Source organism: Dasypus novemcinctus, chromosome 19, assembly GCF_030445035.2.
Source record: "Dasypus novemcinctus isolate mDasNov1 chromosome 19, mDasNov1.1.hap2, whole genome shotgun sequence".
Taxonomy (NCBI): domain Eukaryota; kingdom Metazoa; phylum Chordata; class Mammalia; order Cingulata; family Dasypodidae; genus Dasypus; species Dasypus novemcinctus.
The window spans coordinates 2971504-3043592 of NC_080691.1; the positions used below are offsets into that span (position 1 = coordinate 2971504).

At 42.5% G+C, this 72089-nt stretch overlaps 1 long non-coding RNA gene across 1 annotated transcript; it reads right to left on the reverse strand.

Annotated features, from left to right (window-relative positions):
* Positions 1-7910: 7910 nt before the first annotated feature.
* LOC131274543 (uncharacterized) lies at positions 7911-54785 on the reverse strand. Its single transcript, XR_009181763.1, has 3 exons — positions 54716-54785; positions 54323-54426; positions 7911-7990 (listed from the first exon to the last, which is right to left on the reverse strand). It is a non-coding gene; the product is annotated as an uncharacterized lncRNA (long non-coding RNA).
* Between the last annotated feature and the right edge of the window lie 17304 nt (positions 54786-72089).

Sequence of the window (72089 nt, forward strand, 5' to 3'; positions counted from 1 at the left end):
TTGTTAAGGAGGAGCAGAAGGGCAATGGTCTTTCTTCTGTAGCTGTCTCCTGCTTGTTAGGGGGAGTAGTCCCTGCCTGACTGGGTATAAAATCCTCTGGCTATTCTATTAAGGTTGAGGGAAGACAGGTCTGGCACCAAGGTGGGAACTGGATAAAATCCCCACATAACTAATATTTTTTTCCTGGAGGGTGTTGATCCTGAAAGAAATAAACTTAGTTAGATTTTAAGTTACACTGTCCTACTAAAAGGATAAAGAAGATGGTGGTAAGTGGGTCCAAAAAGGGATCAGCCATCACATACTGGACCGGAAGTGTGAGAAATGCCAGGTGCCTTCAGAGGCTGCATCCTCCAGAGGTGGATGGGAAACAGCATTTGCATCTGAGTTCTTTTATGCAGTTTTTTTTTTTTTTAACTCTAGAGAGAGATTGTGGTAGACCTGCTGGGTTTGGTATAAATTCCCAACCCCAGTTCCTATGGTGGTAGTTATGCCTTGGAGAAACCACCTCTGCTAGGAGAGGTGTGAAGAGAGGCACTGCCTTAGACATAAGCTCATAAAGACAACATAGGCACCTGCTGGGGTTGGTGTATATCCAGGAGACTTGAATCTCTGGACTGTCCATGTGCCAGCTGGACCCTGAGCCTCAGCAGAGTTGCAACTCCTACTCTCCAGTTTGTTGGACTTACCCATGTCAGCTAATAGGGAGGTGAAGATTGTCAACCACCACACTAGGGAACTAGGAGTGCCTAGAGCTGCAAGCAGGAGAATTGCATCCATCAACCATATGGATCTAAGCCCCCTCTTGATATAGAGGTGGAGTGGACATCACCCACCCAGGGTCCGCACGATGGAGGAATAAAATATGGATTAGGGTGAACTCTTCTGAGCCTTGGGACCCAGCTGGCATATGGCCAGTTCAGAGATTGACGTTTCCTTGGTATACACCAACCCCAGCACCAACCACAGGCTCAGTAAAAGAGACAGAAGAGGCACGTGTAGAATGGTCATATCTGAGTCCAACACCATCACACTCAGGAATACAAATTCCAAAGTGGGGCCCACTGGCAAGGCATTGAACTCCGGAGCCAACGGTCATGACTGTAAAACCTGTGTGTCTCTGTAGTCCTCAGGAGCACCAGTACCTTGGGTTGTATCTACTTTGGCTGTCTCTGGGATCCTGCTGAGGTGTGCATAAGCACGACCTCTTTGGTGACCTCCTCACTCTTTTTTGAAGACACTTTGCCATATAAATTACTACCTCATTTTCCTATTAATTGAACTTGGCAATATATTAGGCTTCATTTTTGAAGAAATGTTGGACCACAAAGGGGTTCAACTATGGCAGGGGAGGAACACCGGTGTGGGGTGTTATTGATGGGTTGGGAGGGAGTTCTCCAGGGCAAGTATATTGGGTACCTAAAAATGTTCAGATATATGTTGGGTATTTTCATAATAGCTACAGTTACAAATGCCAACTGAGGGAGTGCTGAGTTCCTAGCCAGAGGAGCTCTGTCACATTCCCCAATGGAACAGCAACAATCCTTAAGTGCAAGGGCAAAGACCAGTGAAGAAGGATGCTTCAAAGATGAGTCCTTTAATTTACTTTATTAGTATATTATAAACTTATGAAGATTACATGTAAGCTAAAAAAAACTTGAAGCCATTATAGTTTTTGCAAGAATTGTTCTTTTTTTTTCCTTCACAGGAACAATGTTCCAAGAACCCCTCTATTACACATGGTGTACCTGTGTTACCATTCCCTGACATCTATGGGATCCAAACAGAGAGGGCAATTTGAGCCCACACATGGTACATACAGAAACATGATGATTATATGCTAAGCTAACCTTCTGTTCAGCAAAGCACCCCCTTCCTCCTTCTTGGCACATACACTTTTAGGAAGCTAGATATGAAGTACCAGGATGGAATTAAAAATATTCACACTCTTTGGAACTTTGGGACATACTGTGCTAATACTCATTCCTGTCCTCTGTAAGACACTGCCCACCTGCCTTGCCAGCCTGGTTAGTCCAGACCACCAGGAGAGGTGCCTCATGAGCTTACTTCCCCTGCAAGAAGCCCCCAACATACACTTTGGATCTTGTGGTACATACATCTACTGACATCATTGTTTTCTCACTTTCTCTGCTGCCTCACTCTTACACTTTTTGACAAGGATTGTCCCTAGTGAGACCTCATGGTAATGGGGAACTGCTAATCTGCCAGAGCCCAGGCTAAATTTCCAGATGCTGTTTCTGTTTCTGTCACTTCAGAAATGGACACGATCTCTGCAAGAACTTCCTGGACATTAGTCCATTTTGAATTAATATTTATCAGGACAGAGAGCCAACTTGGAAGGCCAAGGCCTCTGGAGGTGAACAGGCTCAGTGATCCACCCAGAAAAGGAAAGATGGTACGTCCTAGACAATTAACTACATTTAAAGGGTATCTGTCTGCAAAGGCTGTGCAGGAGTATTCCTATAAGCACAGCTCATTTCCAAAAGAAGGATCTGCCTGATCTGGTGCTACAAGGGAGAAACATGCATTGCAATCAGAAGTTGATTTATTGCAAGTACACAAGAAAGTATTGGGGGAATCTTCCCAAAAGCAGTTAAAATGAAAATGGTAGCTAACATTTTTATAGGCAAAAAAAGGGAAAAGTTGTAGGTGAGAAGAAAAACAAGGGGAAAAAGTGATGCTGTGATGCCAGTGGTGTTGTGAGGAGGGTACATGCAATTTGTCAGTACTGCATTGTCTCGTGCATGTTCAATTATCCTTGATTTCAGTGGCCAATAAACACAGTTTAGATATTGTTATGCCAATTGCTTAAGGATATCAAGCCTTTTGTCCCTGAGAAAAGTTATAGATTTCCTGGGTGCTCCTGACACCATTCTGTCTGGTTTTACTTTGAGACATTATCTTATTTCTGTAAACAAAAATGAGAAAATCTTGCTAATATCCTTCAGAAACTAAGTACAAAGGTTAAACTTCTAAAATTAGATTAATAGAATAGTTACTTAAGTAGTGTATTAGAATTTTGAGAGTTTCATAAGTGAAGACATTTTTCGTGAGCACATTTTCCCAGCTATCAAATCCCCCTTTGTTTACACTTTTCTTATTCTTAAGATGTATTTTGTAAATATTCCTCATATAAGGAAAATGGATGATGGTCTTATCTTCTGTTGTTATTTTCTGCTGTTTAGAGGTGAAGAAAATTTCATATCATTTTGGAGGATGCTCTGCACATAAACTCACAAAGAGAATATAGGCAACAAAAAGAAATGCATATGACAAGCAAAATAAAGCCACCATTTAAGAAAGCCATTCTTTTATCTCATAAACAAGGTCATTACTACTTAAAAAATAAATCAAGTTTGCCAAAACTTTTAACATGTTCAATACTATGATCCAGGATAGAAGAGATACTATATTCATCAGGTACAGTACTTAACACTAAGCAACACATAAGTTTCTCTTTGAGGCAGTTAATCTATCTATGCTCCAGGTTTACAATCCCATACATGGTGTCTGTCCATGGAAGCAGGCCATCAAGCAAATTGTGCCTGTTTAGGTTTTACTCACATTACTATGGTAACTATTCCTCCACTTAGTATGTTCTTCACACAGCCAGCATACTGCACCACTATTGGTCCTAGAGAGCAAGCCATCTCTGGCTGACAGAGCTGCAGGTGTCTGAAGCAACAATGTAGTTCCAGCTACTTTAGGAGTAGGAGTAGGTGATGTAGCAGGTACTTTTATTGTTTTCAGAGTCATAGTGACCAATATAGACAATTTATCAAATAGAGAGGCACCATGCACAGCACTGGGGGCCTTGTTTAAATGCACTAGAGAGTTTGGCAACACTGAAATACATCTCTTTTAATGTATAACACATCAGATGAACTTAACTTTTTTAGTACAATCTTTTTTCAGTAATGTGAAATTAAAAGATACTTTTCAGGGTTTTAATTTGAGAAAGCAAAATTTTAAAAGTTATGTTTGGCCATTATGTTATTTTGAAATTAGAAGATTTGTTTCTCTAAAACAACAAATGACATAAGGTTAAAGTACAAGAAGCTATTTTGATAAAATAGATTTTCTGCTTTATATATGGATAACTGAGGAGAAAAACTCCTTATAACCTTTTACTAAACAGACTAATTATTTAAGACACTTTGCCACTTTAACAGAGAAAGAACCAAAATTTTTTTGCAGCAGTATACTATTTGATACTGTCTTTTTTGTCTGTATTTTTTTAATGTTACATTCAAAAAATATGAGGTCCCCATATACCCCACACTCACCCCACTCCTTTCCACATAACAACTTCCTCCATCATCATGAGACATTCATTGCACTTGGTGAATACATCTCTGAGCACCGCTGCACCTCATTATCAATGGTCCACACCATAGCCCACACTCTCCCACAGTCCACCCAGTGGGCCATGGGAGGACATACAATGTCTGGTAACTGTCCCTGCAGCACCACCCAGGACAACTCCAAGTCCCCAAAATGCCCCCACATCACATCTCTTCTTCTCACTCCCTACCCCCAGCAGCCTCCATGGCCACTTTCTCCACACCAAGGCCACATTTTCTTTGATTACTAATCACAATAGTTCATGAATAGAATATCAGTAAGTCCATCTAATCCATATTCTATTCCTCCATCCTGTGGACCTTGGATTGGTTGTATCCACTCCACATCTATATGAAGAGGGGCCTTAGATTCCACATGGATGGTGGATGCAATCCTTCTGCTTTCAGTTGTAGGCACTCTCTGCTCCCTGGTGTGGAGGTTGACCTTCTTCAACTCCATGTTAGCTGAGTAGGATAAGTCCAATAAAACAGAGTGTAGGAGCTGAAGTCTGTTGAGGCTCAGGGTCTGGCTATCACATGGTCAGTCCAGAGATTCAGGTCCCCTGGGTATATATTAAACCCCAGCACCAACTACAGTTCGGGGAAAAAGGAACATGAGAGGCTTTTGAACAAAGATCACATCTGAGTCCCGCTCCATCACACAGAAACACAAACTCCAAAGAAGGGCCAACTGACATGACACTGAACTCCATCTGCCATGACCATAGAAGCTGTGGGTCTCTGTAGCCCTCAGAAGAACAAATACCTGGGGTTGTATCTACTTTATCTGTCTCTGGGACTCTGCTGAGGTGTGCATAAGGGCGACCCCTTTGATAACCTCTCAGCTCTTTTTTGGAGATGAAATGATTTTTTTGACATTAGTTGCATTTCTCTTTTTAGTATTAACTGCTAATTCTGGTTTCTTGGCTTTTATCAGCTCAACTCTCAAAGAAATGTGGAAATTTTAATTTGGCATATTATATTTATCTGGATAATTCCCTTTTAGGAAGATATATCCACAGATAAGCTTGGTAACATGGTAATGTAGCCTTTCTGTAGAAAATACTTATGGGCCCCATGTACACCAGTCTTAATACTAAAGACATCAAGTTTTTGTAATAAATAATAGTTACCTCATCCAGGCTCCACTCACTAGATTCACTGTAACAACATTTTGACCAAAGTCAATACTCTAACAAATAAACTACACCAAGCTATGCAGACAGAAACAAAAGAGCATCTACCATTTATTTCTCCCAATAAATGGTGAGAAGCCTCCCTTTACTGCCTCTGAAATGACACTGGAGAATTGCCCCACTCCACAAACTGCCATCCTTAAGACATGATGCCCAAGTAGGAGACGTGTTTCAGACTGCACCAGAGATTGGCCTCACAGCCCACTACGGGGTCCTTTGGAGACCCTGATAATTATCCATCAATGTGTTGTTACAACACAGGTTGTTTCTGATGTTGCTACTATCTCCAAGGACTGAGGAAGCTGCTCCACCAGGCCTGTGTCACTCTCTCAAATTTCCCTAAGCTGTAATTTGCTCCAAATTCTCATGGAGACCTTCATTTTAAAACAAATTTATAAACAAAACACAAACAAATAAGAGCAAGAAAAACTACTTTGGTGATTCCCATATATAGTCTTTCTCACCTTAGATATCAGGCAAAAATTTTAAGGATCTTGTCCCACAAGACAGACACAATGCTATTTGCAAAATGTCCTGTCCATCATGCATGCTCAGATTCAGCTTTCCCACTTAACAAAATCTTCTCTCACAAGACAATCTATTAATCAAATATAATAATGCTCCAAATGGGCCCATACAACAAAACCCACTCAAGTTGAATTAAGCATAGACTCCGATTAATCTAATCTGGAAAACACTGCACATGGATTTATTTACATTTTTATTAATTCTGTCTGACTCACTTTCCAAGAATTGAACTAATATTTTATTATACATTTATGTAATTTAAAGTTTTTAAAAAAATAAGGATTCCCATATGCCCCACACATTCCCACATTAACAACATCCTTCATTAATGTGGTCATTTGTTACAGTTGATGAACACATATTTAAGCATTGCTGCTAACTGTGGACTATAGTTTACATTATACTTTACACCCTCTTCCACACAATTTTGTAGGGTATGACAAAATATGCAATGGCCTGTATCTGTCAATGCAGTGTCATGCAGGACAACTACAGTGTCCCAGAAATGCCCCCATATTACACACACATGCACTCATGTGTCCTCAATATACAAGATTCTGTAGAACTTTAGCTGTAACAAGCTAGGTGATGTCCCATGTAGATGTCTAGAATGAGTTGAAATTTCAGTTCTGGATCTCAAATTCCAGTAATCTACCCCAGATGGTCACTGATATCTTACAATAAGATAGGTGCAAAGCCTAGAACCAAATCCCCTGAAATTTGAGAAATTAATATTTATCCTTTTTTATTTGTATTTTTAGACAAAATCAATAAAGCACTTGGTAAGTTCTGTATTTCTTTCCTATGCTACATTGAATTGGAAATATAGCCTGTGTTCTTTCAGAACACGTATATACTTTGTGATTGGTTTTAGACCAAAGACCCTTCCTGGGAGAAGAGGGTAAGTGAAATCAGATTTTCACAATTGATAGCAAATACACCTACAACTCGTCATTGCCCAGTAATCCAGGTAATCTTGAAGGTTTTTATGCTACTTATAGGTATGAATAAAGTTTGAAGATTTGCAGGTAAATACAAAATGAATAATATATGATTAAGAATGATTTTTATTTGACATTTAACCTCTCTGTAATTTTATTGTAAAAAAATCAGGATATTGGGCACTCCAAGTGATTTATAAGACTATTTCAAATGCAAAAAAATAATTTGATTCTGGTAAATGGATTTAATGAGAAATAAGATCCAAGTCACTAAATTGGAGGGATTTTGTTTCAGAAATCTCTACTTTTAAAAATATACTAGCTATGTAAAACACAGATATAATGGCATCAACTTATTGGGAAATGCAGGTGGTAGATCATTTAGAAACATCTTCACTGTATGTTAAATCCAGCAAAAACACAGCCACAACAATTCTCCAGGACTTTATATATCCTTCCATAGCCCAATGAATGGACTGCTGGAGAGTGCAAACTGCAGGGTAAACTATTATCTGTGTAGGGCAGCAGTGCCCCAAAATGTGTTCACCAAGTGCGAAGAGTGTGCCGCAATGACGAGGGAGGTTGTTGGCGTGGGAGGAGTGGTTTGGGGGGGGAGTGGGGGGTATACAGGAACCTCTTATATTTTTTAGTGTAACTTTTTTGTGTGATGTATATATCTTCAAAAAAATACAATTTACAAAAATGAGGTGGTGGGGGGTGGAGAGTGGGTTATATGGGAACATCTTATGTTTTTTTTTTATGTTTTTTAATGTAACATTCCTTGTGATCTATTAAGTTTAATTAAAAAAGAAAGAGAAAAAAAAAAAAAGATTCTCCAAAGCCAAAAACATAAAAAAGGCATAGAATATGGTTTCTGTTTCTTACCCCATCTTCTTGCTCCTCAGTTTTATTTTTCTTCTCTCTCAGATCCTCCAAACATCATGCTAATTTGCTGTTATTTCTCCTATCAAAATTAGGAAGAAGAAAAGTCTCTCTTAATCTGTTATCTCTATGCTACTGCTAAGGCATTTCTATATTCTTACAGAAAAACCTTACCAAATATTTGTGGATACTCATTCTCGCCAATCTGAGCTCTCTATTTCTCTCATTTTCATTCAGAAAGGAGCCCAAAACCTGAAAACTCATGGTTCTAAACACTGCTGCACCCTCCCCACCCTTGTTCTTCTGACCACCTCTCCTTCCTCTCCACCAACCTTACTCTGCTCCCACAGAACTGGGCACTTGCTGCTTTCTGAACCCTCTGGATGTGCTTCTACCTCCATGCTTGCATAGGGCATTGTTTCTCTTTGTTGTGCTCTTCCCTTTTTCCATGCTAAAATTCTAGGCAGAATATTCCTAAATAAAATATTGAGAAAGTATTCTGTGATTTAGAATATTGTTGCAGTCATTTCAGAAGGCTGTACGAGTGGCATATTTCCTGAATAACAGCTGCATCCCTTGAGATACATTTGAAGATTCTGATATCATCCCCACCAGAATAATTATCTCATCAATCACTTTCAGATAAGAAAGGATTTGCAGATATTTTCCCTGAAGTAAAAACTTCAAATTTATAGTCTAGTTGCATCATGGACAATGGTGTATAGATAACACTTATTTTTTATTTTTCTCTGTAGAAAAGGATCTTCATATGCTGTTATTTTTTATCATCCTTGTGCTAATCCTTCACCGAGATGTTGAAAGGTTTTATCTTAAAAGCTAAAATTAATTCCTTCTTTTTTCTTCTACTTCCTTCTCCTTCAGAAGACATAAAAATGGATAAAGCCACTGCTCATCCTTACCTTTCTGTGTCAGCTGATGAAAAATATGTCATTACTGTTCCGGAAAAGCAAGACATGCCTGACATTCCTGAGTGATCTGATACTCTCTTGGCTGTGCTAGGTCAGAGCTGCTTCTGTGGTGGTAGTCATTATTGGGAGGTCCAAGTAGCAGGGAACAGCAGGTGGACAGTAGGACTGTGTTGGGACTCCATTAACCGGAAAGGGCACTATATCTCTGCTTGTCCAGAGAATGGTTTCTGGACCATTTGTCTGAAGAAGGGTGTACACCAGGCTCTTTCTACCCCCCACTATACACTTAATGTCCCAGAACCTCTCTTGACTGTGGGAATTTTTTTGAAGTATGAAGAAGGGTTGATCTTTTTCTACAATGTGACTGACTGTATCATTCTCTACATCTTCAAAAGCAACTTCACCAAGCCTATGAGGCCATATTTCTACCCTGGACATTTCAGTGAGGAAAATACTAATGGCCTCACCATCACCAAGGTGCCAGAAACAAATCCCACCAACTCTCCCTAGAGCACAGTTCAGAAGCATTCCCATGAAGGCCATTCCCGACGTCCAAGATAACAGCTATTCCCCATCCAGGACCCTGAAAGCTATGAGGTGTGAGGATTAGCTACCCAGGATATTGTCTCCTCTTGGTCTTGTGGGAAACTACATATATCCCTCTCATGGGATTATCATACAGCTCATCCCCACAATCCCATCTCCCTAAGGGGATTAAGTGTATTAAGTGTATTAAGATACACTCCCTAAGTGTATTAAGATACACTTCCTTGTGTGCTTTTTGGCCTTAAGATATTTGGGCGATTTATTAATTGTCCTGAATGGCATTGTAAAGACAGATACATGCCATTCTCTATCTTGACATAACCTACAGTACTGGGTAGGAGGGACTGTAAACTACAATGGAAACTGTGATCCAGGCTCACTGGCAAAGCTCCAAGACGTGTTCATCAATTGCAATGAATGTGCCACACTAATGAGGGATGTTGTTGATGTGGGAACGTGTGGGAGATGTGGGGAGCGGGGCATGTGGGAATCACCTATATATTTTATGTAACATTTATGTAACCTAAGTATCTTGAAAATAATTTAAAAATGTATATTTTGGCAAAAAAATGCAAGGTTCTCTCATCCTTCCTAGATTTGAGTTAAAGTTCCTGAAACTAGTGAATTTCTTTACTCAACAAATCACCCTGACATGCTTTGTAAAACTTGGTACGCCATATTTTTACTGTATGTTTCTGCTTCACCAATAAATCATGGGCTCTACCAGACTAGAGACCAAATGTTGGTTATGGTTATAACCACCACTATACCAAAATATCAGTGGCTTAAACACAAGGTCATACTAAATAATATAAAACTGAGTAGGACTGAATTCTATCAAGACTCATTTAGGTCAGGGTCCGGGTCAAGTCAGGTCAGGGTCGCCGCCTCTGGGTCCAGCGGTCTCGATGCCCGGCCTGCTCGTCTGTCCGCTCTGCCGGCGCTGCTCGTCACTCACGTCGCAGACACCACCTGCTCCCCGCACCGCGGCGCAGGATGGCGGAGGAGGAGGAATTTGAAAGCCGGCAGTTCCTTTCCTTGGATTTGATTTGCCCGGGGCCCAGGCCAGCTTCCCCCATCGCAGCGCGCGGCCTGTCGGGTACGCCCCCATCGCCGCGCGCGCGGCCTGTCGGGTACGGTAGTCCAGGCCTCCTGCGCAGGCGCGGAGGCACATGGCAGGAGCGCGCGCGAACTACGAGACCCATGACCCTCCGCGTCCCGGAGCGCCATCGCCGTCTCCCTCTTCGCCCTCCCTTGTCGGCTTCTGGCTGTTTCTCGGCCGTGCTTAGCTGGGAGCACCCAGAAAGACTACAATTCCCGTAATGCCTTGCGGCACGGCCGTCCCAGCCCATCCGGGAAGTTCACTTTCACGAAACTTTATTGACAAAGGTTGGTACTGCCAAAGGCACGCTGCGAGAGCTCTTCAACAAGAAATAGGTATCCAAGATTCGCGTTTTGTCTCATAAAATTTAGAGGACATTCGAAGTTTTCTACATAAATAGCCGTAAATTACTTGGTAATTAAAGGGAGGAAATAGTAATTCTATGGTCGAGAAACATTGAGGTCACCGTCCTAAACGATTAGACAACGTTATCAATAATAGAACGAACTTGACATCCCGCACCTCTTGATGTGATGCACTGAGAGGGACAAAGCATCACCATCCTGTCAACGATGTATAAAAGTAATTTAAATGTGAGGGAACATGCTATAGAATAACAGTCCGTACTCTTCCAAAAATATCTATCATGAAAAGCAGAAAAACTGAGGCTGTTACAGATTAAAGGAGTAAAAAGACAACTAAAACCATGAGTGATCCTGGGTTGAATCCTGGGAAGATTGCCATTTGGGACAATATTGAGACAATTAGTAAAATTTGATTGTATGTTAGATAATAGTATTGTATCAATGTTAAATATCTGATTTTGACTTCTGTACTGGGTTATGTTAGAGACTGTCCTTGTTCATGGGAAATAGATGCTGAAATAATTCGTGGCAAAGGGCATGATGTCTGCAACTTACTCTAAAATGGTTCAGGAAAAAAAATGAGTATATATAGAAAGAATGGTAAAGCAAATGAGGCAAAATATTAATAATAAGTAAATTTGGGTGACGGATATATGAGAATTCTTTGAACATTTTTGCAACTTTTTTAAGGAATTAAAAAACCCACAGATTTTCATAGTTTGTAACAAATGTTTCACCACAATGCAAAGTATTGGTGGTGGGGTGATGAATGGGAGCACTGTATGATGTTATGCATGTTTTGTAAATTCACAACTTTTACTATGCACTTATTGTTTATGTATGTTTATATATGAATGATATACTTCAATAGAATTTTACTGATAAAAAAACCCTCATTTAGCCTTGCTTTCAAAGACATTTCCATGCAGTTCCTATCATTGTAAATAGAACACCTCAGACGATTTAAGTCACAGTATTATAAATTGCACATTTGAAATAAACCCAGGCAACCTACCTCCATACCCCATGCCATTAGCCATTATCTTCTGGTGTCCTTTATAACCAATACAACCCCCTACGTTCCAACCATAGACTTTCTAAACTACAGATAAAATAAATGAGGTTGCTGAGTTTCTGAAATAAACTGAACTTCTACATCTTGCTGTTAAGATTATGAAGTGACACCATCTTTTTAAAAAAATATTTGGTTTCTTATGAGAAACATACAACTATACTATTATCAATATTTCTACTTGTACATATTCTAAAGAAATTAAAGCATATGAATACAAAAACTTATACTAGAAGGTTCCTGGTATATTTATTAATAATAGCTAAAAACTGGAGAAAAGTCAAATATCTCTCAAAAGGAGTCCATAAAACTACATTTTAATACATTCATACATTGGAATATTGTTTGACTCTAATCAAGGAATGGATCACTGATATATACAACAGTATGTATGATTCTCAGAGATGATATGTTGGTCAAAAGGAACTGGACAGAGGGTGTATATTATATATTCCCATACATATGAAAGTCTTAAGCAGTTTGAAAAAATCATATAAAAACAATTGTTTTGGGGAGATTGAATTGACTGGGAATGGGAAGATATGTACTTTCTGGAGTGATGGTGATATTTTGCATCTTTATGTAAGTGAAGTTTCACAGATGTGCCCATGGGCCAAAACTCATTTGAATGTACACTTTGGATTTGTGTTTTTCACTCTAGGATGCCCTCCAAAGATCCTTGTTCTAGATCCCTCACTGCATAAAGGTTAGCTTGTGTGAGAAATCAAGTGCGATGGAAATATTTGTATGTAAACTTCCAAGGTTAGGTTTTAAAGGCACTGTAACTTACACCTTGAGCTCTTGGATTGCTTGCTTTGAGGGAAACCAGACACCATGCCATAAGACACTCAAGTAGTTCTGAGGAGAGGCTCATGTGTAGAGAAACTGAGGCCTCCTATTAACAGCCATGATAAGTCACCTTGAAGTGCATCGTCCAGTCCAGTCAAGCATGCAGATGACTGCAGACTCAGCAAACATGTGACAGAGACTTCATGAGATGTGGAACCACAACTGCCCAACCAACCCCCTGATTTCCTGCACTAGAGAAACGATGAAGTTTTGATAAGCCTATTGTTTTAAATTGCTATATTTTGGGACAGTTTGTTACCCAGCATTAATTAAATAATATGCCTTGTATGATTATTTTTCATGATAAAGAAAAAATAAAAATAAACTCCATATAGGAGGTCTGCATTTTAGTGTTACAGGTCAGAAATTCTGGAAAAAAAAATTGTATATTATAGGCTTGATAAAATGACTAAATATATAAAGTGTAATGAGAAGCAGGTTTCTCTCAGTTGGAAAAGGCAATTATGAATATGTGGGAAAGGGTATGAAATTGTATTAGCCAAAATGGTGCTAATGCAAAGTATCAAAAATTGGTTGGCTTTTATAAAGGGTATTTATTTGGGGTAGAAACTTACAGTTACAAGACCCTAAAAAGTTCAACTCAGGGTTACTTCCTCACCAAATTCTCTTGCCACATGTTGAAGCAAGATGGTGGGCAACATCTGTGAAGGTTCAGCCTTCCTTTTTCTTCTTAAGGCCTTGTGGGCCCAGCTTCTTCCAATCTCAGCCAGAGGCTGGCATAGGGCTCATATCTTTCCAGGTTCAGCTATTCTGTTTTCTTCAGAGGGTAAGCTAATTTAATTATTTTCTCAACCCCTCAATCTCCTACAGCTTTATTTTGGCAAAAAGGTATATTGGAATGGGTTTTCCTACCTAATAATAAACAAAAGAGATTGCAAACATATCTCCAAAAAATTATTTCCATACTAGCAAAAGACCGTGTGAGGTTGTTACAATTAAAGGGGTCTGATCCAGATAGAATTATTTGCAATCTTTCTCATGAAGAAATTCAACATTTATATATAACTAATCCTCAATGGCAAATTGCTATTAATAATTTTCAAGGCATTATTGAGAATCATTATCCTACTTTCCAAACTGTTAACATTTTTACAAAGAACCATTTGGATTTTACCAAAAATTGTGAAAACTGTTCCTATTAAAAATGCATGTACAATATTTACTGATGGTAGTAGTAATGGAAAAGCAGCATACATTACCTCTTTAAAAAAACAGGTTTGGCAGACTCCTTATTTGTCTGCTGAATGCACAGAGCTGTTAGCCATCATTAAGGTTTTACAAACATTTCAAGAACCCTTGAATATTGTCTCTGACTCCAAATATGTGTGTTTAACTGTAGGCTGTATTGAAACAGCTCATATTTTTATTACTGATGAATTGTCTCAACTTTTTGCTGACCTTCAAGCCCTCACTCAGCAAAGAAATCAGCCTATATATATTACTCATATCTAGTCTCATTCTTCCCTTCCTGGTCCTCTAGCTACCCAAAATGCAAGAGCGATTTATTAGTAAGATGTTTGCAAGATGCCAGTAAATATCATGCATTAACTTGTATTATTACTAAGGGTCTTAAACATAAATTTCCTCAATTAACAAAACATCAAGCTCAAGAAATTATTCGTACCTGTCCCACCTGTGGACCCTTAACTACAGTGCATTTTCAAGCTGGGGCTAATCCCAGAGGCCTGGCTCCTATCAACTGTGGCAGATGGATGTTACTCACATACCATCATTTGGTAAGTTATGATATATCCATGTTTGTAGTGATACTTACTCTCATTTTTTTGTGGGCTACTGCACAAAGTAGTGAATGTTTTCATCATATTCGCTCCCATTTATGGTCTGCTCTTGCTATAGTGGGATACCCCTTGAAAATTAAAACTGATACTGGTCCTTTTTACATAAGTCTTTTGCTTCTTTTTGTTCTACGTATGCTATAGAGCATGTTACTAGTATTCCTTATAATCCTACAGGTCAAGCCATAGTTGAACGCAGCCATCATACCCTAAAAATTATGCTTTTAAAACAAAAAGGGTGAGATGATGGTATTATGACACCAAAAGATCAATTGGCAAAAGCTTTATTTACTTTAAATTTTCTTAATGTTTATAATTCATTGACATCTGCAGAATGTCACTTTAGAAAATGTCAGACATCTACAGTGGATGTAAGGAATAAAGACCAACCAATATTCTGGAAAGATATTTAAAGCAATGAATGGATAAAAGGCAGGATCAAAGTATGGGGGCAAGGCTATGCTCTTGTCATTTCAGAAAATGGAGAACAAATTTGGCTACCTGCAAAGAGGGTTAAATCTCAGAATGAAGAGATGGGGTCTCTTACAACTTCTGATGATGGTGTTCGTAAGTAATGAAGCTGCAGGTAATTACATTTATTGGGTCTATATACCTAACCCCCCATTACTTAGAGTGTTAAACTGGAAAGATCCATTCTTTCACATATATCTGAAAAGACTCATATATTTCCTGGACCAATTGATGATCGGTTACCAATTAAACTCCATGAGGAAGGACAAAAAAATCTATAATGTCATATTACCATTTGATTATCAACCCTTATGCATTGGTAACCATCCCTTCTGTATGTATGTTAAAAATCGGACCATGATTATATTAAAAAATAATAATACTCAGTCTATTGTGACTTAATTTCCCTCTTACAATTTTATCATGACCAAAAATTCTATTTATGATTGTCCGCAAAAAGACAGTAGGGATAAGAAAGGATTGCAAGAGTGCCATACAGGAAGAGAATCTGTCATTTTCAATGATTCCTATGGAATAGTGTGGGAGAGTGCCCCACTGGGAAGTCCCTCTCCATATAATGGCAGATTTATTTGGTATGGTATTAATAGTAAAAGACAGCAAATTAATAATATGCAATGTCCTTTTCATGAATCCCTTGATTTGGATGAAAAAATAATTTTTCTAAAAATAGTAGTGTTTGGAAACATAAAGGGAAATGGATCCCTTCTCCATGGTGTAACATTACATCTACACATAAACAGAAGAATTTGTGAAAAGTTTTTTTAGGAATAGCTCCTACTATAGAATGGATTGGGAATAATAGAATGGTCAATATCTGCATTTAGATCAAATTCATCATTCTCAATTGTGTGTAAGAAATCCTTATGTGTTTGTAGTTGGAAAATTAACCATAACCAAGAATGCTCTATTTTATAAAAGTGGGGCCTTGCATACTTGTTTGTCTGAGAACATTTTACAGAATGGAGATTTCATTACAATGGCTCGAAGGCGGCGGGGAGTATGGATAGCAGTGTGACTGAACCGAATTTGGCAATAGTCACCTGAGAGTCAACTGCTGTTCCATATGGCTCAAGAAATCCTGAAATGCTTGACATGATTTATGGGACTGATAATAGCTGGCCTATTAGGACTGATTGGTGTCATTGCAGCTGCTACTACAGCTACAGTGACCTTGCATGAGATGGTGCAGACTCAACAATACGTGCATGATTGGCATAAGAATGCTAGTGACTTATGGCATAGTCAAGAATATATTGATGGAGAATTAAACAGTAAAGTTGATGATTTAGAATCAGCAGTTTTACATCTTAGAGATCAAGTATATAACTTAAATCTACTTAGGGGATTGAAATGTGATTGGAATAAAAGTAACTTTTGTATTACTCCACTTGCTTATAATAATTCTGTGTTTGACTCGGAAAAGATAAAAAAAACATTTGATAGGTCATAAAGGTAATATGTCAGAAATAGAAGAATTACAGAAAAAGATATTAGAAATGTCTCATAATCAGATTGATGTAGTTGATGATAAGGATATCTTTAATGATTTGATTTCTCATTTCAATAATTTGGGTTGAATGTTCTAGCAATGCCACTTAAATACAGTTAATTGATGGCATTGTTCATATTTTCTATATCATTCTCAATATTCTTTCTACCCTCAATTACTGAGAAAGGAGTCTTGAAATCTCTTATTCTAATTGGGGATTTGTTTATTTCTAATTTTAATTCTAAAAGTTTTTACTATATCTGTTTTCAGCTCTCATCTAAGATTATGTCTTTTTGTTCATTCATCATTTTATCATGTTAGATTATTTGTGGTAACAATAGAGCTACTCCAGCATTTTAAAATTAGGGTTTACATAGTATCATTTTCTTACTTTTACTTTTTAACTTACCTATAGCATTATATTTGATAAGAGTTTTTTTTCATCATGTGTCACTTAAAAAACCATCAGTTCTGATCATTTCTGCCTTTGAATTGGTGATATTTGACCACATCAATGCAATACAATTATAGTTTTTGTGGGCATAAAGATTACTCTTTTATTATATATGGGTTTTTTCTTTTTAGGTATTGGAGCTGGGGATTGAACCCATTACCTCATATGTGGAAAGCCAGTGCTCAACCACTGAGCAATATCAGTTCCCCTATTATGTTTTAGATTTAACTTTTAAATCATTTTCATTAAGAATATTTTAAAATAGTTTTACGTATAAAAAGGAAAAAACTGTGAAAACTAAAGCATTCTGATATGTATAAATTACTGAATTTAGATCATACCAGTATCTGAATTCAGATCATGAAAGAATGCACAACACAATAGCAATAATAATTTACTACCCAAATAAGAAAAGTAACTGAATATGGTTCCTATTTATTGAATGTGATTCACATAAATCCTCTGTATGATACATGGCACTTGTATTAGCCAGGGTTCTCTGTTTCTAGGGAAACAGAACTGATGGGATAAATGTGTGTGTGTGTGTGTGCATGTATTATAAAAATTTTTAAAACAGGAATTGGCTCACAGGACTGTGGGAATGGGCAAATCCAAATTCTGGAGGGAATGCCACAGCTGAGAAGTCCGATGAAGGTGTCAATGAACTTCCCAGGAAAAACTGCCTGGCTGAATTGTTGAAATCATCACTTCTCCTTTTAAGGGTTTCAATTGATTATATGAGACATCTCTCATTGTGAGAGCAGTCTCCTCGGTTGAAGGTGAATGTGGATGTAATTAGCCATAGATGAAGTCAACTTACTGATCATTTAAGTTCAAAAAACATCCCCACAGTAGCTATCAAGTCAGTGCTTATTTGACCAAACAACTGGACACCATCACATAGTAATGGTGACACACAGATTCATCCATCACAGCACTGGGGTGAAAATCTGGGCTCCATAGGCTTCAGAACCCCAGCGGTCCATGGTCTCACAGGGAAACAAGCCATTGGACTCCATTTTTGGAAAGTTAGATCTCAGTTTATTTAATCATTTGGGAACTCCAGGAAATACATACATCTTATGATCTTTTACATGTAAACACTTGAGAGAAAATGCAGTTTGCTTCTGAATTGGCATCTAGAAAGCACACAAGTGATATGATAAAATCCTGTTCATCCAGATGCAGTTTCTCCAGAGGGCCACTTTGTGAGTATGAAAATGGATAGTATTATCCTAATCTCTGCCTCCAGATCTGCACTGCATGAAGAAATACCCTTAAGAGAGAGAGAGAATTGAGAGACTGCTGATTTCTACATGGTGAGGCAATTCTAGTCCATGCTGAGTGGTAGCTTCCTAACATCCTGGCCTCTCACATGCTGTTAGCCCAGATGAGAGCAGAAGACTAGGAAAGGACATGTGACATTTTAAAAATATACTATGTAGATTGCTTTATTCCATCTGCTCCTTTCCCCTCAAAATAAGGATGATGAGATTCTCAAAGATGACTCCATGAACAAAGAGTTAGAACTATTTTCAAATCAGCTCAGTTCAGTACATTTTGCCAAGTCAGTATCTGACAAGATCATATATGCTGATTTCTCTTTATTTTTACATAGATTAGATAGATCACACTTTCCCTGTACAAGCCATAAAAAAATTTGGATAAGGTTCTGAACTTCCCAATCTGCTATTTTCACCTGGTCATTGAAATACTAATTCCTACCACTGTAGCTCCTAGAGCAAGTCCCTTATCCTTTCTAGGGAAGTAAAGAGAGGGATTAGACATGATATTTGGAAAATTTTCCAATAGCACTCTCAAATACAAGCACACATATACACATACGATTCATTTAAAATTACATAATTGTATAGATTTTTGCAAATACATGTGCATACACATTTATACTACTCCACACACACTTACAAAGGCTTAAATATGGATTTACCTAATGATACACCAATCAATATATATTTTCTTTATTTTGCCATCTAGTTTCCCTGCAATATCTTATACAGCTCTGGAAAGTATAGGGCATTTCCCTATTGAAATATTTTCTGCTGGGGGCCAAGAATAGTCCACAAATACCTAAGGATATTTTTTAAGAAAGAAAGAAAATAATAGTTTGGACAAAAAGGATAACACATTTTGTTGATCATTTTAGTAAAGAAATTTATCTCTTGGATATTCAGAATATGCTCCAAAACCATTACTTCTGCCTTCCTGAGTCCAAAGGCACAGCAAGTGACATAGCACTTCTGTGTTCATGACCAACTCACAGGCAGATTTATTAATGTTCACATTATTATTATTCATTCTATGTATTTTGAAAGGAAATCAACTTCTCATGTTAGAATTACTCCACAGTAGATTGATAATTCTAAGCAAACCATTCATAAAAGTACAGCATTTAGGTACAGCAGAAGAGATCAGGTGGAGAGCTCTGAATAAGAATTTTGTGTTTTGTTTTTCTATTTTCATTGTGAAGAATCAGCATGCCTAAGAAATTTATCAACATGACCATCATAATGGAATTCTTTCTCATGAGAGTCTCTGATGACTGGATGCTACAGAGACTGTATGCCACACTTCTCTTCCTCATTTACCTGGCAGCAGTGATGGGGAACCTTCTCATTATCATTGGCACCACCATTGGACAGCATCTCCAACTTCCCATGTCTTTCTTCCTGAAGAAAATGTCCTTGCTTGATATCTACTATATCTCTGTCACTGTCCTTAATCCATCAGAACTCTCTGACCAACAGTCATTCCATCTCCTTCCTAGGATGCCCCATGCAAGTTTTTCTTATTTTGTTTTCCTGTGGCACACAGTTTTCCTTCCTTATAGTGATGTCCTATGACCGCTATGCTGCCACCTGCCATCCTCTGCACTATGAGGGCATTATGCACAGAGGTGCCTGTGTGCAGATGGCGACAGCATCATGACTCAGGGGATGTGTTCATGGCTCCATTCATGTAGCAGGTACATTCTCTGACAGTTTCTGTGGACCCAATGTAGCCCATCAGTTCTTCTGTAGTATTCCATCAGAGCTTACACTTTCCTGCTATGGAGAGCATATTTTAGAAGATGAATTAGTTACTGTTAACTCTTGTTTTGTTTCGTGTGTTTCATTTTAATATTTGTTTCTTAAGTCCACATTTTTACCACTGTTTTAAGAATCCCATCTGTAAAAGGGAAGACAAAAAACTGTTTCAACTCCTCTGCCCCACCTCACCATGGTGATGCTGTTCCTGGTTTGTTTGTTTTTTTCGTTTGATATTTACTTTATTTTTTATTATCTTTTTTAAAGATACAGAGATCACACAAAATGTTACATTAAAACATATAAGTGGTTCCCATATACCCCACCCCACCCCCACAACACCCACTCCTCCCACATCAACAACTTCTTCCATTAGTGTGGTACATTCACTGCATGTGATGAGTACATTTTGGAGCATTGCTACATAGAATGGATTATATTATATATTGTAGATTACGCTCTCTCCCAGTCCACTTAGTGCAATATGGTAGAATATACAATGTCCTGCATCTGTCTCAGCAATATCATTCAGGACAACTCCAAGTCCCAAAAATGACCAAATATCACACCCTAATTCCCTTCCCCTGCCTTCAGCTACTCCCGGGACTATTGATTCCACAACAGTGCTATAATTTCCTTCATTGCTAGAGCTGCAATAATTCTGTAGTAGAACACCAGTAAGTCCACTCTAATCCATATTTTATTTCTCCATCCTGTGGACCCTGGGATGGTGATGTCCACTACACCTCTATATCAAGATAGGGCTTAGATCACACATGGTTGATGAATGCAATTCTCCTGCTTGGAATTTTAGGTACTCTCAGTTCCCTGGTGTGGTGGTTGACCATCTCCACTTCCCTGTTAGATGACCTGGGTAAGACCAATGAACCAGAGAGTAGGAGTCACAACTCTGCTGAAGCTCAGGGCCCAGCTGGCACATGGCCAGTCCAGAGGTTCAAGTCTCCTGAGCATACACCAATCCCAGCACCAACCACAGTTTCAGTAAAAGTGACAGAAGAGGCATGTGTAGAAAGGTCACATCTGAGCCCAAATTCATCACACTTAGGAACACAAACTACAATATAGGGCCCACTGACAAGGCCCTGAAATCCAGAGCCATCTGTCATGACTGTAGAAATTGTGTGTCTCCATAGCCCTCAGGAGCACCAATACCTGGGGTTGTATCTACTTTTGCTGTCTCTGGGATCTTGCTGAGGCATGCACAAGTGCAACCCCTCTGATGACCTCCCAATACTTTTTGAAGACTCTTAGCCATATAGATTTATTTGTCTTTACTATTTCCCCCTTCATTCAAGGTCTTTTTCTAGTTGCATCACCAGATAGTGATTGGATTGGCACCAGGGAAGCTCATCCCCAGGAGTCATGTCCTACACTGGGGGGAAAGTAATGCACTTACATGCTGAGTTTGGATTAGAGAGTGGCCACATTTGAGCAACATGGATGCTCTCGGGACATAACTCTTAGTCACCCTGCATCTGTAGGCCTAGTTCAAATTTCAGGCACACAGGCTCATAAGCATAGTCATCAATATCAAGGGCTGATCACTGGACCATCCTACTTCACTGGTCTTCACCCTTGCACTTGGGGGATTGTTGCTGTTCCATTAGGGAATGTGGCAGAGCCACCGTGGCTAGGAGCTCAGGACTCCCTCAGTTGTCATTGGTAACTGTAACTACTATGAAAATACCAGTGAATATCCAAACATTACCCTATATGCATGCCCTGGAAAACTCCCTCCCAACCATGTGGTTGGATTTTTTTCTTTTTATCTATCACTTCTACTTTCTGTTTGATTTCATATGTATTGTCTTCCACATTGCTAATTATTTCCTTTGCCTCTTCAAATCTGCTGTTATTTTCTGAGAGTATATTTTTTATTTCTTGGATTGTGCCATTCATCACCATCATATCTGTTATCTTTTTGCATGTGTTTACAACTTCTTCAGTATGCTCTCCATGTGTTTTCTTAATATCCTTAATCTCTTCCTTCACTTAATTAAGTTGGTCCATGATATTTGTTTGAAGAGCTTTGAGTATTTGTTCAATGTTATGCTCCTCTTCCTGATTTTTAGTTTGTTCTTTGGACTGGGCCATATCTTACTGATTATTGGTATGGTTTTTTTTTTTTTTTGGCTGCTGTCTGGTCATCATTTTATCTCAATGAGTTTGTTCACTTGACTAGCTTCTCTGTCTTGCCTTGATTTTTATTTAGTTCCTGTTTTTGTGTGTTTGTTAGGTTTTCTCTTTGATGTTTTGTTCTTCTTATTCTATTTCCTTTTATTGTCTAAGTTCCCTTAATGGAAAAAGGGAAAGCAAAAGAGATATGAAAAGAAAAAGTATAATAATAATATTGATAATAAATGTTAGCAGAAGGATCATATAAGACCTAGGAGAATGAATATTAAACTCATGTAAGCAGTGTATAGTTATAGCAATAGGAAAGTGGAGTAGGGAATCAGACTTGGCCAGTGGATAAGGCATCCATCTACCACATGGGAGGTCCGTGGTTCAAACCCAGGGCCTTACTGACCCATGTGGAGCAGGCCCATGTGCAGTGCTGATGCGTGCAACGAGTGCCGTGCCACGCAGGCGTGTCCCCCATGTAGGGGAGCCCCACATGCAAGGAGTACACCCCATAAGGAGAGCCACCTAGAGCAAAAGAAAGTGCAGCCTGCCCAGGAATGGTGCCGCACACATGGAGAACTGACACACAAGATGACATAACAAAAAGAAACACAGACTTGTGCTGCTGACAACAACAGAAGCAGACAAAGATTCACAGCAAACAGACACAGAGAGCAGACAACGGGGAGGTAGGGGGGAGAAGGGGAGAGCAATAAATAAATAAATACATAAATCTTAAAAAAAAAAGTGGAGTACCTACAATGTAAATGGGAAACTGAATATGGAGAAGAATATAGTATGTATTAAAAGGCTAGCATGATCAGGGAGAGAGGGAAACAGAAAAAAAGGACAATAACATGTAGAGTTAATAAAAGAAAGAAAACTGAATAGAAGTGTTAGAAATAAAATGCCAGAAAATTGGGGGTCTAAACAAAGAGGTGGAATGTAAGAGCAACAACAGAAGATAGAAAGATGTAGGGAGGAAAAGAGTTAGTGTTGGTAGCCAAAATCAATGCACACAGAAAAGAGAAAATGGAGGACACGGTTCTGGTAATGCCAGGGTTCAGGGAACACTGGGTTCAGAGAATATGGGTTCAGGGAACACGAGTTCAGAGAATGTGGGTTCAGGGAACACGGGTTCAGGGAATGTGGGGTTTGGAGAACACGGGTTCAGGGATCATGGGTTCGGGGAATGCAGGGCTTGGGGAATACTGCTGTGTGACCGCCAGGGTTCAGGGAATGCTGCAGCTACCTGCCCTAATGGATGGGCTTAGCCGTCCCACAGCTGCAGCCACAAGCACCAGTAATCCGAGGTATAACTTGAGCAATCACTCTTTTGTCACACTCTCTCCAGATTGCTGTCCAGAAGTTTCCTGCTTTGTGGGTTCCCCAAACAGCTCACTCAAGCAGGATTTTGTCCCCACTCAGCCACTTTTTTCTAGGAGAAATGATGTGGGTGCACTTACTCAGATGCCATCTTGCTGTTCCAGTTTTCTGAGAGTACTACATGTTTGGCAAGAAATCTCAAGTCTTCTTCCCTGAAATTGTTGATATCTGGGCTTTACACAGAGTAACTCCCCACCCTGAGTCCTCTCATCTACAGTCTGAGGAACAAGGTCCGGCAGACAGCATTAGGAAAAGCAATAGCAATGAAGCTTGCAAAATGATTTATTGATTTTGATATTTAGTTTTAATTAATATGAATAAATTTTCAAACAAGGAGACATCTCTATTCTCCTTTTTCTAATCAACAGAATTTAACAAGTTCTATGTTAAGAGTGTCCCATGTCTAAATTCTATGAACTTATTTAATGTGTAGAAAATGAGTAGCTTGGAAATACTTGACTCAATGTTTCTCTTTCCAGTATCATTTTCCTATTATCATGTTCTAAATGGGAAAAAAAATTCTGGATCTTTTACAAAATCATTGTCAGTGTTTCAATACATGGCAATCTCCCGACATTTTTAGTTTTGTCACAAAAATAGCTTTTTGAATTTTTATTTCTGGAAGTACATTTGATTTTTAGTGCCTCTGTAATTAAAATGGGGATGCATAGATATTCATAACTTGTCTATAAGCATTCTGTTGGTCCACACTAATTAAATATTTATGTGTGGATTTCAGAGCAGCACCATTATAGGATTTGTCAAGTTGTGGTGCTCTCTGATCACTTAAGAATTTAGGACATATAAAGTTGAAGATGACAACATTTTTTTTTAAAATCTGAATTTCCTTAACAACTTTATTTCAAATTCAAAAAAATAAAAGAACAGAAGAAGGCAGCTCAACAAATTATGGAAACCTTACTTCTAAAAAGTTTATTTTTAGGCACTTTTATCTCATCTAATTCCAATTACTAATGCAGTTGTTGCTCTGTTGAGGAATAAAAACACAATCTTGCAAAATATCTAACAAGTCACTCCTGCCCCTGCTTCTGTGGATCGGCCTGTGAGGGCATGACCGTGCAGGAGAATATCAAAGAAATAACTCCTGCCCCTGTTTCTGTAAATCATCCTGTGAAAACATGGCTTAGTAGAAAGATTTCAAACAAGTGACTTCACCCCCGCTTCTGTAAATCAGCCTGCAACCTTGCAGTTGCATTCTGCCTCCATAACCACCTTGTTTGCTAAATTTCACCTAACAATGCATTAGCCAATGAATAAAAGTTATGCTGATGCCACCTGAAATCTTATATAAACTTATGAAAACTGAAAACTGGAATTTAGAATTTGGAGATTGACTCTCCTCTGGGCCCGCACATAATGAAACTGTTTATCCACCTTTCTGGAGTGCCGGTTGTGAGTTTCTATGGTTCGGAACTCCTGGCTTTGCTGTAACAGCTCTAGTATTCAGAAAGATACACAGATAAACACAGATTAGTTAAATGACATAGTCAAAGTTTCCTTATTATTGAAAAAAATGGAGAGGAAAAAGCATAATTGTATTTATATCTTGCAAACCGAATCCCATATTCTTTTTTTAACTTTAGAGTTAATATAGCACCAACTTTGCTTTGCTACAAAAGCATTACAATGTTGTTGTTAACTACAGTCCATAAAATGCATTAGTTATATTTTCCCATGTATCACCACATACTTAATACCTTGTAGTAGAATATTCCTATATTTATATTATTAACCACAATCCTCATCTACTTCCAAAATTCCAATATCATACATTCTCAATATTATCCTCCAGCTGTCCTTCAACTAACATTAATCTTCTTCAGACTAGTCATTTCAGCCACAATTACATCCATAAATCAACACTGCTCACTACATTCATTATAATGTTAAGTCCAACCATTACCACATATTACATTTTTTATTATTTTTTATTATGTTGTCTTTTTTTAAGATATATAAATCACAAAAAAAGTTACATTAAAAAATATAAGAGGTTCCCACATACCCCACACCCCACACCCCCACTCCTCCCACATCAGCAACCTCTTTCACCATCATGGCACATTCACTGCATTTGGTGAATACATTTTGGAGCACTGCTGCACTGCATGGATTATAGTTTACATTGTATTTTATGCTCTCCTCCAGTACAATCTGTAGTTTTTGGCAGGGTATATAATGTCCAGCATCTGTCCCTGCAATATCATTTAGGACAACTCCAAGTCCCAAAAATGCTCCCACATCTCATCTCTACTTCACTCTCCCTGCCCTCAGCAACTTCCTTGGCCACTTTCTCCACATCAGTGCTACAGTTTCTTCCATTACTAGTCACAATTGTTCTATAGTAGAATACCAGTAAGTCCACTCTAACCCATATTTTATTCCTCCATCCTGTGGACCCTGGGTTGGTGATGTTCATTCCACCTCTATATTGAGAGGGGGCTCAGAAGCCACATAGTTGATGGATGCAATTCTTGTGCTTGGAGATATAGGCACCCTTGGTTCCCTTGGTTCCTGGTGTGGTGGTCGACCTTCTTCACCTCCCTGTTAACTGACCTGGGAAAGTCCAGCACTTCAGAGAGTAGGAGTTGCAACATCATTCTTATTGACATCCAGATTCAGAACAGAAGATCATCAGGAGTGGTTTGTTTTTTTAATAGGTAATCACAGTCGAGCACAGTCCTGAAATAATTCTGAACATGACCCTATCCACATATTTATGCCTCTAGCTCTCCTTTTCTGAATGCACTGCACTACCACAAATTTCTATGCCTTCCTTTTCCTTTCTTCTTTCCTATTTTTCCCTTTTATTCTGTACATCATTTCTTTCTCCCTCCTTTATATCCTGGACTTTATGGTTTGCCTTTCCTCTTTCTCTTGTTTATTAGTCTTTTCATCTCCTGTCTTTTTTCTCTTCTACACGTTAATAGATTCTCCACATCTCCACTTAATTATAAGCTCATTTCACTGTTACTTGTTATTCCATTTATATTCCAACGGAAATTATCCTATGACCTACAGAAAACTCACATTACTTCTGTCTTCTTTTTGGTGATCTTGGTGTGTTCCATTGATTTATTATTACATACAATTTTGTTTATGTTTATGATTACGTTAAAATCATACTCAAAAGGTCAAAAAATGTGATTCATTAAATTGACTGTTATACTAAAATTGACCGTTATACTAAAATTGACCATTATACTAAACTGTAGAATTCCTAGAATATAGCATCAACTCGCAATATTATCAGCAGAGTATCTGTCTCCCTGCTTTTTAACCAGCTTTAAAATAAGTATTTTTGAAATTATTTTTTCTGTTCATATGGGAAAATTTGTGATGTTACTAAATTTAATTTTCCACATTTATATTCCATGTGTAAGATTTAATTTGTAAATTTTCAATCCAATCTCTCTGCCCATGTTCTCTTTCAAAATTAGTTTATTTTTCCTCCTTAAAATTCTGTATGAGATAAATATCTATTAACATATATATAACATTCAATTTTCTTATTTGTAGTTTTTTCAATTTTTGTATATGATGCACACTAATACCTAAAAAACTACACCTTTTTCAAATATCCAAAAATGTCTCTCTAAACTTTCTTCATATAATCAAATATCTTCCTCCAGTTAGGTTTTACTCTAACTCTCTTCTTCGGATATTATAAAATCTATGGTTTATTTACACTAATCACAATTTAGTAAAAATTTAAAATAGTCACAAAAAGAATATTTTTTGCTTACTTTGCTGGTTAGCAGTTCTTTTAGGATATGTATTCTAGACTACTTACCAGCTTTTCTCTATTTTTTTGGTATTTTATTTTAATTATTAAATTTTTTAAAATTACACGATGACAATAAAAGCAGTAACAGAACATAAACATAAAACAGAACAAATAAGTGAATATAATTTCCCTTTCATTTTGATTCAATTTTTCAAACTATTTTATTAAAGTTAATAGATCACAAAGAATGTTACATTAAAAGACATAAAAAACATAAGAAGTTCCCATATACCCAACTCCCCACCCCACCTCATCATTTTTGTAAATTGTATTTTTTGAAGATATATGCATCACAAAAAATGTTACATTATAAAATATAAGAGGCTCCCATATACCCCTCATCCCCCCACCCCACTCCTCCCACGCCAACAACCTCCTCTATCATTGTGGCACACCCATCACACTCGGGGAACACATTTTGGAGCACTGCTGCACCACATAGATAATAGTTTACCCTGTAGTTCACACTCTCCCCCAGTACATTCAGTGGGTTACGGCAGGATATATAAAGTCCAGCATCTGACACTGCAATATCACTTAGGAGAACTCAAAGTCCCAAAAATGCCCCCACATCACACCTCTACTTCCCTCTTTCTGCCCTCAGCAACTACCATGGCCACTTTCTCCACCTCAATGCTACAATTTCTTCTATTACTAGTCACAGTAGTTTTATAGTATAATATCAGTAAGTCCACTCTAATCCATATTTTATTTCTCCATTCTGTGCAACCTGGTTTGATTACTATCATTCACTAACGGGTGATGCAACTATAAAGAGACCTTGCATAAAAGGGTCAACTCAGACCAGCAGAATATCTCAGCCTTTATATTGGATCCAGTGTTAAAAATGGCTTTTTGACCTTGAATGAAGGAGGAAATGGCAAAGACCAATGAGTTTATATGGCTAAGAGTCTTCCAAAAAGAGTCAGGAAGTCATCAGTGGGGTCACAAGAGGGCCCTACTTTGGAATTTGTGCTCCTGAGTGTGATGGTACTGTACTCAGATGTGATCTTCCTACACATGCCTCTTCTGTCACTTTTACTGAACGTGTGGTTGGTGCTAGGAATGTTACATACTCAGGGGACTTGAATCTTTGACTGCACATTTGCCAGCTGGGCCCTGAGCCTCAACAGAGTTGTGACTCCTACTGTCTGGTTCATTGGACTTACCCAGGTCATCTAACAGGGAGGTGAAGATGATCAGCCACCACACCAGGAAAACAAGAGTGCCAACAACTGCAAGCAGAAGAATTGCATACATCATCCATGTGGAATCTAAGCCCCCTCTTGATCCAGAGGTGGAGTGGACACCATCCTATTTTTAAGCACTGAGGGTTATAGGCACTGTTACATGAGGTACTTAAGTATCTATGAATTTTTCTCCTCGTTTCAATTTTCTGGACTCCATAAATTCTGCTAGTCATTTTTTTGGCTGGGTAAGGTGTACTTTTTTGATGGTACATGACAAGGTAGGGCCCTCTCAGTTCCTCCCCTTCTTCAGGGGTCTGGTATGGAAGCTGTGGAGGATGGGTGATTCTCAGTTTTGATGGATCGAGTTCGGTGAGGACTCCCCAACAGTGACTGCTACTCTCCTCCTCTCATGCTGTTGCTGGGGCTGGTGGCCGTGAGGGCTCTTACTTCTTGGAGGCCAGGTGGACCATAAAGTCCACTATCATGTTGCTAGAGCCTAATTCATTGTTGTATCAGGAAATGAGTACAAAGTGTTTGCTGAGGGCAATGCAAGCCCCAGCATCAAAATTGTTAGAGTACGTGCTGCTGTTAAAGTCTCAGCAGACAACCTGGTCTTCAGTGTAGCCAGGGTGCCATTCAGGGAGCATCTGATGCCTGTTTCACCACCTTCTTGATGTCATCATATTTGGTCACTTTCTCCAAACTAAAGGTCAGATCCACATGGCAGCAGGGTTGATATTGAAGATAGGAACACTTTAAGCAGTTATTGTATCATTTGAGATTATATTAATTACTATGATGAGCCACTGTTTATCCTTGAAAAAGGTTTGCAAAATTTTGATGTTATTTAGAGTATTTACAAATGGTCAATTTCCTCAGCAGTGAACTGTGGGAGGCAATTTTACCTCAGAGGCTGATAACCCCATAAATACCAGTCAAGTATCACAGGAGAAACAAAATCTTTAGCAGCAGCTGTTGAAATGCATACTCCTGGGAAGTGGACTTGGCCCAGTGGTTGGGGCATCTGTCTACCATGTGGGAGGTCTGAGGTTCAAACCCTGGGCCTCCTTGACCCATGTGGAGCTAGCCCACATGCAGTGTTGAAGCATGCAAGGAGTGTCCTGCCACGCAGGGGTGTCCCCATGTAGGGGAGCCCCATGCACAAGGAGTGCACCCCAGAGGGAGAGCCGCCTAAGGTGAAAGAAAGTGCAGTCTGCCCAAAAATGGTGTGACACACGGAGAGATGACACAACAAAAGGAAACACAGATTCCCGTGCAGCTGACAACAGAAGTGGACAAAGAAGAACACGCAGTAAAACAGACAACTGGGGTGGGGGGGGGGGAGAGAAATAAATAAACAAATAAAATTTTTTAAAAATAGAAAAAGAAAGGTGTACTCCTGTCAAAGAAAGAAGATAGGTTTCCAGCATTCAAGTTTTGTGCAATAGACTATTTATATGAGAACTTAGTTAGAAAAAAGTTTTGCAGAGACTCTGTATGCTTAAATTCCCTTCATTTTTATACCAAGATAAAAATTCTTTTGCAAGAGTTACTGATGATAAATTTCAGACTCCATGGACAAGAGTCCCAGTTGTTTCAGTTTAGGGAATGACAGATACCTTGATCTTGGATCAACTGAAAGCATGGCTATTTGTGGAGGATTTCCTTGAAAAGAAAATAATTACTAGAATGGTGACCCAGATTAACTATGAATATGAGGAAGGTGTTCCACGTTCAAAACCAAACTCCCAAACTGAAGTAGAGAAAGCCAGCTCATGCACCTGTAGGGACTGTAGTGAAGACTTTACACATAACTGTTTATAGAGTGTCCATCAATTCAAGTGCAGAATCAATATTTGTTTACTGATGATGAAGAAATAATTTTTGTGAATAATTTGATGGCCTATAGAAGTCAACTATCAAGTGTAGGGGGCCCCAAAGTAATGTGCGGGGCTCAACTATAGCCATGTTGTTAGAGAGGATCAATGTGCACAGAGAGGTGAGGGTGTGGTCAACCATGCCTGTACCTGCAAGTAAGCTAAAAGGACCTGATGTCCTGATAAGAAGGAACTGTAAGAAAACCCTCCTCAAAGAGCTTCATGCCTGTAGGCCCCTGCTCTTGTAGCGGAGAAGTCAGGTGTACATGGTATTGAAGGCCAGGATGATAGAAATCTGAGAAGGAAGATGATATATTTAAACTGGCCAAACTTGGTGGACTCTTGTCTTGATAAAAAACCAAGCCCCAATTAGAATTTTTGGGTTTCTTTTATAGTGAGGAAATGTGAGTGGGGAGTCAAACAGTGCTTGTATGCAAAAGGAATTTTTGTTAGTTTCTTCTATTGTTTTATCTGAGTATTAGGTTATTTCCTCCAGATAAGCTTAATTTAACACATATCCCCCACATTCCAGGTAAGCTTGAGTTAACACATATCCCCCACATTCCAGGTACGTCTGAGTTAACACACATCCCCCATATTCCAGGTAAGCTTTTAGCATGAACTGCCCACATTCCAGGTAAGCTTAACACTTTTGGTGGCTTGCATCCTCCCTGAATATCCAAAGCCTATAGAGTTTATACTTCTCAATTGGATTTCTAGGCATATTTGGATATAAAATAAGTTTGAATTTATGCACAAGCTGTATTACTCTGAGAACAGTGACCTAGTTAACTGCTTTAAGTAAAGCTTGTGGTGCCATCTTGGGCCCTTGGCTTTACCATCAGCTAGCCCTGGCCCATCCAGTCCCCTCTGAACTTGTGTTTGTCTCTATGTGTCTTACTTCACCTCCTGTCATCTCCCCTCATGTTCTCAGTTCACCAGCGCAGGTCACAGCAAGTGGTACCCAAACAGGGACCTGAGTAAAGAGGAACATGAGGAGAAGAGTCCCTGTGAAGAGTGGTAAACACAGGGAGAAAGCACTGTGTGTAAAAACTGGGGAATCACTGTTCATTGCAGCATCATTTGTATGTGCAAATTTTGAAAGCTTTTTTAGGTGATAGAGGTTCAAAAGTGACTACCTCATAACTGGAAATGTTTTAGATTTTGTGCAACAGGGCCCCCCCTGGTTTCCTGATGAAGGCACCATAAATGAAGAGACATGGCGGAAGGTTGGTCAATGCCTTCAGGACTATTACACTGCTGAAGGGCCACAGGGCATGCCAGTGTGCACCTTTACTTTGTGGGGCTTGATAAGAGATTCCCCGGATCCTCTGAGAGAGTTAGAAGGCCAACCTATGGTTGAGCCTTTAGCATCGACAGTTAATAAAGGGTTAAAGGAGTCCTCTCTGGCTGCTGCTGAGGACCCCAAGGAAGAGGGGGATGAGATGACCATGCCCTTGGGCTCTGGAACAATGCCAGATGTCTCAATTGTCTGTGCAGGATCAGAACTTGTTAGCTGCAGCTCACCCTTCTGCCCCTGTGGTGCCTGCACATGAAGTGGAGGCTCCTTTGGTATCCCCACTGCAGCAAGGGCTGCACGTGGCGCATCTTGCTAGGGAAGACATCACAGGGTTCCAATTGTTCCATGTGATAGAGCACCCTGACCCCAATAATCCCGGTCAGTCTTGCACTGTCATGACCCCATTCCCTTCAAATTGCTGGAAGAGTTAAAAATGGCTTGCAGCACTGTTGCATCCAGCTAGAAGGGTATTGGGAATGAATAACAAGAGAGAAGGGATCAGGGAATCTGCAAGTCAATGTCCACAGACAAGTTTATTTCTATGCAGCTGCATATTCATAGAGAAAGCTTGTGTAGAAAAAAAAAAAGCAAAATGCAGAGACAGATTTACTATTATATTATTAGAAACAGAGACAAGCTGTTTTTATTTTAACTTTTTAAGGCAACTTTGTTCCTTCTACTAATCTGGCCTGTTGACCTAATAATCTTTTTTTTTTTTTAATTTTATTTTATTTACTTTGTAATAATATTACATTAAAAATATATATATATGAGGTCCCATTGAACCCTACCTCCCCCACCCCACCTCTCCCCCCCCTCAGCAACACTCCCTCCCATCATCATGACACAGCCATTGCATTTGGTAAGTACATCTTTGGGCACCCCCGCACCCCATGGTCAACGGTTCACACCATGGCCCACACTCTCCCCCATTCCATCCAGTGGGCCCTGTGAGGATTTACAATGTCCGGTGATTGCCCCTGAAGCACCATCCAGGGCAGCTCCATGTCCCAAAGACGCCTCCACCTCTCATCTCTTCCTGCCTTTCCCCATACCCATCAGCCACCATGTCCACTTTTCTCAATCCAATGCCACCTCTTCTATGTGGACATTGGATTGGATGTGTCCATTGCACCTCTATGTCAAGAGGAGGCTCAGATTCCACCTGGATGCTGGATGCAATCCTCCCACTTTCAGTTGTAATCACTCTAGGCTCCATGGTGTGGTGGTTGTCCTTCTTCAACTCCATCTTAGCTGAGTGTGGTGAGCCCAATAAGTCAGATTGTAGGTGCTGGAGTCTGTTGAGGCTCAGGACCTGGCTATCACATTGTCAGTCCAGAGATTCAAATCCCCTAAATATATCTTAAACCCCGACACTAACTGCACCTCCAGCACATTAGCATGAAAGTCTTATGAAGAGAGATTCCATCTGAGTCCAGATTCGTCACACATAAACACCAGTTCCAAAGAGGGGCCATCTGACCTGGTAGTTAACCCCATTAGCCATGACCATAACTCCCATGTTGACCTAATAATCTTAAGCCAAGACATTCCTGTCCTGTTGACAAAGGGAGTCTTGACAAAGAACATTCTTTTCTTGTTCTGTTTCCTAGGTTAAACCATGTCTTATTTTCTTCAGCTAGCAAGTCATCACTTCCTTCATGTCCCCCTTTCTATTTTAGTGCCAGGGTGATTGTGCCTGTTTTAGGTTGCCCTTATCACAATTTAAGGGTCTTACCCATCATTGACTACCAGCCAAACTCTCCTGGCACAATAGTTAGTGGGTTCTTTTTGCAATGCTCATGCAAGAATAAGGTTGTTGGCTCATCTCAGCTGGTCATGCTCTGTAATCACTTTGTAATATATTGGTTAAGACAGGCCATTGTTATAAGCAGTATTATTAAAACAGCCATCCCTATTCCTCAGGATGTTACATAAGGCTGTGATTTCCACCAATTCACAGGTTTAAGCTTCATAACATGAGAAATTAAATCAGAAAAAAACATCTATCTGTGGCTACATGTATCTGATTCTGAGATAATTCTAATATTTTCCTTTGCAATTCAACAATTTCTAATAAAATATTTGTTTTGTGGCCCAATAAATGATTATTTTTTCCCATTCTATCTCTGAAGAATTATATACAAGTAATACAGAAGTTGCTTTCATTCCAATCACACTTAAGTCCTCTCAACAAGTTTTGATTATGCATTTGATCTCCAGTATGCAATATAGTAGATTCTAAATCATTAACGCTATTATTAAGCTGCTCATCAATATGCTCTTGACTATGCCATAAATCACTGGTGTTTTTATGCCAATCATGCACATATTCCTGGGTCTGGACTGTTTCTTTCAATGCAATAGCAGCCATGGCAGCAGCTGTTATTATTCCAGTCAGTCCCAGTAGTCCAGCAATCATCAGTCCTGTTATTTGCTTTGTTCATTTTATATATGCTTGTGCGAGATGTAACAGCAATCGAGTTTCAGGTGATGACTGCCATATCCAGGTCATCTGCCCTGGAATCCATACCCCTTTTCTTCTCCAAGTGGCCACAATAGTTTCACTTTCCTGTAAAATATTCTCAGAAATACAGGTACATAGTGTACAATTTTTACAAAAACAGGTTTTGATTTCTAATTTCTAATTTTCCTGTCACAAAAATGTAGGGATCTCATACACATGTCTTGAAATGATATGTTTGATTAAAATAAAGAAATTGTGCAGTGTTGTTCTTGTTCCTGAGCCACTCATAAGTGGGGGCTACTCCAAGAAATACTTTCCATAAATTTCTCGGAACAATTGGTGTACTATTAATCCATTGGGAAGGTAAATACCTTCCTTTGTTTTTCCCAATAACTGATCTATTAGTAAATATAGCTTTTTCATTCATGGACCATGGAAAAGAATGTTGTCCATTAGCACTAAGCTGACTATTGTTCATTCCATACCATGTAAAGCTGCCACTATTATTAGTGGGATACCCCAGAGGGGTACTGTCCCATACCATTCCATAGGAAACATTAAAAGAGACTTCTCTTCCCTTATGGCAATCTTGCCATCTTTCTTCATCACCTTATTCTTGAGGTGGACAACTGTAATTTTGTAACATGGCCAGAGAACTATCATAGGATGGAAATACAGTAATAAGCAATTTGGTATTGCTTTAAAGCATTGGCTTTAGTAATGATAATAGTGTGATTCTGTATTCTTATACAAGGAAGCTCTTTTCCTATACATAAAGGATGATTATCAAAAGGAAGGGTTAAATTTACTAAAATTCTTCCTTCTTCCTCAGGTTTCAAAGGCAATCAATGATCTATAGTTCGTGGAAACATATAAGCTTTATTTAAAAATACTGGAAATGGGGAATCTGCCCATGATAAAGCTCTCAACAATGGCGGATTGGATATACATGCCCAATAAGTATGGTTTTCAGCTTCATTACCCAGGATCATTGGTGTTGTCAGGAAGAGGTGAAGCATCACTCTGTCTCATTCTCTGTCCATGGTTTAATCCGCTGTGCCGGTAACAAAATTTGTTGTCTCCTGTAATTACAAGAGCATATCCTCGCCCCCATACTTTAACTTTCCCTTCATGCCAAGTGTTAGTCAAGACATCTTTCCAATATACTGGCTGATATTCCATTTGGCCAGATAAAACTTTTTCTTTATTTAAAGTATAATGCCTTTCAGCTGGTGTGATGGAGTCATATGCATTAAGAAAATTTAAAGTAAATAAAGCCTTTGTCAGCTGATCCTTTGGTACTATGATACCATCATCTCCCCCTCTTTGTTTTAACAGCATTTGTTTAAGGGTATAATGTGACCATTCAACTGTGGGTTGGCCTGTAGGATTATAGGGAATTACTGTGATATGAACAATGGAATATTGAGAACAAAATTTTGCAAATTGTTTACCAGAATAAGCTGGACCATTATCGGTTTTAATTTGTACAGGGCATCACATGGCTGCAAAGGCAGGCCACAAATGTGAACGAACATGACAAAATCTTTCCCCACTATGCACTATTGCCCAGAGAAAATGAGAATAAGTGTCAATACAAACATGAACATATTGCAATTTACCAAAAGATAGGACATGCGTAACATCCATCTGACAGATCTGATTCGGAGCCAGCCCTCAGGGATTAGTGCCTTTATCAAATGATGCTGACATGAGAGGGCCACAGGTACAACAATGCCTTACAATATCTTGCACTTGCAGTTTTGTTAAAGATAGAAATTTATGTCGCAAACCCTTAGTGTTGAGATGAGTAAGAGCATGATATTTGACGGCATCCTGTACAGACCCTACCAGAATATCAGCTTGTGTGTTACATGTGGACAAGGGTCTGGGTAAAGCAGAATGTGATCAAATATGAGTAATATACAGAGAATTTACTCATTGATAAATGAGTGCCTGCAGTTGCAGGAACATTTGAGAAAGTTCATCAGTAACAGAGACATTAGTAGTTTCAATTTGAATAACTGTCAAACAAATGTATTCAGAATCAGAAATAATATTAAGAGGCTCTTTAAAGTTTTCAGGACCATAAGAACAGCTGATAATTCTGTATGTTGTGCAGAAGTATGTGGTGTTTGCCAAACTTTTTCTGCAAGAGGAGTGACATAAGCCACTTTACCATTGTTACTACCATCTTGAAAATGGTACGTGCCTTTTCTATTGGAACGGATTTAACTAATTTTGGTAAAATCCAAGTTGTCCTTCATAAAAATGTTAATAGCTTAGAAGTAGGATAATGGTTATCAATAACTCCCTTAAAATCACTAGACTTCAGCTCCTACACTCTGGTTTATTGGACTTACCCCTCTCAGCTAACATGGAGTTGAAGAAGGTCAACCACCACACCAGGGAGCCAAGAGTGTCTACAACTGAAAGCAGGAGGATTGCATCCAGCACCCATGTGGATCCTCTTGATATAGATGTGGAGTGGACACAACCATTCCAGGGTCCACAGGATGGAGGAATAGAGTATGGGTTGGAGTGGACTTACTGATATTCTATTCATGAACTATTGTGATTAGTAATTGAAGAAAATGTGGTATTGGTGTGGAGAAAGTGGCCAATGGTGGCTGCTGGGGGTAGGGAATGGGAGGAAGAGATGAGATGTGGGGGCTTTTTTGGGACTTGGAGTTGTCCTGGGTGGTGCTGCAGGGACAGTTATGAGACATGGTATGTCCTCCCATGACCCACTGGGTGGAATGTGGGAGAGTGTGGGCTATGATGTGGACCATTGATCATGTGGTGCAGTGGTGCTCAGAGATGTATTCACCAAATGCAAGGACTGTCTCATGATGATGGGGGAGATTGTTGTTATAGGGGAGGAGTGGGGTGAGGGGGGTGGAGGGTATATGGGGACCTCATATTTTTTGAATGTAATATTAAAAAATAAATAAGACAAAAAAAAAGAAAATAAAGAAGAAAAAATTTTCAAAAAAATTAATAATAAGGTGGTATGGAAAAACAAACCAAATGAATTCTATAGACCATATTTAGTGGTAATATTCTGATGAAATTCTTTCTTAATGTGTAACAAATGTTCCACAGCAATGGAGCATGCTGGAGGAGGAGTGTTTTACTGGAATTGCACACATTATGCATGATTGATATTTAAGGTCACAACTTCTCTAAAAAATATATATATTAAAATTAAAAAAATTTAAATCACTATTGGCAATTTACCATTGTGTATTTGTAGCATAAAGAAGTTTAATTTCATGATTAGACAGACTGCCTATTATTTGATCGGGATCAGTCCCTTTAAGTTGCATGAGCCATAATTGACCTTTAGCAATGATAGAAATAAGTTTCTGTAAATATGTTTGCAATACTTTTTGTTTATTCTTAGGAATAAATATCCATTCCAAAATGCCATCTTGCCAAAATAAGGCAGTTGGAGATTGTGAGGTAGAAAAGATAACCAAATTTATAGTTTTATCCGGGTCTATTTGAGTTAATTGTCCCTGAGAAACCCGCTCTTCAAAGAAAGCTAATTCCTCCTCCGCCTCTAAGGACAATTTCCTTGGCTCCAGAGGTCAGAGTCCCCTTCCAAAGTCTGGAATAAATGCTGCAACATATAGTTAGGGATTCCCAGAGTAGATCAAATCCAGTTAAAGTCCCCTAAAAGTTTCTGAAAATCATTTAAAGTATTCAGTTTATCTCTTCTTAGTTGTATCTTTTTTGAGCATATACTTCCATTTGCCAGTTGCATACCCAAATAACAATAAAGGGCATTCTGTTGTTGCCAGCAAGTAGGTGCCAGCTAGCTTTTCACGAAGTAAGTGACGGCTGAGCTTGGAACTCGTAGTAACCACTCCGGAGACTCAGGCTCGTGGCACAGGTCTGGTTTAATGGGGGAGTGGTACAGCTTATATAGGCACGGGTAAGGGCTTAGGGTGGCATGGCAATTACAGATAGGCTAAGGGGACTGGGGCAAGTTGAAGCAACTGTTGATTGGAGGAGGCGGGTTTGAAGTTGGCACACTTGGGCTTTTCTGGCGAGAAAGTGATGAGGAAGAAGGGCGGTGCCGTTTGCGATAGCCATTATGCATGCTTAGTGGCCATTTTGGCTAGATGTTACTTGCTAGCAGGCTCACCAACACATTCCACTGAACTTTCTCAGGGGCAATCTATAACCCATACTCAGGAAGCACCTTTTCAGCACACTGAAATAATTGTTGTAACTTGTTTTCTGAAGAATGTGCAAATAATATATCATCCACATAATGGATAATCATGGCTTTTGAAAACTTTTCTCTGAGCACCTGTAAGGGATGGCGAATGAATAATTGACACATGGTAGGTCTGGTCATCATGCCTTGATGCAACACACACCACTGATATCTCTGCATAGGGAATTATTTATTTATAGCAGGAACAGAGAAAGCGAATTTCTCTTAATCAGAAGGATGCAGAGAAATGGTAAAGAAACAATTTTTCAAATCTATAATAATCAAAGACCAAGTCTTAGGAATCATAGAGGGCTGTGGAAACCCTGGTTGTAGTGCCCCATGGGGCTCATAACTTTATTAACACCTCTAAGATCCGTGAGCATCTGCCATTTGCTGGATTTCTTTTTTATTACAAATACTGGTGAATTCCAAGAGCTTTGTGATGGTTCAATATGCCCTTGGGATAACTGCTGTTGAACATGATGTGAAGGGCATTAAGTTTTTCTAAGGGAAGGGGGCATTGATAAACCCAAACTGGTATATTCATAAGCCAAGTTATGTGGATAGTAATGCCCTTTGTTACAATGGCCCCTACATTAAATTTGTCCTTATAGACTCAGAAGGGGTTTGGAAAACTAATCTTTGATGTTCATTATTTTTTCTGATATTGTTATACTTCATATCCATGTAACTAGTTTTAGCTTGCTCTGAAAGCATAGGAATATGTAAAAATGCTCCCCATTGACTAAACAAATCCCCAACCCACACATTAAGTCCTGCATCAGCCACATAAGGTTGTAACATAGATTTTTGCCCATCAGGTCCTAATACATCAAAAACAGAGGTACCTTGATAAACATCTGTCTTAGTCCCAATGCCAGTAAAGGTCCTTTTGCAATGTCCATGATTAAGGCTAATATCACTTAGCAATGATGGACACATCAGCTCCTGGTCTATTAGTCCCAAAACACTTTTCCATTAATAGTAATAGTAACTTCAGGCTGATCATCACCTACAAAAGTCTGCCAATAAATTTCATTCCCCATAGACCCAAATCCCCTATTTCTATCAAAAGGAAGAGTGCAAAGGAGAAGATGGCGGTCTCCACAGGAGTTAAAGTTCCTTGTAATTTTCGCTTGTTGGAAGAATTTGAAGAAGGACAAAAAGGAGTAGGCGATGGTACTGTTAGCTGGGGGCCTTGATGATGATGATATGACACTTACAAGGTGGACAGGCATGATTATTGGGCCACCAAGGACAAATTATGAAAACCGAATATATAGCCTGAAAGTAGAATGTGGACCTAAATACCCAGAAGCTCCTCCATCAGTTAGATTTGTAACAAAAATTAATATGAATGGAATAAATAATTCCAGTGGAATGGTGGATGCACAGAGCATACCGGTGTTAGCAAAGTGGCAAAATTCATATAGCATTAAAGTTGTACTTCAAGAGCTAGGTCGTCTAATGATGTCCAAAGAAAATATGAAGCTTCCACAGCCACCAGAAGGACAAACATACAATAATTAATTTTAGTGGATTTCAAATTTGCCTTAAATCAACCTTCTACTCATGTTAATGTCTTCATTAAGTATCACAACGTAAAATACCCACACATTAAGTAAAAGAATTCCAGCTGGTAAATATGAACTGGACATTTATAAGAATATATTTAATATATGTACACCCATTATGTTTTCAGGTAACAGAAAGAAAAATGCTGCACAATTCTTTTTTCTTATCACGGCACTGTCATTTAAGCATAAACCTCGAGTACTCAAAGTAGAATTCAGGTTTGCAAGATGAAATGACAAGAAGTGTCAGATTACTGTGGAAGAATATGTGTGTCTGAAAACTAATTTCAAGAAGGAATAAAACATAAATGGCATGCTTTATCCACTTGCTTAGGGAAAGGGCTGCAGTTTAAATTGTTTAAAGTAGCAGGTACAATGAATATTGTTGCAAATTGTGTTAATTTTTGAAGCAGTGTGGGTGCTGACTACTAGTAGTATCAAAAATATGTTCAGGATTGTTTTGATATCTGTATTTATAATAAAAAAAAAGTTGGGGGTGTCAATGAATTTCTGTTAAAAGCCGTTTGTGTGTTACATGTAACAGACATGGTAAATATTTGTTTACAGTCTTTGTTTAACCATGCATTTAAGTTTAAGTGAAACCAACAAAAAGGAAATAGGTGTATGGATATGTGATTTTGAGATAAAAGTTAGTCTTAAAATGTAAATAAAATGTGGAAAGTGTCCTCAAAAAAAAAAAGGTGCAAGTTTTGTGATAGGGCAGGAGTAGTAATTGAGCTATACGTTGCCCCCAAGTAACTTGTACTTGACTAACAGCTTGCACCATAACCTTGATTCCTTCCTTATAATCACTATCTTTAATGCCAATTTGTACTAGCAATCCTTTCATAGTTAAACTACTCCTACCTACAATTAAGCCAACCCTTTCAGGAGGTAACAGGCCTTTTGCACCTATAAGTATAGTTTGCATACCCATAGCAGGAGTAATAAGTTCAGTTTCTGTTGGAGGTAAATCAATGGCAGCACTCCCTCAAGTAGTTGCTCTTAGTTCAGAAACTGGGATGCATGCTGCTGCTCATTGCTGACTGGGTATTTTTCTTGTAGGCTCGTATTGTTTGTCTGAGAGCCTTGAGCTAGACCTGCCAAGTAGTTTTCTGATGATGAAGGGGAGAGCCATTTTTACAAAATTTAGATTTACATGCATTAACCCAATGAAAACCTTTCTGACACCCAGGACATACCTTGGAGGGGGGTTTTCTCCTGCCATTCTTTTGCGATTGAGCAAAATACGCTCTGCAATCCTTTTGAAATTGACCAGATTTCCCACATTTAAAACAATTTCCTTTTTTAGCTTGTGGTCTCTAATTACCTCTCATTGCCACAGCCAATACCACCACCTGCTGTGTAGTGGATTCTATGCCCTGACAAGCTTTGATATAATCTTGCACTGATCCTCCTACCACCTTGAGTTGTCTAATAGCCTTTTTGCATTCATTATTTGCATTATCAAAGGCCAATGTTAAGAGGATCAAATATTGTGCTTCAGGAATTTCAATAGTTTTTGCACAATATCATATAAACGAGCTATGAATTCACATATGGCTCATTGACACCCTGAATCACTTTTGAAAAGAAATGAGTAAGCTGCCCTGGTGGAGAGATTTTTCTCCATGTAGCCAAGCATGCCAAGCACAGATGGACTGTAACAGTGTCATCATGTTGTACTTGCTTGGCTACCCCTGCCCATTGACCTATGCCTAATAGTTGCTTGGTGGTAGTAAGAACAGGAGGTTGGAGACTAGCATTCCAGTGAGCTGTCTGATTAGCCTCATCAGTCCACCATGTTTTAAACTGTAAAAATTCAGCTGGGTTTAATACCATCTGACCTAACATTTTCCAATCCCATGGTATTAACCTATCAATCTGAGCCATGCCTTGAACTAATCCAAAAGTAAAAGGAGAATTAACCCCATATTATGTGCATGCTTGTTTCAAGTCTTGTACTAATTTAAAAGGAATTGGTTCATGATGAAACTCTATTCCAAAGTGAGGGTTATTTAAATCTGATGGAATGGGCTTGAGTGTAACAGAAAAAGTGGATAAGAACTGTATTGCTTCAGGATCCCCTTGGAGTGAGCCCTGCAATAGACAATACATCAATGGCATTTGTGGAGTTGGATTAGGCACCACAACCTCGTTAATGTAAGGCAACACATCAGGATTATCAGAAATAAAGCCCAAAGTCACCATTCGCCATAGAACAATTTATGGAGGAGAAACTGAAGAAATCAGCTGAGGATCTAAAGGAGCAGTAGGTTGCACAGGAAAAACATGGGCTTCCAGATCACCTAATCCCAATATGCTAGTGGGACATGAGACATAAAGTTCAGGAATTTCACTAGGATTAATGGCAACATTTTCATCTAAAAAAAGATTGGTATTTGGGGAAGGAACATGACAGTCAGGGTCATTATCATTGTCCCTATCCCAAACCAAGGTTTTGTTATCACAATATTTCTGCTTAACAGCAGTTTTAGAAAATATACTAGTCTCATCATCATCTCCGTCCTCCGGTTGCAAAGGATCTAATGTGGCAGCAATCTGGTGACATAAAGCCCAAACAGACAAGGGAACAGTCTCACTTTTCTGATAGGCTCAGCAAAGCACCTTCATAACTAATTTCTGTCATTTCAAATTTAAGATATTTTGTCCCTGCAGTTGAAATCAATAACAATGTTTTTGAACTAAGGCAAAAATCTCAAGCAATTCAGAAATTTTAACAGGCACCCCAGTGGTTTTCAGTAAAGTTTTCAAAATCTGATAATATTCTTCCAGTCATTCTGTTTGATTTCCCATTACCCTGATGATTATGGAAATGTTACCTACAATAAGACGAGTCAAAAACTTAGGGGGAAATGACCATGACCGTCATGGGAGTCCTTTCTGCTGGTTCTTCAATACTGCAGGGGAAAAAACTTCAGACACCACGTTGGGTGCCACATGTTGCACCAAACCCGAAGGGTATCAGGAATGAATAAGAAGAGAGAAGGGATCAGGGGATCTGCAAGTCAATACCCACAGACAAGTTTATTTCTATGCAGCTACATATTCATATGGAAAGCTTGTACAGTAAAAACCCAAAAAGAAGAGACAGATTTACTGTTGTTATCTATCATTAGAAACAGAGGCAGGCTGGTTTTATTTTAACTTTTCAAGGCATATTTGTTTCTTCTACTAATCTGGCCTGTTGACCTAATAGATCTTAACCAGAGGCATTCCTGTCCTGTTGACCAAGGGAGTCTCAACAAAGAACATTTTTTTTCTTGTTTTGTTTCCTAGGTTAAACCATGTCTTATTTTCTTCAGTCAAGAAGTCATCACTTCCTTCATGTCCCCCTTTCTGTTTTAGTGCCAGGGTGACTGTGCCTGTCTTAGGTTGCCCTTATCACAATTTAAGAGTCTTACCCATCATTGACTACCAGCCAAATTCTCCTGGCAAAATAGTTAGAGGGTTCTTTTAGCAATGCTCATGCAAGAATAAGGTTGTTGGCTCATCCCAGCTGGTCATGCTCTGTAATCACTTTGTAACATATTGGTTAAGACAGGACATTGTTATAAGCAGTATTATTAAAACAGCCATCCCTGTAGCTTTGTTATCTGATAGAGGTTCAAAAGGACTACCTCACAACTGGAAACGTTTTTAGATTTTGTGCAACAGGCCTGCCCTTGGTTTCCTGATGAAGGCACCATAAATGAAGAGACATGGCAGAAGGTTGGTCAATGCCTTCAGAACCGTTACACTGCCAAAGGGCCACAGGGCATGCCAGTGTGCTCCTTTACTTTATGGGGCTTAAAAAGGGATTCCCTGGATCCTCTGAGGGAATTGGAAGGCCAAACTATGGTTGAGCCTTTAGCATCAACAGTTAATAAAGGGTTAAAGGAATCCTCTCCAGCTACTGCTGAGGACCCCAAGGAAGAGGGGGATGAGATGATCGTGCCCTTGGGTTCTGGATTAGGGGGACTACAATGTCAGATGTCTCAATTGTGCAGGATCAGAATTTGTTAGCTGCAGCTCTCCCTTCTGCCCCTGTTGTACCCACACATGAATCAGAGTCTCCTTTGGTATCCCCCCACAGCCAGGGCTGCACAAGGCATGTCTTGCTAGGGAAGACATCACAGGGTTCTAATTGTTCCATGTGTTAGAGCATGCAGACCCCAATAATCCCTGTCAGGTCTTGCACTGTTATGACCCCACTCCTTTCAAATTGCTGGAAGAGTTAAAAATGGCTTGCAGCACTGTTGCATCCTGCCAGAAGGGATTTGGAAATGAATAACAAGAGAGAAGGGATCAGGGAATCTGCAAGTCAATGCTATAGACAAGTTATTTCTGTGTAGCTACATATTCATACAGAAAGCTTGCATAGAAAAAAAAAGCAGAGACAGATTTACTGTTATCTATTTTTAGAAACAGGGACAGACCATTTTTATTTTAACTTTTTTAAGGCAACTTTGTTCTTCCTACTAATCTGGCCTGTTGACCTAATAGATCTTAACCAGAGACATTCCTGTCCTGTTGACCAAGGGAGTCTTGACAAAGAACATTCTTTTCTTGTTCTGTTTCCTAGGTTACACCATGTCTTATTTTCTTCAGCCAACAAGTCATCACTTTCTTCATGTCCCCCTTTCTGTTTTAGTGCCAGGGTGATTGTGCCTGTCTTAGGTTGCCCTTATCACAATTTAAGGGTCTTACCCATCATAGACTACCAACCAAGCTCTCCTGGCACAAAAGCTAGAGGGTTCTTTTTGCAATGCTCATGCAAGAATAAGGTTGTTGGCTCATCCCAGCTGGTCATGCTCTGTAATCACTTTGTAACATATTGGTTAAGATGAGCCATTGTTATAAGCAGTATTATTAAAACAGCCATCCCTGTAGCTTTGTTATCTGATAGAGTTCCAAAGGACTACCTCACAACTGGAAACGTTTTTAGATTTTGTACAACAGGCCTGCCCTTGGTTTCCTGATGAAGGCACCATAAATGAAGAGACATGGCAGAAGGTTGATAAATGCCTTCAGAACTGTTACACTGCCAAAGGGCCAAGGATGTGCCAATGTGCTCCTTTACTTTATGGGGCTTAAAATGGGATTCCCTCGATCCTCTGAGGGAGTTGGAAGGTCAACCTATGGTTGAGCCTTTAGCATCCACAGTTAATAAAGGGTTAAAGGAGTCTTCTCTGGCTGCTGCTGAGGACCCCAAGGGAGAGGGTGATGAGATGACCATGCCCTTGGGCTCTGGATTAGGTGGTCTACAATGCCAGATGTCTCAATTGTCTGTACAGGATCATAACTTGTTAGCTGCAGCTCTTCCTTCTTCCCCTGTGGTGCCTGCATGTGCAGCAGAGGCTCCTTTGGTATCCCTACTGCAGCAAGGGCTGATCACAGCACATTTTCCTGGGAAAGACATCACATGGGTTTCAATTGTTCCCTGTAATAGAGCACCAAGACGCCAATAATCCTGGTCAGGTCTTCTGCTGTCATGACCCCATTCCTTTCAGATTGCTGGGAGAGTTAAAAATGGCTTGCAGTACTTACCATCTACTTTACCTTTCATCATGTCCCTTTTGGAATCCGTGGATATTGACACCCTTTGCCCAAAGGAATGGACAGTTCTTGTTAAGGCCTGTCTTTCTGGAGGGTATTATTTATTGTGGAAAAGTCATTGGTTTAAGGAATCTAGTGCACAGGCTGATTGCAATCGAGCACATGGTGTGCCTATCATCATGGAAATGTTTACTGGCACAGGTCAATATGACCCTCTCCAACAGCAGTTCCTGTTTGGGCTTCAGGCCTACCAACAAATCAGCCTCTGTGCCTTACACACCTGGAGACAATTGCCCTCACAGGGAGAGAAATCCTTAGAATTATCCAAAATCGTGCAGAGACTGTATGAGCCTTATGCTGACTTTGTGGCCCGTCTTTTCAAGGTGGTAGTGTGAGTGATCACTGATCCTGAAGCTGGGGGCATCGTGGTGAAACAGCTTGCATTTGAAAATGCTGATGCAGCTTGCAAAAGTGCTATCAGACCTTAGCTGTCACCATCACAAACTACATCTGGCTTTGGGCAGATATTGGCCCTTCTGCAGTTTTAGTGGCTGCTCTTAAAACCACCATCCAAAATATCAGTCTGTTTGTTCTCAGTGCCAACAACCAGGCCATTTTCATCACAACTGCCCTTATGTGGCTTGGCATCCTTCTCCCCTTTTGCTGTTGCATTCACAAGTGCAAGCACCTAGCACTTGCCCTCACTGCCAGTGAGGCAAGCATTGGGCAAATGAATGCCGGTCTAAGACCACTGTATTGGGACAACCTGTACAGCCACTGGGAGATGGCTTGTGGGGCTGGCCCCAGCCCCACCAAATAGTAGGGGCTCTAACTACCCCACCTATTCCAATCTTGAAGTGGCATAGCTTTCACTCAGAAATAGCCCTGCCCAGTTCACTGCCTCCAGTTCCTGACAACAAAGTATCAACAACATGGAACTCAGTCCCACCACCCGATGGGTATTAACCCTGAAATGGGATCCCAGATTGTTCCCACTGGTGCCTGGGATCCTGCCCCCAACAACCTATGGGCTAATTCTTGGTCTCCCTCATTTGGCTGTGAAGGGAATAATTGTTCTTCCATCGTTAATAACCCCTACTTACACTGAAGAAATTTGCTTAGTAGTAACTGTTACCTCTATTGATCCCTTAGAACCTTATGATGCTCGTGCTTACTTCACTTTGCTTACTGCTGCCTCAACTTATCCTTCCTCTGATTGTTCACCAGCCACTTACTGTACTAAGTTAATTCAGGCAGAATGGCCTTTGCTAAAGCTGCATCTAAATGGCAAGGCTTCAGAAGAACCAATACCTGGGGTTGTATCTACTTTATCTGTCTCTTAGACTCTGCTCAGTTGTGCATAAGGGCATTCCTTCTGACAACCTCCAGACCCTTTTTTAGAGACTCATAGCCTTATAATCTCATTTCTCCTTTCCATTTCCCCCTTATATTAGGTCAAACAGCATTTTGAAGTCATGTTATTATATGTAGACAAGGATATTCTGCTGATCCGTATTGAACCTTTAATTCAAGGTCATTTTCTAGTTGCATCTTCAGCTGGTATGTGGTAGTGATCCCTCGGTGCCAGGGAGGCTCATCCCCAGGTGTCATGTCCCACGTTGGGGGGAATGCACTGCATCTACATGCTGAGTTTGGCTGTGAGAGTGGCCACATTTGAGTAACATGAAGGCTGTCAGGAGGAAACTCCCAAGCACAGTGCTACTCTAGGCCTTGTTCTTATTGCAGATGTATAGGCTCAAAAGCATAGCTATTAGTATCAGGAACCCACTGTTGGGCCCTCCTTCCTTCCTGGTTCTTGCTGTTGCCCCTGGCGGACTGCTGCTGCTCCCCAGGGTCCATGACCGTGACCCCCCGGCCAGGCGCCCAGTACCCGCCCCAGCTGTTGTTTTTAATTGTTTCCACTATGAGTATATCTAGACATTACTATATACCCTGGGCATATGCCCTGTATAACTCCCTATCAGCCATATATATCCTGTCAATAACATCCTATATCAGTATTCCTCTGCTGCCATTGTTGAACCACTCTATGATTCAAAACTTCCTGTAAAGTGAATCCCAACATAATGTCAGCTTCACAAGAGTCTTAGATCACCGAAATTCATATATACAATATACAGTACTTCCCCAGATCCACCATAAAATCTTTTCCCTTCCATAGCGATAATCTTTTAGCTTATTCATATCATATTTCCTGATACTGATGTACAGATTCTGGGACAATAGTTTTCAAACAAGGTGACATCTGTGCTTACTATGTGGTCCATACTTTAGATTGTACAGTTTTCTAAATTTTTTAGTTATCCTATGTTTTGCCTTATGGTTTACATTATTAGTCTGTCATCCCCTATATGTTTCTTCTGGTTCTTCTGAGGGATAAAGAGACCCACGGGTTCTATGGTCATGGCAGATGGGGTTCACTGCCATGGCAGATGGCCCTTCTTTGGAGCTGGTGTTTCTACATGATGGAATTGAACTTGGAGGGGATCTCTTCCCACAAGACTTGCATGCTACTTTATTGGAATTGTAGTTGGTGCTGGGGTTTAAGATATATTTAGGGAATTTGACTCTCTGGACTGATAATAAGACACCCAGGCCCAGAGCCTCAACAGACTTCAGCTCCTACACTTTGATTTATTGGACTGACCCCACTCAGCTAACATGGAGTTGAAGAAGGTCAACCACCACACCATGGAGCCTAGAGTGCCTACAACTGAAAGCAGGAGGAGTGCATCCAGTATCCATGTGGAATCTAAGCCCCCACTTGACATAGATGTGCAATGGACACAACCAATCCAATGTCCACAGAGAAAATGTGGAATGGGTGTGGGAAGGGTAGCCATGGTGGCTGCTGGGTTTGGGGAATGGGAGGAAGAGATGAGATGTGGAGGCGTTTTTGGGACGTGGAGTTGTCCTGGGTGGTGCTTCATGGACAATTACAGGACATTGTAGACCCCCCCAGGGCCCACTGGATGGAACGGGGGAGAGTGTGGGCTATGATGTGGACCATTGACTACGGGTTGCAGTGATGTTCAGAGATGTACTTACTGGGTGCAATGGATGTCTCACGATGATGGGAGAGAGTGTTGCTGTGGGGGGAGTGGGGGGTGGGGGCAGTGGGGTTGATTGGGACCTCGTATTTTTTTAATGTAATTCGTAAAAATAAATAATTTTAATTAAAAAATAAATAAATAAATGGCAAGGCTTTTGAGGGACTCATAGACACGGGGGCTGATATATCTGCCATCGCCCAGCAGCATTGGCCTGCAACTGGCTGGTGTAAACAGCATTAGGTACCTTACAAGGGGTGGGCACCGTGCATCACCCTTTTCATAGTGCCCAGCTCATTCAATGGGAAGATGCAGAAGGACATAAATGCTGGTTTCAGCCTTTTGTCCTGCCAACATTACCTATTAATTTATGGGGATGAGATATTCTTTCTAATCTTGGCCTTTTGCTTGTTAACCCCTCATCTGCTGTTATGCAAATGATGTTAGAACAGGGCTATGACCACAAAAGGGCCTGGGAAAACAACATCAGGGTTTGTTGGAACCTGTGCATACTCAGCCTCCTCTTCCTCAACAGGGATTTGGGTACCCACATTTTTAGGTGGGTTCACTGATACTTCAACCCAGCCAACTGCAGCACCCATAGTTTAGCTATCCAATGAACCTGTCTGGGTGGGTCAGTGGTCCCTTACACAGGAGAAGTTAGTTGCTGCAGAAATGCTAGTGAATGAACAGACTGCTGCTGGCCATCTCTGTGAAATTTTTAGTCCATGGAATACTCCCATTTTTGTTATTAAAAAGAAATCAGGAAATTGGCAGTTGTTACAAGATCTGCATGGAGTAAATAAAACCATGCAGATTATGGGTCCACTACAACCAGGACTCCCATCTCCAACCACTGTCCCTTTACAATATCACCTTTTAGTACCAGACCTAAAGGATGTCGTTTTCACTATTCCCTTGCACCCTGCCAACCACCCCTGTTTGTCTTTTCCTTGCCAAGCCCTACTTTTCAACAACCTTTATGCCAGTTCTGTTGTGCTGTACTGCCTCAAGGCATGGCCAGCAATCTTGCTCTCTGCCAAACTTATGTAGCTAAGGCGCTGACCCCAGTGCAAGAAAAATACCCTTCTGCCTATATTATTCATTATATGCATGGTATCTTATTGACTTGTGTGACACAAGAACAGTTGCTTTCACTTTTCACAGATACCCAACAGCTGCTTATGCAGTGGGACTGCAAATTGCTCCAGAAAAAGTTCAAAAGACTTTCCTTTCTCTTACTTGGGCCATCTAGTGGAAAAGCAGTAAGCAGTGCCACAAAGGCCAACTATTTGTGTGTCACATTTAGCTACTTTAAATGATTTCCAAAAAATTGTTAGGGAACATTAATTGGTTGCAACCCTCTTTGGGACTAACCATGGCCATGATAGGAGGCTTGTTGATGGATCATATCAGACTCATGTTGTCAACTCATTTAACTACAGTGGCCTCACTGTCAAAGTGCCTCTTTGTTTTTCTCCCCAGGAAACTGCAGGTAGTGTATGTACCAAGCAGGAAAATCAGAAAATCTGTGGAGGTAGTCATGTAGCCAATGTCTCTGGCCCATGGGGTCTCTATAAATACATCCAAACTGTAAGCAAATGGGGATTCACTAATGGTACTCCAGTGGCCATGCACCATTGGCCCCCACTGCCATTCTGCTCTAAAAGCACTAATTTAGAGTTTAAGGATGTTCCTCCTTCAGCGTCATGTGCTTATGTCCCAGCTTGTGCTCAGAACACGTCAGGAGGCTTGGGTACTTTATACACCTGGGCCACTGGGCGGGCCCCTAGCATCCAAATTTTCATTATATGTCTGCAAGAAGTTTTGTTGCTAATGTCACCACTTCTCCAAAGTTTTTTTTGCAGGATAAGCTGTGGCAGTTGGTTGCTGTGACCCATCATGTCAATTTCACAGGCACTGGGATTGCAGACTGTGGTCTCCAGTTTTGATATGGATAGAAGGCCTGCGTCCTCAGCCTGTGTGCAGTTTTAGTGGGCCGTGTAAATACTTCCTTTCAGGGTTCTTACTATGTGGTAGAACCCCCCCCCCCCGGGTAACCTTACCAACTGCATTGCCACTGCTAACTGGGATGATGATCTACTCATCATCTGACAACCTAGCTTTGTCATGCTCCCAGTAACCTTAGATGAGCCCTGGTGTGATGACCCTGGGGAATGAACATTGCAGCTCATGCAGCACACACTAGAGTCGTCATCATGGAACCCTCGGCCTAATCATTGCCAACATTGATGCCTTCATTCCCATTAGAGCCTTCTCTGTAACCTCTGGTCTAACCTTAGCAAAGAGCATTCAGACAGCTCATTTTGTAAATGATTTGGCTAGAAACACTTCATTAGCATTAGAAAATCAGGAACATATTGACTGAAATTTGAATGCAAAATTAAATGCATTGGAAGAAACAGTCCTTTCTTTAGGAGATCAGGTGGAGGCACTGCAGTACAGTGCACGGCTACAATGCCACCTGCAGTACACAATTGTGTGACCTGTCCAATTCAATAAAACTTCCTGAAATTGGGTGGCAGTGGAAGTGCACCTACAAGGGTATGGAATCATGGAGAAATTAGTATGGATCTAAAATATTTGCATGATGAGATCTTAGCTCTCTAAACGGCTCATCTGGCAGTTAGAGACCCCAAACAATTGGCTGAGAACCCCCTACATACTTTACATGGTTTCAATCCTTGGAACCTGCTGCAGCATAGCTTTTGGTATTTAGCAGGCCTTGTTGTCTGTGTTCGTGTTGTGGTGCATGTTTTCTCTATTTTGCAGCCAAACCCACTGAGCACTCTGACACATGGAAACTGAAACCACACACCTTAAACTTGCACACAAGGCTCAGCGTGGCCTCTGATTGCTCCCGTGGTGCCCCATGCACAGTAGTCCGTAGCTGGCTGGTAGTCAATGATGGGTAAGAGTTTCAGAGGAAACCAACCTAAGACAGGCACAGTCAATGTCCAGACAAAAAGGAAAAGGGGGATCTCTAGGGGTCCCCAAATAATGTGTGGAGCTCAAGCCATATGGCTAGGGGGGCTCAATGTGTATAGAGAGGTGAGTGTGTGGACAACTGTGTCTGTACCTGCAAGTAAGCAGAAAGGAGCTGAAGTCCTGATAAGAAGGAACTCTAAGAAAACCCTCCTCAGAGAACTTCATGCCTGAAGGTCCCTGTTCTGAGAACAGTGACCTAGTTAACTGCTTTAAATAAAGCTTGTGGTGCCAGCTAGGGGCCTTGGCTTTGCCATCAGGTAGCCCTGGCCTACCTCTAAACTTGTCTTTGTCACTATGTGTCTTTCTTCAGCTCCCATTGCCTCCCCTCAGGTTCTCTGTTCACCTGTGCAGGTCACGGCAGTCCACCATCAAAAACTGACTAAGGAACGTCTCCAGGCATGGGACAGTGCCCTGGGTGGCATTCTGTGGCACTGGGTGGGTGGGGTGAGCACAGGTTCTCAGGTGCCCCTAAGACCCCGCCCTGACAACCCCACAGACTCAGACTCCTAGGACCACCCAGCATCACACTGGCACACGCTCAGGCACTCAGTTGTCACCTGGAAGTTTCCCACCTGGCCTCCAAGGACCCAAACTCCCCTGCAGTCACCTCCCAGCACCAGCATTTCTTCCATCAAAAGCCAACACCCTGCCCCACCCAGTCCACCAGCCTCGACTCTTGCTCTGACTTGCTGCCACTAGCCCCCGAGGATTCCCTTGGCTCCCAGCCCTCAAGCTTCCAGGGGAGCAGACATGGAAGGGAGGCTCCCCAGGCTCAGAGGCCCAGGAAAGATGGCTGGGAAGAAGGCCCCATCCTGACTTGGAGGCCACCTGTCCTGGCCCCCTGGCATGAGCCACACCCACCCCCTCCTGCTGCTGCTGCTTCTTCTGGGCTCTGTTGGGGCTCGTGTCCAGGGTGGCAAACTCGGGGTTCCCTTCCTGTTAGGATTGAGCAGCTTGGGGTCAGTGAGGCCCTTTGCCTCTCCCCGTTGTCCCTGGGGCCTTGGACCCCTGGACCAAGTGGGCAGGTGTAAATCTGCTGCCACCACCTGCCAGAGGTTCCCTGGGGGCCTTGTGCAAGCGTCGAGGCCTCCCTCGGCCTGTTTGTACATCTGGGACGTGACCACAAAGATCTGACCCATTCTCGGGAGTCCAGAGGCCTCTGGGGTACACACCAGTGGCATGGATGCTTTGGCCATCCCGCTCTCCCACTCTGAGTCCTGAGAATGGTTGGCCACATTCCTTTTCTCCCGTCAACCCCACCAGCTGGCTGTGAGGGCGGCACCGCTGGATGCTCGTGCTTCCATTCCCACAGGAGGACACACAGGCCCAAGGAAGGATGAACTTGGGGCACCCAGGACAGGCGGCTCCCTCCATTTGGAGGCCTCGTCTGCACTGACATTGCCCCACAGCCCACCACTGCCAACAGCTGTCTGCTTCTCCCAGTCTCTGCACGTGGATGTGCAGGGGGCCTTGTGTCATCCCAGCCATAGAGCTGGATTATGGGGTATCCCAGAAGGCCTACTTGAGCAGATCCTGCCTGCCCCAGCCCACATGACTGAAAACCCAAAGGCTTCCTGAGGCCTGCACAAAGGCACCCCTTCCTGGGGGTGCACTCGGGATGGTCTGCCTGCAAGCGCACCCCATCCTCCAGCTTCATGGCTGGGACCACATGTTCTTGCAGTACTGGACATTGAAGTCGTGCTGTATCTTCTAGGTGGAAGATTCTAGTTTCAGTCAGAAAGGACCCACCATGGTTTCCCATCTCCCAAATACTTCTAGCTCTCTGTCACAAGCCATTCCTAATAAGGCACAGTTCTGAGACCCCCCACATGGATGGAGACTTCTCATCCTGCCAGTTCATCATCTCCTGGGACCTCCCAGTCCTCCCCCCACCAGCACATCCGAGAACCAACCCCAGCCTATGGCCCTGCAGCTGCCCCCCACCTGCCCATGAACCAGACAAATTCTGCTTCATCTCCCTCCGGAATAGGACAGACAGTATGTTTGCAAAGAAACACCCAGGGAAACACAAGCCCACCTCCTGAGCCTGGGCCCCCCACCTGTTCTTTACCCGGGAGATCAGCTCACTGCCCTAGGAGTTGTTCTCAGTGGAGAAAATCTCAGACAGTGTCTGAAAGAGGCAGAAGCTGACCCTGGGGGAGGGCAAGAAGGAAGCAGAAAGCTGGGAGTAAGTGGGAGCGTCCAGGGGACAACCTGCTTCGTTGTAGCTGGTCCTTGGTCCCAGACCACCTGGGTGAGTGGTGCTGAAACTTGGCAGCTCTGAGCACTGCAGGATATGGTGGGCTTGGGAGCTGAGCTCTCAGGCGGGCACAGTGGGAACCCACACTCCTAGTTCACGAGCAGCTGCTGTTGACACAGAGAGCTGTCCACTGGACAGAGCAGGCTGCTGACCAGCACACCCTGGACCTGTTCTCATCTGGCTCAACTCTGTGCCTGACTGCAGAGGGCACCAGTGTTGACGCACAACAGCTGACCTCATGCTCTGGCGAGACCTGGAGCCCCAGCTCACCCGGCCCCTGCCCAGATCCCACTGCCTCCAGGCTCCCTGCAGGGTGATGCCCAGCCTCCCGCGGAGCCCCTGGTCCCCCCTCCGGCATCTCCTGGAGAGAAGCCTGCCCACCTGGAAACTTCCACCCATGTCTTCTTCTGATGGCCAATTGGATGGCTTTCGAGAGCAGAGAGGATGGCGCGGGCTGAGAAGAAGTTGCAGAGGGTTCGGCACTCCTGGGAAGGGAGAAAGAATGGGCCATGAGGTGTGGTCTGAGAGCCCCCTGCTCCCACTCCAGCCCCCTCGGCTGACCTCCCCCTCTGGATGAGACACTCCCAAGGAGCCCCTGAGGGTGAGCCAGGGCCCCAGAGCGGGACCCCCACACTCCACCTGAGGGAAGAGCCGGGGGAGGGAGGGACGTGAGGAGGGAGGAGGGCTATGCTCCAGGCAGGGCAGGTCCCAGAGGCCGAGAGCCTACCAGAGCACAGGGGACTCCAGGAGTCCACAGAGGGCCCCAGCACGCACCCTGGCTACCTCAATCCAGTGCTCTACCACCCTAGCCCTGTCTGCGGCCTTCATGCTGTGGTCTCCGAGGCAGGGCCATGTCACAGTTGGCCACGTGGTTGAATTGGCTGATGACGGCACACACGGTGGGCACCACGTGCTCCTTGCCCTTCTGGTGGCGCTGGGAGCAGATGGAGCCCAGCCAGTGATAGGACACCACCTTCTTGAACAGCTCCTGGGGAGCAGGGCAAGTCAGAAAGCCTTACCGGCCCCTAGCTCAGATCCCGCCGGCCTTCAGGACCCTGGCTGGGTCATCGTCACAGCAGTGGGTGTGGCAGGGATGGCTAGTGTCCTCTCCAGAGGCCCAAGTGCAGGCATGGGCTCAAGAAACTCGCCCAGGGAAGAAGGCTGGCAGTGGACCAGGGCTTTAACCCATCCCAGGATTCAGGATCAGGGTGAGGAAGACTGGGGTGGCAGGTCTTGGGAGGAAGTTCCCCCCCAGCTCCACCCTGCTGAGCCCAGCTGCTCACCATATCCATGTGCGACAGCTGCTCAGCCACCAGCTCGGGAGGGAAAACCAGGAGCTCAGGCTTCTGCTCACACAGACCGTCCCCACAGGTCCCAGGCCAGGGGCAGGAAGGCTGTGGGGTGGGGGGCAGCCTGCCCTGCTGCTGATCTGAGCTCTTGCCGTGGCTCAGGGGCTGCTGCCAGACTTGCCTCCCCCTCGAGAGCCGTTGCTCCTGAAGGTGCCTGAACCGGCTGGAGCTCCAGAGTGGGCACTGGAGTGACCTGTGCAGGTGGCACTGGAGGTGGTGGTGGGACTGCCTTCCCCTCGCCAACTGGTGGTGCGGCTGGTGCAGCAGGGGCTGCCCCTGCAGAAGGGGCTGGCTCTACCTCTGGAGGGGGTACTGTTGCTCCCTCCACAGGTGGCAGTGGAGGTGGCCCCAAGGCATATTCCAGTTCGAAAGCTGGCGCTTCTGCTGCTGGAGGAGCATGCTCTCCCTCAAGAGCAGTCAGTGCCAATCCGTGGAGCAACGGCGAGGCAGGTGGAGCTGGACGTGACTCCAGCTCTGCAGCTCATGCTCCTGATGGTGCTGCAGCTGCCTGTGGCTCCTGAGCAGGTGCTCCGGCTGACCAGGTCGGATGGTCTAGCTCCAGGGAGGGCATGGGCCCCATCTCTGTGGGAGGCAGCTGTGGTGGTGCTGGAGCCACCTTCAGCTCAGGACCTGGTGCCAAGGCATCAAATGCATCAGGCTCTATTTGCATGGCAGACGCTGGCGCCACCTCGCTAACTGTTGATGGATCCGACTCAGGCTCTGGACCTGTGTCCACTGCAGGCAGTGGAACTGGTGCTGGTGGCCACACTGGAGGCATTGGCAGCTCTGGAGCTGACCAAGGAGCTGGACAAGAGGCAGTTTCCCCACCATGAATGGCTCAGAGTGTCATTCCAATACAGAGAAGATGCCACTACCTCGAGGGGAAGATCCTGCCCAGAAAAGTGCTCCCTGCCTGCAGGCTCCCAGGTGACATGTCTGGGCTCTGCCTTGCTCACAGCCTGAGGGCAGCCTCTGCTGGCTCCTGCATCTGCGGTGCAATCCCAGCCCCCAGCCCACAAGCTCAAGTGCCCCCACCCCGAGGCCCTCTCACCCTCTGGCTCTGCCTTCATGGGCTCCGGGTGTCTCATCTGTGCAAGCAGAAGCGCGGCATGGCTCTGCAGGCCAGAGCCCGGCAGGTGCTCCTGGGCATGCGCCACCAGCAGCTGGAGGCAGGGAGAGTCTGGAGGCTGCAGGAAGTCCTTCCAGTACTGGTCCGTCCAGGTGCCCAGCAGGGAGCAGAGGGTGCTGAGGGCATGGTCAGATGCTGGCCTTGCCCTCCACACTGCCCCCAGGGACCCTCCTAGTCCACAGAAAGTCCACAAGGACAGCAAGGGCTCTTACTGGCCTGGCCATAGCCCGGTGCTGACACACAGTAGGAGCTTCAGCCCGGGTGAGTGTGGAGGGGGCAAGGCCCATCCTCCCATCCCAGGCCCTTGCAGGCACCACCCAGGAGTGTCTACCTGAGGAGCTGCCTCTTCTTCCACCTGGTGTCATGTGTGTCTCCCCTTCCCATGGACACTGCCCCCCACCCTGATGGGGATGCAGCCATCCCTGCCACCCCTGCAGGAGGCAGACAGGACTGAGGTCCCTGGCAGATTGGCAGCAGGCCGCTCACCACCTCCCATCTGGGGTCTGTGTGACGTGGTGTTTGGAGGCCTGGGGGCTGGGAGGGGGCAGAGGACAGGTGGGCTTCTCTCGGGAATGAGCCCCCTGGTCTTCTGTGCAGACAGTGTCCCGGGACCCCACTTCAGCTTCCTTACTCCTTGGCAAGGGGAGGGGGAAGCCCTCTGGACTCAGTCTTCCAGGGGATGGAGGACATGTGTCCCCAGACCCTGCCCAGTCCTACCCCACCACCCACCTCCTGACTCCCCACAATGGGGTCTGGGCACGAGAGCCCCTCACCCTCACCCAAAGTACACCTACATTTTCATGTCAAGGCATCCACGAGGCTCGCCCCTCCCACCGAGGTCACCTCCATACCTAGAGGAGACCGTGAGGCTGTCACAGCTTCTTGCTGAGTGTGCCCCCTACTGAAGATGGCTCAGCCTATTGCTGGCAGCCCTCCTTCTAAAGGAACCCAGAAGGCAGGATCTTTGGTCTGCCTTGTCTGCTGCCTGAAGCCAGGTGCTGAAGGGAGCACGTGCACCAAGTAGACATGTGCTGTCTACCAGGGGAAGGTTGAGCCCTCTGCAGCACTTCCTAGACCCAGGGTGGGCCTGGAGCCCTCTGGCAGCCCACAGAGATCCCTGCTCTGACCTCACCAAGGTCAGAGGCCTGAAAGGTTTGCAGGCCTCCCTGAGAAATGAGAAAACTGGGTTCGAAGGGGGCAAGGCTGAGAGCCTCTTCCCTGGGCAGAGGGAAGTCCTACCCGGGAGCAGCCCTGCACCTCCAGCCACCCTGTCTGGGAGCCAGGCTCGTGGCAGTCCTTCCCACGGACCCTCCCAGTCTGTCCTACAATCAGCTCTGGGGGCTGGTCCTTAGGGTGCTCCCTTCCCAAGGAGGAAACTGAGGCCAGTGGGTACAGTGGCATTTCTGAGACACCCAGCACGTGGGGGGCAGAGCAGCCCAGGTGGCGGGTGGGGGGCAGGAGCTCACTGATGGAACAGCCAGTCCAGGATCTGCTCAGTGGAGGCGAACATGCAGTAGATCCCCAGGAAGGTGCGGATGTAGCGAGGTTGCCCTCCTGCAAGGTGGGTACCAGGTGCTCCACAGGTCCTCACAGCAGCCTGCCTTGACCGTGCGCATGGTGTGGCTCTCCCCCCTTGTGAAGGCCCCTTCATTCTTCCTCTGGGGTGGGACAGAGGGGGCAGTGTGGTCAGATGCAGTGCCTGGACCCAGCTGGGTGGGGCCTGGGCCCACCTGCTGCCCCGAACCTTGAGCGATGTCTGGCTGAGGGGCCATGCAGGCCCCCAATGAAGAAAGGTCCTCGGCCTTCACTCTGAACTGCAGGTGAGCAAACACCTGAAAGGTGAGGCCCCTGACCTGAAAGGGTGGGTGCTGGGAGGGTCTTTGGGGAAGAAAGACCCCTGCAAGGCCGAGGGTCTGAGAAGAACCTGGGGAACTGCAGACCCTCCTGGTTAGGAGACGACCTTCTGGACTGCATTGTCCTGGGGCCAGAGGAACAAGGGGATGCCATTGGCCAACCTGACCCCACATCAGGTCTTGGTATTGTTTATCTTTTCAAGTGCTTTCTTATGTTCTATTTCATTTAGTTCTGCTCTTATCTTTGTTATTTCTTTCTTTCATCATTCTGTGGGATTACTTTGTTGTTTTTTTACTAATTCCTCCAAATGTGTCGTTAGTTTTTCAATTTTTGCTCTTTTTTCTTTTTTGATGCATGAATTTATGGCTATAAATTTCCTTCTCAGTACTGCTTTTGCTGCATCTCATAAGTTTTGGTATGTTGTGTTATCATTATCATTTGTTTCAAGGTAGTTATTGATTTCTTTTGAGATTTCCTCTTTGACCCACTGTTTTTCTCAGAGCGTACTGTTTAATTTCCATATCTTGGTGTGAGATCTAGGCCTCTGGCCCTTGCAGATTTCCAGCTTCACTCCACTGTGATCAGAGATATTATTTTGTATGATTTCGATCTTTCTGAATTCATTAAGCCTTTCTTTGTGGCCTAGCATATGGTCTATCTTGGAGAATGATCCATGTGCACTTGAGAAAAATGTACATCGTGCTGTATTTGGGTGTAATGATCTGTATATGTCTATTAGATCCAGCTCCTCTAATATACTGTTCAAATATTTTGTTTCTTTAGTAATTCTTTTTTGAGATGTTCTGTCCAGAGTTGATAGTGGTGTATTAAAATTCCCCACTATAATTGTAGATGTATCTATTCTTTCACTTAGTTTTTCCAGCATTTGCCTCACATATTTAGAGGCGGCCTTGTTAGAAGCATATTTATGATTGTTTGTTCTTGTGAGAGCGTCCCTTTCACTAATATGTAGTATCCTTCTTTGTCTCTCACAATTGTTTCATGTTTAAAGTCTATTTTGTCTGTTATTAATATAGCTACTCCTTCCTTTTTTTGGTTATTGTTAGCTTGTAAGATTGTTTTCCAACCATTCACTTTCAGCCTCCATGAATCTCTGGGTCTAAGATGTGTCTCTTGTAGACAGCATATAGATGGGTCATATTTCCTTATCCAATGTCCCAGTCTGAATCTTTTGATAGGTGAGTTTAATCCTTTGACATTCAGTGTTATTATTTTCAAGGAATTATTTATGTTAGCCATATTTTGATTGGACTTGTGTTTGTTATATTTTGGTTTTTTTTCCTTCTCTTTTTGTCTTTTTTGTTGTTCTTACACTCTCCTCCAACTCTGCCTGTACTGTTTTTTCCTTTCTTCCTGCAGAACTCCCTTTAGAATTTCATGAAGGTGAGGTTTCTTGTTGGCATACTCTTTTAATTTCTGTTTACCCATCAATATTTTGAACTCTCCATCATTTTTGAATGCTAGTTTAGCTGGATAGAGTATTCTCAGTTGGAATTTTTTTTTCTTTTAGTACCTTGACTATATCATACCACTGCCTTCTTGCCTCCATGGCTTCAGATGAGAGATCAGCACTTAATCTTATGGAGCTTCCCTTATATGTGATGGTTTTCTTTTCTCTTGCTGCTTTTAGAATTTTCTCTTTGTCTTGAGCATTGGATAATTTGACAAGTATATGTCTTGGGGTGGGTCTCTTGGCATTTATGATGTTTTGGGTGTGCTGTGCTTCTTGGATATGTACATCTGTCTCTTTCAGTGGATTTGGGAAGTTTTCAGCCATTATTTCCTGCAACACTCCTTCTGACCCCTTTCCCTTCCCTTCTCCTTCTGGGATGCCTATAATTATGTATGTTTGTGCATTTTTCATTGTCATTCAGGTCCCTAAGTCCTAGCTGGATTTTTTTCTATATTTTTTCGATCAATTCTACTCTCTGTTTGATTTCCGATGTACTGTCTTCCACGTCACTACTTCTCTCCTCTGCCTCTTCTAATCTGCTGCTATTTACTGCGAGTGTATTTTTGATTTCTTGAACTGTGGTGTTCATTTCCATGATGTCTGTTATCCTTTTGCATATGTCTGAAATTTCCCCTCCAAGTGTTGTCTTCATATTGTTAATCTCTTCCTTTACTTCATTAAATTTGTCTCTGATATATGTTCCGAGATCTTTAATTACTTGTGTGAAGTTCTGCTCCCCTTCCTGGTTTTTCATTTGTTCATTGGATTCAAGCATGTTTTCCTGATTACTGGTTTGGTTTGTAGTTTTTTGTTGCTGTCTGGTCATCATTTTATCTTGACAGGTTTAGTCAGTTCCTTAGCTTCTTTGTCTAGTCTTGGGGATTAATTAGCTGTTGTTTTTGCGTAAGTGTTATATCTTCTCTTTGTCACTTTGTTCTTCTTCTTCTGATTTCTTATTGCTGGCTGAGTTCACTTTGAAGGAAAGTATTAGGGCCAGGGAAAGGTAATTTTGTAAGAAAGGAAAATGTGTAAAGTAGTATTGGTGATAAATGTTAGCAGAGCAACAATATGAGGTCTGGGAGGATGGATATTAGATTCATGTACGTTGTGTAGAGTTATAGCAGTAAGTAGAGTACCTATAATGAGGTAGTCGACTGAATATGGAGGAATATGGTATGAATTAAAAAGTTAGAGAGAGGGAAAGTGAAAGGAAAGACAATAGTTTAAAGAGTGGATAAAAGATAGAAAACAAAACAAAGGTATTAAAAATTAAAAGTTAGACAATTTGGGATCAAAGAGAGGGAGGTGGAATATAGGAGAGACAGTAGATGATGAAGGATATTAAGATGTGGGGAAAGGGGATAGTGTAGGTAGCCAAAATCAATTCACACAGAAATGAGGCAACAGAGGATGAGGAAACCCAGCAAATGTGAGGTGTTCCCTGCAGCACCTAGTGTACAATTAAGATAAAATAAAATAAGAGGAAAATGAGGGACAAGAGGAAAAAAAGAGAAGAAAGAAAGAAAGAAAAAGGGGGTTGGCTAAAGGGAACGGAACAAATAAGGAAAAGAAAAGAAGATATAGAACAACAACATCAGCAACAACAAAAAACCCCTAAATAAATGAAAAAAGAAAAGACCTTGTGGGCTACAATGGGAGAAAAGACTAGGAGATAATGCAATATTAGCAACCAGGACAATAAAAAATAAAAAATAAAAATAAAAAAACAAAACTGGAAAAACAAAAAAGAAAAAATGCAAACTTTGAGGGCTAGGACAATCACGGACCTCAGATGGACCTCAGGGTGTGGTGGATTCAGGGATGGAAATTCTGTGATATTGCAGACTCAAGAGGTGTGAGTCTATGGGGTGTGGACCACCAGAGTTTAGGGGACACAGACCTGGCAACCTCAAATATGGTTAACAGGGAGCCTGGGAGCACCACAGTGCAACACAGGCTTCAGGAATCCCCACAGCTGGATGCCAGCTCTATGGGGGAGGTCACATCTGCAAACTCTGACCTATGGGTCAGAAACCTGCAATTGCCCTTCTCACTAGGGTCTCTTCTGTGGCTGTATCACCAGTTTGACTTCAGGATACCTCCCGCCCTGCAAGCCCCTGAAACAGCCAGCTGGGGGCTCCTCTACACTGCAGCCAATTTAAGGATGCTGCAGATCAGCAGCCAGGCCCAGGGGGAAGGGATCCAGCTGGAAGCACCAATATCAGTGTCAGAAACTGAAAATCCCATGCCTCACAAAAGATTCCCCTAATTGGCTTCGAGATGCCTCCCACCCTGCAAGCCCCCGAAACAACCTCCTGGTGATGTCTATTCACTGCAAGTGATCCAAGACTGCTGCAGATCAGCAGCCAGGCCCGGGGGGCGGGGCTCCAGCCGGAAGCACTATTATTCATGTCAGAAATCAAAAATTCCCCACCTCACAAAATATTCTGTTTGTCTCACCAAATAGATTTCTGAAGGCCTCCTGCCCTGCCAGCCCCTGAATAGCCTGCTCAGGGCTTATGAATTCCCCAGCACCGCAGAGCCTCCAGGAATCACCACCTCAGTGCCAGTGCCACGGTGCTGTCCACTCTAGGGGGGAGCATCCTGTGTGCAGTACCTAACTCCATATAAAAGAGCCTCAATTTTATCTTTTACATGAATCTTCTCTGTTACCTTCCCACCAAATCAATGTCCAGACACCTCCTGCCCTGCAAAATCCTGAAACAGCCTGGTCCTGAAGAATTTCTAACACTGCCCAGCCGCTTCTTTGCAGGAGAGACTATAAGGTGCACTCACTCAGCCACCATCTTGCCCCGCCCTCCTCAATGTCTTCTTGTTGTCATTTATCTCCTTATCCACATTGTCCCTCAGCTCATTATTGTGATTGTGGAAATTTGTGTGCATCTCACCAATGAGGCCTCTCAAATCCTGCATCTCTTCCGGGGCTTTGGTCTCTTCCTTTTCTTGGGCTGTGCCTTCTGTTTTCTTAATAGGGCCCATAATTTGTTGCTGATGTCTGGGCATTTGATGAGGATGCAATGTACTCAAATGCTCCCTGTTTTTCTTTGGTAGGGATGGAGTGGTGGGAGGCTGTGTGTTACCACTGCTCTTTGATTCTTGCCTCGACCCAGATGCGGATTGTTAGGATAGGCCCTGCTCCTTTCTCAAAACTGGGCTCTGGACTCAGGGATTGGTGGGAGATCTGCTTCTTAGGGCCATGGGGAGGAAATCTCTGAAGACTGGAAAAGCCTCTCTTACTGGTTTTTAATTTTCTCACGTGCCAGCGGATGGCACACCTGGAGCGGACTGGAGGTGGCCACAGCCCTGTGAGTCTGAGTAGGGGAGAAAGCAGGTCAGCCTTGTGCTCCTCTCCCTCTGCCTCCTCCTGTCCTCCCTGAGAAGACCCAGGGCACCTGAACCCACCCCATCTCTAGCAGAGCCCAGGGGTATATGAGAGGGGCAGAGGAGCCCAGGGTGGAGGCAGGGCACACCCCCAGTGCTGAGGGTAGGGGTGCTCACTGCTGCTAAGGAGCCCTCCTGGGCCGCCTGGCCTTGCCCCCATGGATGGTGAGCAGGCAGCTCCGGCACTCAAGTCCTGCAGCTCCAAGAGAGCGAGCCCTGCCTCTGAGGTGGGCTCATGGTCCCTGCTCTCGCCCTCCCCTCTTCCTGACTGGGGCCTTGCCCATAGCTTGCTCACTGGGCCAAGGGACCTCCTGAATCAAAGCTCTTTAGAGGCTTCACACCAACTCTTCAACCCCAACACACCTGCCTGAGTGGGCAATCACTGGCTTCCTTTGGCCTTCTAGAAAATGCAGGGTCTGCGATCCCGACACAGGGCCATGACCTGCTCCAGCTGTGTGTTTTCCACCTCTGGCACTCTGACTCCAAAGTCTGTGCTTTGCAGAAGAGCCCAAGGAGGTGGTGGGTTACAGGGAATAACTGTGTGCACAGGGGGCTCTGAGGTGGACAAGGCCTTGCCTGCTTAAGGCTGAACAAGTCTCCTGTGGAGCTGGAATGGAGGGTGGGGGGCACACCAGGAGGGCTCCTGGCCAGGGCACACAGAACAGCAGAGCTGGGGGCTGCCAAAGGGGCATGAGCTCTCCCCACACCCAGGCCTGGTCCTCAAGCACCTCCATGGTAAGGAGGCCAGCCTTGGTGTCCAGCTCTGAACACGGGGGGTGTGCGGTCCCCTCCCTGTTGACTGTGCTGCCTGCATGTGCAGTGTAAGAGTCAAGCAGCTGGTTGGGAAGATCAGTGCCCAGATGACTTCTGGCCTGGAGGTCCTATCCTCCTCTTCAGGGCCCAAAGGCCTGCAGCCAACAGCCTGATGGTCTACAGATCAGAGGTGATGCTTGAAAGCTGCCAAATCTCTTTTCTCCCCACTGCCTCCCAGTCATGCAGTCACTCCACAAACCTTTATGGAGTGCCTTCTGGGGGTTTGGCACCGAGGACAGGGAGTCGGGCACTGTCCGTGCCCTGCTAGAGCTGACAGCTGGGGAGAGGTAGATTTGGGAATAAGAATATGGACACTGCTGAAACAAAGATGAGGAGAAGGTGCTGTGGGCACACGGAAAATCACCCACTCCAGAGGAGACAGGTCAAGGCAGGATACCTGGGGCCATGGACAGCACGGGGAGTCCCTGGAATTGTGCAGGTGGGGGGTGGCTGGCATGGTGGGAAGAGTAGGCTGACTGGTGGGCAGGGTGAGCATGGCTGTGCTTGGCCAGACCCCCACAGGCCGAGTGTTTTCCTTGGCCCAAGGGCAGCCATTGCAAAGTATCAGCAATGGGTTGGCTTTGGTTAGGGGATTTCTTTGGGGTCAAAGCTTGCAAGAACGTGAAAAGTGCAACCTGAGGCATGGTGACCGGTGCTTTCCCACCAGTCAGCTCCCACGAGGTGAAGCGAGATGGCCCTGGGTCTCTGCCGAGGCCTCTGCTCTTCCGCAGCTCTCAGCAAAGCTGACTCAGGGCTGCTCTCTTCTGGGCCTCCTTGCCCAGTCTCCATGCGGCAGGACCAAACATGGTGGCGAGCTTTCCCTGCCTCTGTCTATTTCTTTCTCTGTGTTTCTGCTTGTATCAGTGCCAGTGAGGGTGGTCAGGCGAGACCCGACCTGAGTCAGGCCTCACTGACACAGTCCAATCCAGACCCTCGAGTGGTCTTATTAAGTCATCTAGTCAAAGGCCTCTCTACTGACGGTCATGCTTTGAACTTCTCTACTCAAGTTCAAAGTGGATCACACCCACAGCAAGAGATGACTGTAAAAACATTATCTTTCTCTTCTTAGGTATTCATCCAATAATTTCAAATGGCCACACTGTGGGTGATGTGGGAGTGGAACCCCAGGGAGGGAGACGACCATTAAGGATTGGTCCTGAACGTTAAGATGCAGGAGCCCAGGGCAAGCAGGCCTGCAGGCATCTAGGCATGTCGTTTATGAAGGTGGTACCTCCCAAATGGGAAAGCTCTAGTGCACTAGAAGTGTTGACCTCTTCTGACACCTGTCTTTAGAGAAACTTCAGACCTGATGTTCTGGGGGCAGGGCTGAGGTGTCCCACCTGGAATTAGGCCCCAAGCCTACAGAACTTTACTGACTCAGGGGCTAAGAGCCTAGGAATCCAAAATCAAGGTAATGGCAGTCTATCTCGCTCTCTCTGCCTCTCTCTCTCTCTGTCTCTCTCTATCTCTGGCTTTTCCTGGTTTTTGGCTTCTGGCTCTATGTCCAAGATCCTTGGTCTCTAAAGACTTCAGCCTCTGGATGAGGAGGGGGATGATGAAGATGAGGGAGGGGTGTTCAAACCATTGGGCAGGAATGAGATCAAGAGGGAGGTGGAGATGCTTGACTCCATAGACCGAAGGCTGGGGCTGCCCCAACCAGCAGAAGCTTGTGCACAAGGTCTAACGAAGAGCTCAGGACAAGCACTGCCCCCTGCTGTCAGCGCAGTAGCCAGAAAAGCCGTGGCAGGCCTTTCTCTGAGAGCTGGGATGTCAATGCTGGGAGCAACTGGGTCTTGCCCTGACTGTGATGTGGCACTTTTTTTAAATTGATTTTGTAAAAATATTACATTAAAAAAAAATATGAGGTCCCATTCAACCCCACCACTCCCACCCCACCACTCCCCCCCAGCAACCCTCACTCCCATCATCATGACACATCCATTGCATTTGGTAAGCTCATCTCTCGGCATCTCTGCACCTCATGGTCAATGGTCCACATCATAGCCCATACTCTCCCCATTCCATCCAGTGGGCCCTGGGAGGATTTACAATGTCTGGTGATTGCCCCTGAAACACCATCCAGGGCAAATCCAAGTCCCAAAGGTGCCTCCACCTCTCATCTCTTCCTGCCATTCCCCATACCCATCAGCCACCATGTCCACTTTTCCCACTCCAATGCCACCTTTTCTCTGTGGACCTTGGATTGGTTGTGTCCATTGCACCTCTATGTCAAGAGGAGGCTCAGATTCCACAGGGATACTGGATGCAATCCTCCTGCTTTCAGTTGTAGGCACTCTAGGCTCCCTGGTGTGGTGGTTGACCTTCAACTCCATCTTAGCTGAGTGAGATGAGTCCAATAAATCAGATTGTAGGAGCTGGAGTCTGTTGAGGCTCAGGGCCTGGCTATCATATTGTCAGTCCAGAGATTCAAATCCCCTAAATATATCTTAAACCCCAACACCAACTACAATTCCAGTAAAGTAGCATGAAAGTCTTGTGAAAAGAGATCCTATCTGAGTCCAGTTTCATCACTCAGAAACACCAGCTCCAGAGAAGGGCCACCTGACATGGCAGTGAACCCCATCTGCCATGACCATAGAACCCATGGGTATCTTCAGCCCTCAAAGAAACCAATACCTGGGGATTATATCTACTTTATCTGTCTCATTAGACTCTGTTCACTTGTGCATAAGGGCAATCCTTCTGACAGCCTCCAGACTCTTTTTTAGAGACTCGTAGCCATATAAACTCATTTCTCCGTTCCATTTCCCCCTTACATTAGGTCAAACAGCATTTTAAAGTCATGTTATTATATGTAGACAGGGATATTCTGCTGATCCGCATCAAACCTTCAATTCAAGGTCATTTTCCAGTTGCATCATTAGTTGGTAGTTGATAGTGATCCCTCGGTGCCAGGGAGGCTCATCCCCGGGTATCATGTCCCACACTGGGGGGAAGGCATTGCATTTACATGCTGAGTTTGGCTTCGAGACTGGCCACATTTGAGTAACATGAAGGCTGTCAGGAGGAAATTCCCAGGCACAGTGCTGCTCTAGGCCTTGTTCTTATTTCAGGCATATAGGATCACAAGCATAGTCATTAGTTTCAGGGGCTCACTGTTGGACCCTCATTCCTTCCCGGTCCTTGCCACTGCACCTGGGGGACTGCTGCTGCTCCCCTAGGGACCACGACAGAGCACCCCTGGCCAGGAACCCAGTACCCCCCCAGCTGTTGTTTTTAATTGTTGCCACTATGAGTATATCCAAACATTACCATGCACCCTGGACATATGCCCTGTATAGCTCCCTGTCAGCCATATATCACCTGTCAATAGTATCCTATACCAGTATTCCTCTGCTGCCATTGTTGAACCACTCTGTGATCCAAAACTTCCTGAAAATTGAAGCCCAATATAATGTCAGAATCCCTTACTAGCAAAATGGCATATAGCGATGGGTTTAAAGGTTAGATATAGAATATGTGTTGACTTGGAAAAATTCTACATCCTATCTTTTTCTTTTTTTTTCTCTCTAATTATTGAACTTCTCTTCACAAGAGCCCTAGACCACAGCAATTCATATATACAATATACAGCACTCCCACACATCCACCACAAAGCCTTTTCCCTTCCACAGCGATACTCTTACAAACTATTCACATCATATTTACTTAAAGTGATGTACAGAGTCTGAGACAATAGCTTTCAAACAAGGTGACATCTGTGCTTACATAGTGGTCCATACTTTAGGACACACAGTTTTCTAAATTTTTAGTTATCCTATGTTTTACATTCTGGTTTACATTATCAGTCTGTCGTCCCCTATATGTTTATGGTGTAATATTACATGTTTTATATCCATCCTTGTGTACTCTCATGAAACTCCTCTCTTACCCCACATTTACCTTGGTTCCACACATTTAACATCCATTTTCCCATCCCCTTGGTGCCCACGGTGACAGCCAACCTCCGTTTCCCAAGGAGCCACATCCAGAAATACTTGCAACAGTGTTCAGGGCCTGACTTGCTCAACTGCCCCAATGCCCTGAGAGCCACCCTTTCTCTCGAGAGATACAGTTCCCTCTATTTTATGGCATTAGTCCTCCCCAGGATGTGGGTCCACCCCCACTCTCACTACCTGGGTCTCTACCAAATGGTACCACCCACTCTGGCAAAATGAGCATTCAGACATTCCCCAGGAGCCTGTCCCGCATCAGACCATCCCCTCCAAGCATCCTAAACAGGTAACCCTCTTAATTATATTTTGATACGATTTTCTCAGCATTTTACTCTCAACCAACACCTGACACTCTCCTATGTTCGTATGCTACCCCTCCCTCCCCCCACTTTTTGGGCAATATTACACATCCACCCATCCCAGCCCCCCCTCAAACCCACAAAGCCCCACCCACAGGCAACCCCTTGCCCCCATTTTATCACTTCTTTGTGTTCATACTGTCCACCAGCTCATCATAAATTCCACCCCTGTAGACGTCAGCTCACATCCTTCCTCCACCCCCAATTTCCTGTAAGACTATCGTTCAGTCTCTAGCTCTCTGAGGCAGCTTTCTTATTTCATATCATTGAGTTCATGTAGAATCTGTCCTTCAATGCCTGGGTTGCTTCACTCAACATAAGGTTCTCAAGATTCATCCATGTTATCACGTGTGCTTGTAGTGTATTTGTTCTTACAGCCAAGTAGTATTCCATTGTGTGTATATACCATATTTTATTGATCCACTCATCTGTTGATGGGCATTTGGGTTGATTCCAGCTTTTGGCGATAGTGAACAATGCTGCTATGAACATTGGTGTACATATATCGGTTTGTGTCCTTGTTTTCATTTCTGCTGGGTATATACCCAGCAGAGGTATTGCTGGGTCATATGGCAAATCTATGGTTAGTTTTTTGATTAACTGCCAAACTGTCCTCCAGAATGGTTGGACCCTTCTGCATTCCCACCAGCAGTGGATGAGTGTTCCCCTTTCTTCACATCCTCTCCAGCATTTGTATTCTTCTGTTTTTTTTCATAGCTGCCAATCTTATGGGAGTAAGATGGTATCTCATTGTAGTTTTGATTTGCATTTCCCTGATAGCTACATATTTGGAGCATTTTTTTCATGTACTTTTTAACCATTTGTATTTCTTCTATGGAGAAGTGTCTGTTTAAATCTTTTTCCCATTTTTAAAATGGGTTCTTTATCTTTTTATTTTCAAAATACAGGAGTTCTTTATATATGCAAGTTATAAGTTTCTTATCAGATATATGGTTGCCAAATATTTTCTCCCACTGTGTGGGCTCCCTTTTTACTTTCTTGACAAACTCCTTTGAGGTGCAGAAGGCTTTAATTTTGAGGAAGTCCCATTTATCTATTAGTTCTTTTGCTGCTCATGCTTTTGGTGTGATATTCATGAATCAATTTCCTATTACAAGGTCCTGTAGCTGTTTCCCTACACTGCTTTCCAAGATATTTATGGTCTTGGCTCTTATATTTAGGTCTTTGATCCATTTTGAGTTGATCTTTCTATAAGGTGTGAGATGGTAATCCTCTTTCATTCTTCTACATGTGGCTATCCAGTGCTCCAGGCACCATTTGTTGAATAGGCCACTCTCTCCCAGTTGAGAGGGTTTGGTGGCTTTATCGAATATTATATGGCTATATATGTGAGGTTCTATATCAGAGCTTTCAATTCGATTCCATTGGTCTGTGTGTCTCTCCTTACGCCAATACCATGCTGTTTTCACTACTGTAGCTTTGTAATATGTTTTGAAGTCAGGTAGTGTGTTTCCTCCAATTTTGTTTTTCTTTTTCAATATGTCTTTGGCTATTCAGGGTCTCTTTCCTTTCCAAATAAATTTCATAGTTAGTTTTTCTAGTTCCTTAAAGAAGGCTGTGTTGATTTTTAATGGGATTGCATTGAATGTGTAGATCAGTTTTGGTAGGATAGACATCGTAATAATATTCAGTCTTCCTATCCATGAACATGGAATATGCTTCCATTTATTTAGGTCTTTTTTGATTTCCTTGAACAGTCTTCTATAGTTCTTGGTGTATAAGTTTTTTACCTCTTTAGTTAAATTTATTCCTAAGTATTTGATTTTTTTATTTACTATTGTGAATGGTATTTGTTTCTTGATTTCCTCCTGATCTTGCTCATTATTGGTGTACAGAAATGCTACTGATTTTTGCACATTGATCTTATAACCTGCGACTTTACTAAACTCATTTATGAGTTCTAGAAGCTTTGTTGTAGGTATCTCAGGGTTTTCTATGTATAGGATAATGTCATCTGCAAATAATGAAATTTTGACTTCTTCCTTTCCAATTTCAATGCCTTTTATATCTGGTTCTTGCCTCAGTGCTCGAGCAAGTACTTTTAAGACAATGTTAAATAGGAGCGGAAACAATGGGCATCCTTGTCTTGTTCCTGAGTTTAGAGGGAAGGATTTTAGGATTTCTCCATTGTAAACAATGTTGGCTTGCGGTTTTTTGAATATACTCTTTATCATGTTCAAAAAATTTCCTTGTATTCCAATCTTTTGGAGTGTTTTTATCAAGTGTTTCTGCATCTATAGATATAATCATCTGATTTTTTTCCTTCAGTCTGTTTATATGGTGTATTACGTTGATTGATTTTCTTATGTTGAACCGTCCTTGCATACCTGGAATAAATCCCACTTGATCGTGGTGTATAATTCGTTTAATGTGTTGTTGAATACGATTAGCAAGTATTTTGTTAAGTATTTTTGCATCTAGGTTCATTAGAGAAATCGGTCTGTAATTTTCCTTTCTTGTGGTGTCTTTGTTTGGCTTTGGTACTAGGGTAATGTTGGCATCATAGAAGGAGTTCGGCAATGTTCCTTCTGTTTTGATTTTTTGGAATAGTTTCAGCAGGATTGGTGTTTTTTCCAGAATGTTCTGTAGAATTCACCTGTGAAGCCGTCTGGCCCTGGGTTCTTCTTAGTTGGGAGATTTTTAATGACTGATTTTATCTCTCTGCTTGTTTTTGGTTTGTTAAGGTCATCAATTTCTTCTTTCATCAATATGGGTTGCTTATGTGTTTCTAGGAATTTGTCCATTTCCTCTAAATTGTCATTTTTGTTGGAATATTGTTTTTCAACATATCCTCTTATGATAGTCTTTATTTCTGTGGGGTCAGTGGTGATATCGCCTTTCTCATTTCTTATTTTGTGTATTTGCATCTTCTCTCTTTTTTTCTTTGTTAGTCTTGCTAAAGGTTTGTCAATTTTGTTAATCTTCTCAAAAAACCAGCTCTTGGTCTTGTTTATCTGTTCAAGTGCTTTCTTCTTTTCTATTTCATTTAGTTCTGCTCGTATCTTTGTTATTTCCTTCCTTCTTCTTCCATTTGTTACTTTGTTGTTGTTTTTCTAATTCCTTCAAATGTGCAGTTAGTTCTTCAATTTTTGCTCTTTCTTCTTTTTTGATATATGAATTTATGGCTATAAGTTTCCCTCTCAGTACTGCTTTTGCTGCATCCCATAAAATTTGGTATGTTGTGTTATCATTATCATTTGTTTCAAGGTAGTCATTGATTTCTTTTGAGATTTCCTCTTTGACCCACTGTTTTTCTAAGAGTGTGCTGTTTAATTTCCAAATCGTTGTGTGAAACCTGGGCTTCTGTCCCTTGCAAGTTTCCAGCTTGACTCCACTGTGGTCAGAGATATTGTTTTGTATGATTTCAATCTTTCTGAATTCATTCAGCCTTTCTTTGTGGCCTAGCATATGATCTATCTTGGAGAATGATCCATGTTCTCTTGAGAAAAATGTATATCCTGCTGTGTTTGGGTGTAATGATCTATATATGTCTATTAGATCCAGTTCCTCTAATATACTGTTCAAATGTTTTGTTTCTTTAGTGATTCTCTTTTGAGATGTTCTGTCCGAGGTAGATAGTGGTGTATTAAAATCCCCCACTATAATTGTAGAAGCATCTATTGTTTCACTTAGTTTTTCCAGTGTTTGCCTCACGTATTTAGAGGCACCCTTGTTAGGAGCATAAATATTTATGTTTGTTCAATCTTCTTGACAGATTTTCCCTTTCACTAAAATGTAGTATCCTTCTTTGTCTCTCACAATTGTTTCACATTTAAAGTCTATTTTGTCTG